Source organism: Lolium perenne, chromosome 7 (genome assembly GCF_019359855.2).
Source record: "Lolium perenne isolate Kyuss_39 chromosome 7, Kyuss_2.0, whole genome shotgun sequence".
NCBI lineage: Eukaryota > Viridiplantae > Streptophyta > Magnoliopsida > Poales > Poaceae > Lolium > Lolium perenne.
Window position 1 is genome coordinate 305,393,981 of NC_067250.2, and position 72,089 is coordinate 305,466,069.

Consider the following 72,089-nt stretch of genomic DNA (forward strand, 5'->3'; position numbering starts at 1 on the left):
AAGGCAACAAGTCAAGTGGAGTAATGGGTTTGAAACCATACACCACCTCAAAAGGACACAGCTCCGTAGTAGAGTGTACCGCCCTGTTGTAAGCAAACTCCACATGTGGCAAACACTCTTCCCACTCCTTCAGGTTCTTCTTGATCATGGATCTCAACAATTGTGATAAGGTTTGATTCACCACCTCAGTTTGACCATCAGTTTGGGGATGACAAGTAGTACTGAACAGTAGCTTTGTCCCCAGCTTTCCCCAAAGTGTCTTCCAGAAGTAGCTCATGAACTTCACATCACGATCAGAAACAATAGTCTTCGGGACTCCATGTAGTCGAACAATCTCCCTGAAAAACAGGTTAGCAATATGCGACGCATCGTCGCTTTGTGGCAGGCAATAAAGTGTGACATTTTAGAAAATCTGTCTACTACCACAAATATAGAATCATGGCCTCTTTTAGTACGCGGCAAACCCAACACAAAATCCATACTAATAACCTCCCAAGGTGTAGTAGGTGCCGGTAAAGGAGTATACAAACCGTGAGGCTTCAGCTTGGACTTGGACTTGTTGCAAGTAATGCACCTCTTCACATACCTGTCCACGTCCTGCCTCATCTTTGGCCAGTAAAAGTGGTCAGCTAGCATGAGTAGCGTCTTCTCACGCCCAAAGTGACCCATCAAACCTCCAGCATGTGATTCCTGCAATAAGAGCAAACGCACAGACGATTCTGGAACACATAGTTTGTTAGCTCTAAACAAGAACCCATCATGTATGTGATATTTTTCCCATGCTTTACCAAGAGCACACAAGCGATATGGTTCAGCAAAATTATGATCAGTAGCATATAAATCACATAGTACTTCTAATCCAGGAATTTTAACATCAAGTTGAGTTAATAGCATATTCTTCCTAGATAGAGCATCAGCAACAATATTACCTTTTCCCTTCTTATGCTTAATAATGTATGGAAAAGACTCAATGAACTCAACCCACTTAGCAAGACGCTTATGCAAAGTAGACTGAGCTTTCAGGTATTTCAAAGCTTCATGATCAGAATGTATGATAAATTCTTTTGGCCACAAGTAATGTTGCCAAACCTCAAGAACTCTAATTAAAGCATACAATTCTTTATCATAGATAGGATAGTTCAACTTAGCACCAGACAGTTTCTCAGAAAAATATGCAATGGGGCGACCCTCTTGCATCAACACACCACCAATTCCAATACCACTAGCATCACATTCAATCTCAAATTGCTTATTGAAATCAGGAAGTGCAAGCAACGGTGCAGAAGTTAACAATCGTTTCAGTTCATCAAAAGCATGATCTTGGGAAACGCCCCACTCAAAAACAACACCTTTTTTAGTCAATTCATTCAAAGGTGCAGCAATAGTAGAAAAATTGGGCACAAAACGGCGATAAAACCCAGCTAGACCATGAAAACTTCTAACTTGACTCACATTCATGGGAGTAGGCCAATTTTGAATAGCTTCAATTTTAGACACATCTACTTCTACTCCATGCTTAGAGACAACATAACCCAGAAATATGACCTTATCTTTGCAAAATGTGCACTTCTCAAGATTACCATAGAGTTTACTATTACGCAACACTTGCAAAACATGTCGAATATGTATAATATGATCAGATTCATTGCGGCTGTAGATTAATATGTCATCAAAATACACCACCACAAACTTGCCAATAAAATCACGCCATGCTAGGTGCATTAGTCAAACCAAAAGGCATTACTAACCACTCATATAAACCAAATTTTGTTTTAAAGGCGGTTTTCCACTCATCCCCTTCTTTCATCCTAATTTGATGATATCCACTACGCAAATCAATTTTAGTGAACACAGCAGCACCACTCAATTCATCTAGCATATCCTCTAAACGGGGAATAGGATGACGATATCGAATAGTAACGTTGTTTATCGCTCTACAATCTACGCACATACGCCATGTACCATCTTTCTTAGGAACAAGAATAACAGGAACAGCACAAGGACTAAGGCTTATGCGGATATAACCTTTGTCGAGTAGCGCTTGTACTTGCTTCTGTATCTCCTTCGTCTCTTCGGGATTCGTTCTATATGGCGCCCTATTGGGTAGCGATGCTCCGGGAATCAAGTCAATTTGATGCTCAATACCTCGCAATGGTGGAAGTCCTGCGGGTACCTCTTCCGGAAACACGTCGCTGAATTCCTGCAAAACATTAGAAACACCAAGAGGAAGAGGGGTCATGTCGTTAGAAACCAAAACCGTACCCCTGTACAAGAGCACAAGAGGCATGGCTGTAGGATCCTCACTAAATTCTCTCATGTCTTCTTTGGTGGCTAATGAGACTAAGGAATTCACTCTCTCACTTTTCGTTATATCACTCACAACATTACAATTCTCTCGCCTATCTAAAGATGCATCTTCCAAGTTCACTTCAACTTTCTGACGAGACTCATTGACAATTTGATGTGGTGTCATAGGCTGTAAGTTGATTTTCTTGCCCTTGAACTCCAAGTGATATGTATTGGCACGGCCATTGTGTTGCACAGAACGGTCATAGAGCCAAGGCCGACCCAATAGTAAGTGACACACCGTCATAGGAACCACATCAAAATCAATGCAATCCTTATACGGTCCAATAGCAAATTCAACACGCACCATGTGGTTTACCTTCATCTCACCATTGTCGCTCAACCACTGAATATAGTATGGATGCGGGTGCGGTAGATACTTCAACTTCAGCTTGGTACACAACTCCTTGCTTGCTAAATTGCGGCAACTCCCGCCATCAATAATGACCTTGCAAGCCTTGTCAGGACCAACTAAAGCTTTTGTTTGGAACAAATTGCAGTGCTGAGTAGATGCACTAGGCAACACATTAAGAGCACGCTGCGACACAACAATGGTACGAGCATCAGACGGATATGCATCTTCACCATCAGTGTCATAGTCATCATCGTCTGGAGCATTAGGATCAACATCATCTCCAGTCTCATACTCATTGTCCTCATTGATAATCATGACTTTACGGTTAGGACAATCTCTCTTGAAGTGACCTTTTCCACCACATGTGTGACAAGCCATATCACGGTTACGTGCAGTAGACACATTAGAGCCACTCGTACTTGCAACAGATTCGGACTTCTTTGTGTTAGACACATTGGAGACCGACTTACTAGGCGGAGTAGAGTAAGGAGCGGAGCGCGTCGAAGGCGCCGGCGCCGTAGATGGAGCCACGCGGGGTGTAAAACGCCCAGCTCCTATAGCTCGTCCTTTGATCTTTGCTTCGTCAGCCAACTGTGATTCAGCTTCTCTTGCATGATGTAACAATTGATTCATATTGGTGTAGCTGTAGTGACGAACAATGCCTTTGATATCATACTTCAAACCATTCAGAAAACGCTGCATTGTCATCTCAAGAGACTCACGGACACGGCCACGCTGCATTAGCATCTCCATCTCCATGTAGTATTCATCCACAGTCTTCACACCTTGTCTCAATAGTGTCAGCTTATCATATATATTCCGCAAGTAATTTGTAGGCACAAAGCGAGAAGTCATCGCCTCCTTCATGGCACGCCATGTACGTATAGGTTGCTCACCATCCTCGTCTCTGTTACGAACAAAAGCATCCCACAACGCAAAGCATAGCCATCAAATTCAGAAGAAGCAAGCTTGATCTTCCTATCTTCAGTGTAGTGCGGATGTAGGTTCCATAGCTTCTCAATCTTGAGCTCCCAAGTGAGGTATTCTTCAACATCAGCACCTCCTTCAAACTTGGGTATGGAGAATTTGGGCTTACCCAATCCATCTTCCTCATCATGTCCACGACCATTGTGGCCAAGTGGAACCCAACCGCGAGCACGATCACCACGAGGCGCACCACGAGCATTGTGTGCGTCATCTTGAAGCTCAGGATCTTCATCATCGTCTTGTTGTTGTCGTGCGGTCAAATTCTCAACAAGTAAGCGCAAGTCAGTAAGACTGCGTTGTATATCCGTCGTTTGATCTTGCATCCTTGTGACGGTCGCACTTGTAGCATCCAGCTTCTGGGAGATCTCTTGGACCGTCCCTTTAAGCTCATCATCCTGAGCGCGGAATTCACGTCGCATCTCATTACGAAGAGCCTCATACTCCCTCCATGTCATCAAATCCGCGGAGTTCTTGTTCTCCTGGTTAACAATTTTCTCATCACTAGCAGACATGGTTAGTAGGTTAGTGCACTAAATCAAAAATATATGGTGGTACTCTCACAACTCACTCAAAAACTGATAAGAAAAGGAGAGCTTACCGTTCCAAAGTAAATTAGGGTTGCTTACCACTTGTAGTAACAACTAGTGCACGGATGTAGCGAAGCGAATATCAAGGGTATAAGAACAAATCACACGGCAAAGCAGGATATATGTGGGGCTGTAGGTAGGCTACCTATTTGCATCAATAACAAGCTCTAGCGCTGACCGTAGACAACCGAAGATACTCACACCAGGCGATATAATGGGGCAATGCAACTATATGTAGGAGAGGTTGCAATGCACTAGAGAGACGCTAGCAAAGCTCAACGAGACAGGCACAAGATTGCTCAACTACGGGTGCAGTAAAGTAAACTTAGGCCTTCACTTGATTCAACTAGCACTTCACTTTTCTATTGGGATTTTTCTTTTTGTATAACACACGCAGCTATGTAGCTCTTTTTGCTTCTTTTCAATTTTCTCTTTTATTTTTTATTTTTTATGACACAACTCCTTGATAACACGGCCAACAAAATATGCAAAGCACCAAACCCTAATGAGCAGCCTGGCGAGCGGTAAAACTAGTCTCTTCTGGGGAAGTTCCTAGTCACTTTATATCGAAAGGCTGTGTCTATGGTTGGGAAACAAGCACACTGTACGCTATGTGGACTCGGAGTAACAAAAACTGAAACTAGATGATAATAGAGACTCAAACCCTAACAATACTAGATGAGAGACAAAGATACGCAAAAACAACTACGAAAAGCAACTAAAACTTGAAATTAGTGCAATCTAAGGCTATGGCAAACCCTAACCCTAATATTTTTGGCTTTTTCTGGATAGGAAAACACTCACAAGTCAACTATGGGGTGGATTGTGGATGGCTTACCGAGGAAAACTGGAAATCTGATACCAAGATGATATGGGGTGGCCCGATCTTCTCAGTAAGCAACGGTGGTGATGATGATCACGGGATGATGGCAGCGGAGAAACACGACGGTGTAGTGGATGATAACTTGTATGACGCAACGAGATCTCTCGATTGGTCCCTGTCGCCAATGCAACAGCTCTCAACCCTGCAAGATATTCGCAACTCCACACACTTGCGCACGTAGCCGCCGACCACGAAGCGGTAAGTTGCAACCGTATAATTCCCAATGGAACAGCAGATCACACAAGACTTTATCAGGATCTACACAATATCAAGCAATATGGTGTAGGGATTCAATAGTTTTGCATAAGCAAACAACTAAGAACTAGGGTTTATCTTAAACGTGGTCTGAAGCCGCTAGGGGGTCGTCCAAGGCACTTATATAGGCGTCCGGGACGAGTTCTGGTCGAAAAATACAAGTAAAACCGACCCAGAAAAGTTCTGGTCGAGACAGACTCGGACAGATCCGGTCTGGAATCCGGTCAACCGGCTGGGCCGGGCAGGCCGGCGTGGGATCCGGTCAACCGGGCGGCAAACCGGGAAGTTCGCAAAAACCCGGTTTGGCCCCGGTACGATAAATCCGTTCCGGTTGTCGCCCGGTCAACCGGGCCAGGGACCGGGCTGGCCGGTCTGGAGGCCGGTCTAACCGGGCGCTGGACCGACCTGGACGTCGACTTCTCCTCTCGCGCATGCCTCCCGCTCCTCCCTCGCGCGTCCATGAGATATCTTCATGTCCAGCTCCATGTCCAGCTTCACGTCCATCTTGACGTCCGTCTTCATGTCCAGCTGCTCCTCTACTCCTCGTGCGATGCTCGTCTCCTCTTGATACCTGATGATACATAAGTAATAGGACTTAGGCAGTATAAAGTTCTCATCAAGCAAAGTATCGTTTAGAAACAAGTTCACCTGTTGTTTAAGTAGCTTCGCACGAGCCCTTGTAATTGGTCCTTCATTGGACTTGAGCTTCACAGCAGGTTCATCTTCATTTATCAATAACGGAGGTAGTGGTGTAGTAGGGATGTCCTCATCATCTCTACTATAACACCCGTCTCCGTCCACAATTCCACACCGTCAATCCTTCTCCAAAAAATTGCAGTCTCAGCAGTGGAAGCACTTGATTATATCAAGTTATCAACTATTACATGCCCGCATTGATATGAGTGTTGTACATATGTGTATGACCTATCTAGGTCTTCATAACATTAGACTAGTCACAATGCATAGTTGTTATCACCAGATTTTGGACAAATCCAGAGGTGGGCCGTAAGAGAGATGGGCTTGGAAGACTACACGTGGAAGATTTCTGAAGCGGCCTTGCACGGAGAATTTGGGCTAGGTTGCCCGTGTATCTTTAATTATAGTAGATTGTATCTTAGATCAAGATTAGAGTTTGTATCGTGCACGGTGGGATATTCCCACGTTAGAAAGTCCCCTGGACTATAAATATGTATCTAGGGTTTATGGAATAAACAACAACACAACGTTCACCCCAAAACAAACCAATCTCGGCGCATCGCCAACTCCTTCGTCTCGAGGGTTTCAATCAGGTAAGCGACATGCTGCCTAGATCGCATCTTGCGATCTAGGCAGCACAAGCTCCACGTTGTTCATGCGTTGCCCGTACTGAAGCGTCTTTGATGGCGGGCAACGTAGTTATCATAGATGTGTTAGGGTTAGCATAGTTCTCCGTATAACATGCTTACGTAGTGCAACCCTTGCATGTCTAGCCGCCCTCACACCTATCTCAGGTGTGGGGGCGGCACCCTGCTTGTTCATTATTTAGTAGATCTGATCCGTTACGATTGCTCCTTGCTCTGCAAGGATTAGTTTAATATCTGCAATAGTTAGGCCTTACAAAGGGGGGGAGGATCCAGCGGCACGTAGGGTGGCGTTCGCAAGTCCTAAACAGGATGTTCCGAGGATCAACGCCATGTTGGTTTTTTTGGCCTTGTTTAGGATCGGCTTACGAGCACCGTGCGTGGCCGCGAGGCCCAACCTGGAGTAGGATGATCCGATTATGCGGTGAAAACCCTAAATCGTCGTAGATCTCATTAGCTTTATCTTGATCAAGCAGGATCACCAGGTATTCGTGCACCCCGTACGAATCATGGGTGGATCGGCTCTTTGAGCCGATTCACAGGATAACCTGAGAGCCGATCGAGGCTCTTATTTAATGTTTACGTGTATGCCATGCAGGAATTAAGCGAGGCATCCCCATCACCTTCCTGACCAGGTATAGGTCAGGTGGCACGCCCTTGCACTTCGCATCGCCGCGTGTGACCAGAAGAGCATTGCGGGCCGTCGCTCGGAGGGGTCTCAGCCAGCCGCAGCTCTAGGCTCTTCCCGGCTCTACCTGTGTTGACAGGCCGCTGCCCGCCGGTGGGTTTTGGCAGTCAACACATTCTGGCACGCCCGGTGGGACTATCGTCTACATCAACCACATCGCCATCTACATCTGAGATGGCGGCGGACGGCACGCCAGTCACCTACGAGGAGTTACCTGCCGAGCTCAAGAAGAAATACGACGAGATCAAGGTCACCCTCGAAGCCGACCTCATCGGCTCTTTTCAGAGAACCCGTACCCATGGCATCAGATGGAAGGGATTCTCACCACAAGGTGCACTCGATGGGATAGATCTCTCTGCCCCGTCGGAGGAACGCACCAGGGGCCTACGGCAGGAGATCAACTACTTGGTGGCTCACTCGCTACACCGCCACCGAAAACTTGGTCAACGTGTTGGAGCGTCTCGCTCCGCGCGCATGATCCAGAGATCATGAGCCACCGCACTCGCCGTCAGACCAGCTCTCGGGACGCATCAAGGAGAGTTGCCACTCCAGCCTCCGTCCACCGCTGCCATATGCGTTGGCAGCACCAGCTGAAGTGCCGGCTACACCGGCATTCGTCGTCTACAAGATCGGTGGTGACCCTAGTGACTACCAGTTCTTGGCTGAGGCGCCTAAGGAGATCCCTCAAGGATACGCGTGCACGTACGTGCCGATTGTGGCAACCGGCCACTCTCAAACCAGGCCACAACGTCGTGGACTCCGGCGCAAACAGAGGAACGTCGGCAACGTAGCTTGAGAAGCAGACGTGGCTAACTAAGTACTCCACCCCGACGAAACTCCCGAGCCCAGCTCCCTGCAGCTTGGCTCGTAGCTGGAAAAGCAAACATGGCTGGCTAAGTACGCCACCCCGGCGAATCTTCGTAGTGCATCTCCCGCAGCCAGCACAATGGATCAGATCAGTACCATACCGAGAGACCAGTTCGGCATGGTGCCGAAAAGAAGGGCAATCGGCTATTCCAAGCCGTACCCCGACGAGTACGAGATGATCCCGCTGCCACCTAAATATTGGCTCCCCGACTTCTCCAAATTCGGTGGATCGGATGGCTCCAGCTCCATCGAGCACATCGGCCGATATTTGGCGCAACTAGGACCGGCTTCGGTGTCGGATCAGCTACGCGTGAGGCTCTTTTCACAGTCCCTCACAGATCGGCTTTTGGATGGTATACCTCTTTGCCAAAGAAACTCCATCCAGTCTTGGAAGCAATTGGAAGAACAGTTCCATATGCAATACCATTCAGAAGCTTCCGAGTCTAGCATTGCCGATCTAGCACAACTACGCCAGAAGCGCGGAGAAACGGTGACAGAGTACATCCAGCGCTTCAGGAATCTTAGGAACCGATGTTATTCGGTTCGTATAATCGAAAAGGAAGCAATCGAGTTGGCGTAGCTGGCCTTGCAACACAGCTCAAGGACATGGCCTCCCAAGCAGATTATCCTCGCCGGGCGCACATGGTTCGAAACTATCGGATATGAACAGCGCCACCTGCACTGTACCAAGACAAGTTCAAGCGTGCAGTAGTCATGGTCGATACAGAGGAAGGTGAAGTGCCTGCGGGAGACCAAGAAGTAGCAATGGCTGAGTGGACTGGGGAGGAACCCCCGTGTCCCGCAAATGGGTAAAGCCACCGGGCCGCCTGTGGGATTTGATTTTGACGTGACCAAGACTGAACAAATCTTCGACCTCCTGCTCAAGGAGAAACAGTTGACGATCCCTGAAGGTCTCAAGTTCCCCACGGCGCAAGAGCTAAATGGAAAGCCGTACTGCAAATTCCACAACTCGCTCTCCCATGCCACCAACGACTGCAGGTGTGGCGTCGGCACATCCAAGCGGCGATAGAGAAGGGGCGTTTAATTTTCAACCAAGACGCCATGAAGGTAGACACCCAGCCCTTCCCCGCCGTTAACATGGGAGAAGTCATCTACCCTGAGGGTTGCCAGCCAGGTCCCACGTTCAGCATCAACATGGTAGGACTTGGGAACCACTCTGGCAAAGATGGAGATGAGGGCAGCTGCTCTCATAGCAAGGACACAGAGGAGGCCGCTCCACGCGATCGGCTCCATCATAATGGCAAGCGCTACGTCACAGAGGGAGAAGTGAAGAACATAAGATATCAACGACCTCTCTCTGATCATCTCCTCAACAAATATGTGAGTCAGTATGACCAACGCCGACGGTCCAACTATGATGATGAAGGAGATCGTCTGGCTAGAGAAGCCAGAAGACATCGTCGGCAGGATCGCGATGAGGAGGAGCACGAGCGCCGTGCCACGGACAAGTCAAGGGAGCAAGATGACAACGCCGGACACTCGGGACTGCCCTTTCTTCGTACATCGCTGGGATTCAGGAATGAGCCGATTGCCCACAATCGGCAATTGCCCGTAATGCAACAAGAAGAAGAAGGAGGCAGCCAACGTGTCTGTGTTTGAGCGCTTAGGGCCTCTCCCACCACCAAGCAAACGCGCTGAGTCACTTCGTTGGGCAGATCTTGAGGATTCCGAAGACGAGGGACTAGAAGAAGAAGAAGACAGGTACCACCGTCCAAGGTGGTGCCCTGACGGACTCAGCCGTTCACAAAAACGCAGGGTTCAGCGGTTGCGCGGCCTGGAGGAAGCCGAAAGGTTATACCTGCATACGCTGAGGAAGGCACGGCCTGATCTGGCTGCAAAGATTCAGCGAGCCCTGGATGAGGAGGGTCGTCCACGGAGAATGGAGTGGCGTCCCAAGCAAAAGAAAGCCGATGATGAAACATCGGCTGGCACAAACATGGTGCTTGTCTTGCCGACAGAGCTTAGTGCTCCACGATTATACGATGCACTAAAGGTGGATGACAGCAGGCGCATCAAGTCAGAGGTTGGGTTGGTTTTATCCAGCCTAACCGAGTAGCAAGATTAAAACAATGAGCAAACCGGGTGAGGCTGATCCTTGTGATCGGCCCCAAAAAAATTATGGAGGAACATTACAAAACCTTCATCGAACAAGCAATGTGGAGGCCGATGCCAGCAATCGGCTAAAATTATCTTCTGCACATATTCTGTTTGTGGTCAGCAACGATCTACTGGGCAGCGGCCACGTCGGCAGATGAAAGTCAGCATGAATCTTTGCGAAGCCGACGTACAAGTGCAGTGCCCTGACTAACCATGAAAGCCGATATCTGCAGTCATTTGGCAGATTCGGCTCGGGGGGCATATAGTCAGATGAACATATGCAGATAAACATGTGCAGACATGCGTGCAGTGGAATATTGGGGGCCGATTCGGAAAAATCGGCCAAATAGATGAACATATGTAGATAAACATGTGCAGACATGCGTGCAGTGGAATATTGGGGGCTGATTCGGAAAAATCGGCCAAATAAAAAAAAAAACACAAAAAAGTTTAGCCGATGCAGATACGTGGCCATCGACTCAAGAGGTACAGCTGTTATGAGCGGAAAGGGTCAATGGAAAGGGTCAATGGAGCAGGAAGGGAGTCACGAAGAGAGATTCTAATGGAAGAACTCCTCAGTTGAGTGGCTTGATGACTTCGATTTTCTCTTCAAGAACCTCTGGTTTCCTTTTGCGAGTAATGTGCAGATCAGGTTAAGGATGGGTTGCATCAGATCCACCACAGGGAAGGAGCCGATCTGACCTGCAAGGCGCGAAAAGTGGACTGAAGAAGCTCGGGGGGCAGCTCACCCTGAAGGTTCTCTGCTCTGGAGAGCCGATTTTGCTGAAATCGGCTGGTTCCGCATCATGACTTGGGAATCGACGGCGATACATTTGGTTAGTCCACTGATATGCTCGCCTTGATAGAGGCTCGGGGGGGGCAACTGCTGGCGTAGAATTTTCCGTTCTTAAGAAACTGATTGAGATTTCATCGGGCTGAAAACCCAGTGGTATCGACTTCAGGAGCAAGTCGTGTCGGCGGTGGTCCTGGGGCTCTCGTGAGAACGTCGATCTGCCTAGTTGTCAGCCAGAGCTCAAAGGGATGGGGCATTGAGATACCGGTGCGTTGTCATTAGCTCGTTGGGCATTGGCTAAGTGACGATCGGCGGGGTCAGCAGAAGAGGGAATCGGCTCAATTAAACTCTGAAGAAATCGGCAAAATCAAATTGAGGAAAAGTTCTTCATTGATAAACTGGATTTCTTACATAGAAGAGCTGATTGCTCTCAAAAGGGAGTACTAAGGGGATACATTGCCCCGTCTACTGTTGCTGGTCCTATTCTAGAGGTCCTATTCTACGGGCCGTCACTGCCCTCGTCGTCACCGTCGTCAGCGCTGTCGGCGCTGCTCCCGGAGGGCTCGTCGTCGCTGCTGTGGCGGCCGCCGGCAGGACCTTCGTTGTCCTCGTCCTCCACGTCGTCGTCGTTGTCGTCGCTATCATAATCACTGAGATTCCCTGGCCAGGGGCAATGGCGCTTGGCCGGCGGCTCGTCGGAGGGGCTGTCGTCGTCATCCTCCTCCTCCTCTTCCTCCTCCTTCACCTTGGAGGAGGTAAAGTCATCCCAGGAGAAGTGATCGTCATCGCTCTCCTCCTCCGATTCCCCGTTGGCGAGGAAGCGGAGGTCGCTCTCCCCGTCCGTCGAGGACTGGTCGTCCTCGGACCAGATGGAGAAGTCATGGTCTGACTCCTCCCCGGCCTCAATGGCGCGGCGGATGTTGGCCGCATGGACCTCTTGTGGGCTCGGTGCTGGCATCGGCTCGGGAGAGGAGGACTCGAAGGAAAGTCCCGACGAGGCAGAGGAAGAAGAAGACATGGTGCGCAGAAGGGTTTTTTTGGGGGTGCCGATGGCTGGAACAGAGGAAGGGGATAAAGATAACTAATCAGTCGGTACGGTTAAATAATGAGAAACCTGGTGGGAATTACTGCCATTGCAGTTTCTGAAGGGGTAATGTCAGAGCTGTCAAATTTTGCAGAGAAGCTGAGAGGACAGGGCATAATGATGACGGATGCTGCAAATGGCTCTGTTCTGCCACGACATGACCCTTCGAAAGGAAAGCATAATGATTTTGGAAATGTTATTTCCAAAACCAGGGGGGCATGTGTTATCACCAGATTTTGGACAAATCCAGAGGTGGGCCGTAAGAGAGATGGGCTTGGAAGACTACACGTGGAAGATTTCTGAAGCGGCCTTGCACGGAGAATTTGGGCTAGGTTGCCCGTGTATCTTTAATTATAGTAGATTGTATCTTAGATCAAGATTAGAGTTTGTATCGTGCACGGTGGGATATTCCCACGTTAGAAAGTCCCCTGGACTATAAATATGTATCTAGGGTTTATGGAATAAACAACAACACAACGTTCACCCCAAAACAAACCAATCTCGGCGCATCGCCAACTCCTTCGTCTCGAGGGTTTCAATCAGGTAAGCGACATGCTGCCTAGATCGCATCTTGCGATCTAGGCAGCACAAGCTCCACGTTGTTCATGCGTTGCCCGTACTGAAGCGTCTTTGATGGCGGGCAACGTAGTTATCATAGATGTGTTAGGGTTAGCATAGTTCTCCGTATAACATGCTTACGTAGTGCAACCCTTGCATGTCTAGCCGCCCTCACACCTATCTCAGGTGTGGGGGCGGCACCCTGCTTGTTCATTATTTAGTAGATCTGATCCGTTACGATTGCTCCTTGCTCTGCAAGGATTAGTTTAATATCTGCAATAGTTAGGCCTTACAAAGGGGGGGAGGATCCAGCGGCACGTAGGGTGGCGTTCGCAAGTCCTAAACAGGATGTTCCGAGGATCAACGCCATGTTGGTTTTTTGGCCTTGTTTAGGATCGGCTTACGAGCACCGTGCGTGGCCGCGAGGCCCAACCTGGAGTAGGATGATCCGATTATGCGGTGAAAACCCTAAATCGTCGTAGATCTCATTAGTTTTATCTTGATCAAGCAGGATCACCAGGTATTCGTGCACCCCGTACGAATCATGGGTGGATCGGCTCTTTGAGCCGATTCACAGGATAACCTGAGAGCCGATCGAGGCTCTTATTTAATGTTTACGTGTATGCCATGCAGGAATTAAGCGAGGCATCCCCATCACCTTCCTGACCAGGTATAGGTCAGGTGGCACGCCCTTGCACTTCGCATCGCCGCGTGTGACCAGAAGAGCATTGCGGGCCGTCGCTCGGAGGGGTCTCAGCCAGCCGCAGCTCTAGGCTCTTCCCGGCTCTACCTGTGTTGACAGGCCGCTGCCCGCCGGTGGGTTTTGGCAGTCAACAATAGTATTGTATAGAAGTATCATACGTATGATACTACTACATGTTACTATCTTAACAATGCATGGTATCATATACAAGTATCATAGTCTTCATATATTAATTGTTTTGTAGAATCTCAATGCAAATATATGTACAAGATTTACTTGACATTAATTTTTCTAGTAGTATGTGCTACGATACGTATCTACCTATAATACTAGTACCCTCTCCCTCATCCTTAATTGCAGTGTCACATCAGCATTTTGTAAGTATGAAATGCAAGATACCCTCACGGTTAATGCTGAAAACCCCTATCTGGCTTGAGAAGACGCATCGATCTGGATCGCTGCCAGGCAGTCCCGTGGATAGAGGTAGTATATACCAAACTTATCGTTTTCTATTTGACCTCAGCCAGCCACTCAGTGTCATCATCGATCTACGTCCGGGCCACCGAACCACCGCATGAGAACAATCGTAAGGGCATCTCCAATGGCCTGCAGCGTGGAGGGACCGTTTTCGATCGCACAGTTGAAAAATGCACATGCATCCAAGCACAATGGCTCGATGCATAGTGACTGGCCTGTCCGCGGAGACGTAAACGCGGCCCAAATATACGTCTCGGATGCGTCTTGACAGATGTTGCACGGTCGCGACGCGTGACTGCTCGTTTTCCCACGGGACTGCCTGGCAGCGATCCAGATCGATGCGTCTTCTCCAGCGCGCCAGTACTGACGATGAGGCATCGCTTCGGCAGTCTACGACACGTTAATGGTGATGCCTCGCCTGCCGAGTGGCCGTCACCCACCTATGACAATGAAGTTAATGTCGTTGCCAAGCGTGCCGCGGCCCTCGACTTCTCCTGCGTATATAAATAGGGGCGCACACTCGGCTGCCTCATGATCTCCTCCACACAAACCATAGCTGCCGCACAACCTCCACTGTAGCACCGCCCCCACAAACCCGCGAGGGAATCTATGGCTGGTCCAGCTGGCCGGCGAGGCAGTCTAGGCCGCGGTCACCACGGCAGGGGCTGCCGTGTTGGCGCAGCATCACCCCGCAGCGCGTCGTCACCTTCACAGGAGACGAGCTCCTTCGAGTTCATCCTCTGTGTCGAAGAGGACCCCCTCACCATCAAGCGGCTACCGGACAAGTTCGTCGAGTTCGTCGACGGCGCCGAACCGGCCGAGTTATAGCTGCGGGAGGCCTGACGCGGATTTTGCTAGTGGCCTGTCGAGGTCTTGTTCGACGAGCGTGGCAAGATGTACCTGCACACCGGGTGCGACAAGTTCGCCCGTGCCCACAATCTCGATGCCAGCTGCCTGCTCACCTTCCTCTACGAAGGCAACGACGAGATGATTATCAAGGTGTTTGACAAGATATCATGTCGTAGGCACTACCACATGGACGAGTCAGGCGAGGACACCGACAGCTAGTACTGTTAGAGTGTTCTTTTTTTGCAGCGAAGATGGCCACTGGCTAATTGAAGCCACTTGTATAGATTTTTGTGTGTTCTGCTTGCGCATCTAACAACATAAGGCACACAGAATCCAACTGGATTTTCTAGTTTGGGTGACTAGGCTCTACGAAACCCGTGAGGCCAACACTAATTAGATTTCCTTACTTTCCAATTTCAAACCATGTTTCATGTAGTAGTTTTTAAATATTTCTATCTATGGTAAAATGAAAAAAACGAAAAAAATAGGTAAAAATATTATGCGTCGAGGCGTTGAGATAGCCAGGCGCAAACGAACGTGCGGTCATGCAACCATTTTAAACGTCTAATTTGCGTCGCCTCATTAGAGATGCTCTAAGAAGACACTTTTATGTGGAGTTTGTGTCCATGCATGAATTTCAGAAGTGTCGGTTATCAAAACTTTGATAGGTCAGCATATGACCAGTGAGCTTCTGTTTTAGTAGGTATAGTGTGTAGTTTTCCCGTAATTAAATGCAAGCATATTACACATTGATCCGATTTTCTATGCTAGTTTTTTTAGTTTCTTACCTAAATTAAATCAAGATTTATATCAGAAAGATGTTTATGAAACCGTGTGCAATGGGACGAATTCGTACTCAATCCTACTTTCGATAAGACCAGTTGGCAATTTATTCCAAATCTTCCATTATTTAATTATATCGATGTAAAGGTACCTTCCAATCCCCTCTAGCTATCTAGATCGTTCCAATCCTCTCATGTTCTGGTGCTCGTTGTCTAATTAAAGTGTATCATGAAGGCCATCACTAAAGTTCTTACTACCAGGCTGCAAAAAGCTATTCACTCCCTCGTCGATGCTGATCAGACTGGGTTCCTCTCTGGGAGACGCATCTATGAGAACATTGTGTACGCCGCTGATCTCCTTAAGGTTTGCCAAGCCCGGAAAAAAAACACCATTGTTTTTAAAATCGACTTCCGCAAAGTCTTCGACTCGGTCAACTGGGCCAGCCTTCTCGCTATCCTCCGGGCCCGAGGCTTCGACGAAAGATGGTGCTTGTGGATGGAAAGGATCCTCAGTACCGGACACACCGCTATTCTCCTGAATGGGGTCCCTGGGACCTGGATCCGGTGCAAAAATGGGTTGCGGCAGGGTGACCCCCTCTCCCCGTATTTATTCATCATTGTAGCAAACGTCCTCCAATGGCTCATTCGGGTGGCCGGGGCCCATGGCTCCCTAGTGCACCCCGTGGACCACAACTCCCATGTCTCATCCTTCAATACGCCGACGCCACCCTCATCCTCTGCAAAGACGACCTTGAAGCTGCTGCCTGCCTGAAAAAGGTTCTAAGCGACTTCGCTGACGCTACTGGGCTCGCCATCAATTTCCATAAGTCCTGCTTCGTCCCTATGCATGTGGACCCTGCCGCTGCCAACTCCATGGCGTTGGAGTTGGGGTGCAACATCTCCTCCTTCCCCCAGCCGTATCTAGGGCTGCCCCTCTCTCCCACAAAGCTCCCAGCCTCGGCCTTTGCTCCGCTTATCCATTCTTTTGATCGTCGAATCTCTGGTTGGCGCGCACAACTTTTATCCTCGGGGGGTAGGCTTGTCTTGTGTAATGCAGTTCTGAATAACCTTGCTACTTACTACATGTTCTCGTATTTGCTTCCTCAGGGTGTTATTGAGAGTCTGGATAAGAGGCGTCGGGCTTTCTTCTGGACTGGGAAAGACTCCTGCTCTGATGCTCGTTGTCTAATTGCTTGGGATAAAGTTTTGTTGTCTAAGCAGGAGGGTGGGTTCGGTATCAAGGACCTTCGCCGGCAGAACAGGAGCTTGTTGCTTAATTTTCTCCACAAAATCCACCAACCTAACCCCCTACCCTGGAAGAACTGTTTTTCTCACATGCAGGTCGAGATCTTGGGGAGTCTTCCTCACCCCCTCCTTCCTGGAGAGGATCGTCGATGAGTGCCTTCCGCTTTACCGGGCTACCACCAGGGTGACGGTGGTGTCCGGAACCACCTCCTCCTTCTGGCACGACAGGTGGCTCCCAGGCGACCCGCTGGCAAAGCGGTTCTCCGCACTCTACTCCCACTGCACACGGCCCCAGGCCTCGGTGGCCACGGTGGCCTCCCACGGCCTCGACTTGCAGCCTCGGCTCTCTGCGGTGGCTGAGGGGGAGCTTCGTCTGGTCCTACAGCACCTGCACGCCACCCCCCTCCGGGAGGGAGCGGACTTTAGGCGTATGGCATCTCCTGCCGCGCCGCTCTTCAGCACCCGACAGGCGTACCGACTCCTCTCGCCCGTCCAACCCCTGATGTTTCTGCTTGCCGGTTGTGGGCTTTGCACCTCCCCACGAAACTGAGGATCTTCGCCTACCTTGCCGACATCGACCAGCTGAGAACTCGGGCCAACCAGTTCTACAAAAGTTGCGCACCCTCGGATGTGTGCGCAGCTTGCCCACAGGTTGAGACCCGTCGACACCTCTTCTTCGACTGCTACCTTGCGAGGGAGACCTGGCACTGCTTGGCCATCCGGATCCCCCTGGGGCCCTTCTCTATTTGGGAGCTTCCGTCCCCCCTCCCCATTCCTACCCCGATTTGGCATGCCAGAGTGGCTGCCATCCTCTGGGGGCTCTGGAAGGCCCGAAACGATCTCCTCTTCAATGCTTGCACAGTTACTGATGGGATTCGTAGCATAGAAAACAAAAAAATTCCTACCGCGAGAACGCAATCCAAGCCAAGATGCAATCTAGAAGACGGTAGCAACGAGGGGATGAACGAGACGAACCCTTGAAGATTTCCAAAGCCTACAAGAGGAGGCTCTTGTTGCTGCGGTAGATGATCACTTGCCGCTTTCAAAAGCGCGTAGAAGATCTTGACGGTGCCACAATCGGGTAGCACCTCCGTACTCGGTCACACGTTCGGTGTTGATGAAGACGACGTCCTTCTCCCCATTCCAGCGGGCAGCGGAAGTAGTAGATCCTCCTCGGAATCCCGGCAGCACGACGGCGTGGTGGCGGTGGTGGTGGAGATCTCCAACAGAGCTTCGCCTAAACTATGTGGGAGAGAGAGGGAGGAGGGAACCGCTAGGGTTTCTGGGAGAGGGGGCTCTTGGGGGGTGAGGCCATGGTGGTCTTGGTGTGGCCGACCAGCCCCTCCCCTCCCCTCTTTATATAGGTGGAAGCCCCAAGGATTAGGTCAAAAGTCTCCGAATAAGACCCCAACATAAAACCTTCCATATGACCAAACCTAGGGGAAGTGGGACTCCCCCTTTTCCTTTGGTGGGGTGGCCGGCCACCATGGGGAAGAGTCCACTTGGGACTCCTCCTCCCTTAGGCTGGCCGGCCAAGGTGGTTGGAGTCCCTCTGGGACTCCACCTTCCATGCTGATTTCTTCCAGACTCTTCTTGAACCTTCTAGAACCTTCCAGGAAAAATATCGGATCATTTTTCAAACCTTGAAAATGACTTCCTATATATGAATCTTATTCTTCGGACCATTCCGGACCTCCTCGTGATGTCCTGGATCCCATCCGAGACTCCGAACAAAACTTCGAACTCCATTCCATATTCCATATCTACTTAAACGACATCAAACCTTAAGTGTGTCACCCTACGGTTCGTGAACTATGCAGACATGGTTGAGACTTCTCTCCGACCAATAACCAATAGCGGGATCTGGAGATCCATAATGGCTCCCACATATTCAACGATGACTTTAGTGATTGACTGAACCATTTACATACGATACCGATTCCCTTTGTCACACGATATTTTACTTGTCCGAGGTTTGATCATCGGTATTGTCGTTGCCTAATCGACGGTACCTCGGAGGAGGGATCCTCACGAGGGGGAGAAGAAGTAGGGGCCATAGGGCGGAGTGCACACGGGACGGTGGTACGCGAGTTACCCAGCTTCGGAACACCTGCACGATGATAGGGCCTACTGCTGCTTGTCTGGAATTATCTGGGCGCTTTCGCGTTGTTACAATGAGTTGTGGTTGTGCCTCTAGGGCTCCCGGGATCCGGCTTATAAAGGCGCACGGATCTAGGGTTTACATGGAGAGTCCTAGCCGGATTACAGATAGCCTAGCTACGATACAATATCTTACCGTGCACGTCACGGATCCGCCTTCCATACACGTCGTACTGGATCCGGGTTCCTCATGGGCCTCCCTGGATCCGGGTCACTCCTAGGTCGGTACGGATCCGGCCTGCTGATCCTGGGCTGGACTTCTTCCTTCATGATCAACAGCAACTGGGCCGCCCGATGGGCCACATGCCTCATCACCATCCGTGGGCCACCCGGGCTTGCCGGATCTAGGCACTGTCGATGGTACACCCATGAAGTATACCCACAACAGTAGCCCCCAGAGTTCTCCGAGTTTCCCCTGCGGTTTCCGACTTGCTGGTCCATCATGATCTCCGGCAAACGTTGGTAACGCGGAGAAACTTGAAGAGCTCCAACTTTGCATTTTCTTCTTTTTTCCAACTTATAGCCGGAAAATGCTCCCATCCTGAGGGACTTCATCCATCGACGTTCCAAAGAACATTTCCGGGTTACTCCCTGCTTGAACGAAAGTCAATCTTATCTTCACAGAATCACCCGGAATCTTAAAAGACTCTAACGGTTTCGGAAATCCTTCGTCTTCAGATCATGCTTAACAACGGAAGTTCCGTATTTCCTGCACACAACTTCCTCATTTCCCGCGCTAAAGTTTCGCAGACGCAAATCTTCAGCCGGAATTTTCGGGAGTGCATGGTTAAGTTACCTCCACGTCGTTTTACCGCATTTGACCTAAACACGTGTCATCCATCCAACGGCGCGACCGTTCAGTTTCCACCGTTGGATCCGGATCCCGAATCTCCGAGCGCGGCCTATAAATACCCCGCGGCCCGGTAAAAATTCATTCTTTCACCCCCTCTCACCACATCGTCTTCCTCCTCGCGCCGCGCCGCCCGCCAGATCTTGATTCTGGCGAACTTCGCCCCGGTGAACTTCGAGTGCCGCCGAACCAAGGCTTCCCTCGCTCCAAGATTCTCACGTTTGAACGGGAAACTTGCTCCGCCGCCGATTCGTGGTCACGCGGGCCGATTTCCTTCAAGTTCGGCGACCTCATCTTCCGCCGGAGCTCCGTCGCACCACCGCGCCATTAGCGGTAAGTACGCCGGACTTGTAGAAGACAACCTAGTGTAGAAGATAGGCTTAGTGATCCGGGTACTCAGACACTTTGTATGGGTGCAGCCGGAAGCATGCCACTCGAATCGTCACTTTGCACTGGTAGCTCTTCGAGTAGCCCGGATCCCAACCAAATAGAACCCATATGCCCGGATCCTATATCATTCCTGCCACCGTATGTTTCCGACATCAGACTAGCTCAACCTTTTTCCGCATCTTCCAGCACCGCTCCAAGCCGGATCCCTACCCTCCAAGAGCTCCAAGAAGAACTCGAGGGACAAGCTCGGATGGCAGCAAAGGTGCAGGAGGCGGAAAACAAGAGGGCGTCCAAGGCCCGGATCCGTGAAGGAGAACGAGGTCAATGGTGGCCTTGCGCAACCACCGACGTGGAGCTTAGAGAGCTCCAGAACGAGGGAATGATCTCCACACACTGGAGTTTCGTTCGTGACTCCGACGCCCCCAAGCCAGAAGCCGGAGAAGTTGTCATGACCAAGGCTTGGCTGGAACGCGGACTTTCACTCCCTTGTTCGGAATTTTTTCTCTCCATCCTCAACACCTACGGGCTCCAGCCCCACAACATTTGCCCCAATTCATACCTTCTCTTGTCCAACTTCGTGACTCTCTGCGAAGGACATCTTGGGATCCGGCCAGATGTCAAGTTGTGGCAATTCTTTTTCCGAGTGAAGAAAGAAACTAAGGACAAAGCAATGGTGAACTGCGGAAGCATGACGTTTATGCTCCGCCCTAATCGTATGTATCCTCCCCACGATTCACACGAGTCCGTCCGGTACTGGAACGCCGGATGGTTCTACGAGAAGAATGCTCCTGTTCCGGATGTCCACGAAGGCCTTCCCCAGCTCGTCAACGAACCTCCGGAAGAACTTGCAAGCTGGAGCTTCGTCCCTCCACTCGCCCTGACTCCAACCTTGGAGAAAGCTGCGCGGAGAATCTCCTGGCTAGTCCACGACGGACTTACCGGAGCCCAGCTTACACTTAGCTGGTTTTCCCGGAGAATCCAGCCCCTTCGCTACAACGCGCGGTTGATGTGCGCTTACACCGGGGCGGATGATCTTCTCCGGGTTACCCGCCATGATCTTCCGGCTGACTCTCTGAAAAGAAGACTCAAGACGCTGGTGAAGATTCCGAGGGGCCAACAGGTCCCGGAACTGTTCAAGGATATCTACACGAACGATCAGTGTCCTCCGGTAAGCTTCGTTCTTTCCGTTGCTTCAAACTTCACAAGGATAACTCTAACTTCTGTTCATTTTCCTTCCAGCTCAATACTTTGGCGGAGGACAACTTCCGCACCATCATTCGCGTCCCCGTTACCAGCGACACGGCGGAGGAGGCTCCGGAAGACGACGAGGAGGAAGAGGACCAGGCACTCCCGCAAGGCGGCCCTCGACCTACAAAGCGTCCCCGCGCCAAGGCTCCCGGCTCTGAAGCCGGAGCTAGCGGCGAGGCCTCCGCCAAGAAGCCAAAGACGACGAAACCACCTCCGCTTGACTCAAGGAAGGCGGAGCGTGCGCGTCTACGGATGCTCTCGACGGCTGGCCAGGGCACACGCCCCATCATTCCCGGTGCCCCGTGAGTTTCCGAGCATGATGCGATTTTTACTTAGCGAAATTATTTCTTGTCTAAACCCTTTCACTTGTTTGCAGGAATCCGAAAACCGCTGCCACGCGGACCACCAGCCAGGAGCCCATCACGAAGTACATGAAGAAATCTCCGGCTGTTGGTCCCTCTACTCCAGTTCCACCCAGCGCTTCCCACCCAACTCCTCAACCGTCGCCTCCTCAGGCTGACCCATCTCCCCCGCCTGCCGCAAACACTCCACCGGAGATAATTCCGGTTAGCAGCGGGCACGTGGAGGAAGAAGATCCCAAGGCCAAAAGCCCTGCCCAAGAAGAGGCGGAAACACAAGGCCAAGGAGATGCGGAAGTCACTTCCGAGAAGGCTGGAGAGGGCGCTGGCGACATAGTCGTTTTTCCGAAGAACTTCGGGGATCCGGCGGACACCACTTCCACCCCCAAGGCGTATGCCACCAAGTTTTTTAACAAGCTGACTGAGGCGGAGAAGTGGGAACTTGAACAAGACCTGCTCAACGCCATGCTGAACAACGCCTGGGGGAAGCCGGATTCCAGGACATCGGAGATCCAGGACTTCAAGAAAAACATTGGCCAGTTCTGCGATCAACTTATCTGCAAGCAAAAGGTACTCCCCCAAAGAGGCCCACAAGCATGTAGGCGGAAACTCAAAAAGTAGTTAGCGCTTAAATGCTTAGAGAAAAATTACTTCCGGGAAAGTTTTTTAGAATGGACCAGTAGCCCCCAAGCATTATGGCGGAAAAGTTCCGGCAATGATGCTTTAAAAGAAACCACTGCTACAGGCGGAATTTTTACTCCTGCACTGTTTAAATTTTACAGGAACAGCAGGCGCTGCACTACGAGCTGCACAAGAACATTGCCCTGCAGCGCCGCGTTACTCTGAGTCAGGCGGAAAATATCCGGACCCTGAAGGATGAGAATGCGGAACTGGCTAAACAACTGGCAGACGCCCAAGGTTGGTTCCCGCCTTCTTCGTTATTAACCAAATTCCGACTTCAAATTTGCTGTTAACGTATATTATTATAGGCGCATCCTCCTCCCTTGCAACAGCTTCGATCGAACTTGAGAACCTGCGCTCCTCGTACCAAGAATTGGAGACGAAGCTAAAGGAGGCGGAACTTAAGAGGGAGCAGGCCGAAAAGCAGCTGGCGGAGAAAAACTCCGAGCATATCAGGGAGAAGGGCGAGCTGGAGCTGAAAAAGAATGCTGACGGCGAGACCATCAGGAGGCAGCAAAAAGAGCTCAACGGACTCCGGAAATTTATGGAGACAGCGGAGCAGCACTGGGACTTGCTCAATGAGAACATCTTGGGTATGATATCGGAACCTTGTCAAGATATTTGCTCCGATTCTTTTTTACTTTGCGCTCAAATTGCATGCTTATATCCTGATTATCTTTTTATGTAGAGCCGCTTGGGTACCCGGAACAGCGCCGGAATTTGTTCCCACGAGACGATCTTCTGCAACTCGCGGGTGATGACTGCAAGGATCTCATCTCCGCCTCCCGCAAAATATGCCATAATTTGAACATCAAAAGGAGCCGCACTTGTGACGTGCGCAAGCTTATTGGTAAGATGGACGTTCTGCCGGAGCTGGTGACTGATCTACAAGCATCTTCAGCCCGAGGCGCAGCTGCAATGGCCTTGACCATGTGCCTAGCACATACTCCGGGTCTTGATCTTGATGAAGTGACCACGGGCGTTCCTCCGGATGTGGACGTCGGCGAGCTGCTGGATGCAGTGAGCGGCTACGACACCCGTATCGCGCGCAGGATCCGGCACGAGGAATTCTACAATAAGGTCGTCCTCGCTGCTGACGAGCCCTTAGAAGCGGAACTTTTGAAGGATCTCGACGCCCAGGCGCGACCTGCGGAATCCGGAGCCGAGTTTACCTGGACCAGCTCCAAGGATGCGCCCCAAGAAGAACCCAAGACCAGCACTGCTGCTTCCGAAGAAAAGGAAAGTGAAGAAGACGTATCTTCTCCGGCCGAAGGCGCCAAGGAACAAGATCCAGAGGGCAAGACTTCTCCGGCTAAGGGGGAGTGAGAACTTTTATTCCTGCGGGAAAAGCAATGCATCATTTTGGCCCCAGCGAGGGTTTGTAATAAGACTTTAAATTCTTAAGTAGCTAGGAACGAAACAATTATGCATGGGGCGGAAACACTTATCCTGCTATCCGTTAAATGTTATGTGCATGTTTCGTTTTATGTCGGAAAGCAAGTGCTGACTTCGTTATTTTCCGGCTTGCTCGCTTGACCTTCCACGAGCCGGAAAACCTTAGCCGGAAACGCTCGCCAGCGGCGACGAAGCCCAATGGCAGTCCGTCCATAACCGCGGAAACAAGCCCCCAGGCATAGGTGCCGGAAATCGCTACTAGGAATCCACGAGTTCGCAACAGATAACAACTTAATCAGAAAACTTAAGCTTACGTCCTAAAGGACGATTTTGAAAATCACAACTTTCATACACGCCTAGGCGGAAAAAATCCAGCTCTGCGGTTTTAGTTGGAAAAAACATACACGATCTAAAATGAACAAGTAAAGGAGGTAAAGGACTCAAGGAGTGAACCAAAAGCTTTATTTCACTGATCATGTATAACTATTACAGAGTTTAGAACTCGGAAAATGTATGCTAAGTGTAGAAAGGACGTAGCTGTGCGATATTCCAAGGGCGATCTGTTTCATCGTAGATGTCATCCGGATCCTCACGCTTGCGTTTCCGGTGCCAGTTAGCAGGTCTATCCCTTAACTCGCGGAAATCGACAAGGTAGTACGACCCGTTATGAAGCACTTTGCTAACGACGAAGGGTCCTTCCCATGGAGATTGCAGCTTATGGTCTTTCACCTGTCGAAGGCGGAGGACCAGGTCTCCTGCCATAAAGGAGCGTTTCCGAACTCGACGACTGTGATAACGTCGGAGCTTTTGCTGATAGATGGCGGATCTCTGATCTGCTAAGTTCCGAGCTTCCTCGATCAGGTCCACAGATAGCTGTCTGGCCTCGTCAGCTGTTTCTTCATTGTAGGCGGAAACTCGCGGTGAATCGTGGATGATGTCGGAGGGAAGTACGGCTTCGGATCCGTATACCAGGAAAAAAGGGGTAAACCCTGTTGATCTGTTAGGGGTAGTTCGTAAACTCCATAGAACAGCCTCCAACTCGTCAGCCCAAGCTCCGGCTGCTCGTCGCAGCGGTCCTTCAAGGCGTGGTTTAATTCCTGATAATATTAGGCCGTTAGCCCTTTCAACCTGACCATTGGACTGTGGATGAGCCACAGATGCGAGGTCCAGTCGTATCCCCATTGTCTCACAATAATCCCTCAATTCTCCTTGAGCAAAGTTCGTGCCATTATCTGTGATTATGCTGTGCGGGATGCCGAATCTCATCACGAGGCTGCAGACGAATTTTAGTGCCGTAGCACCGTCGGCTTTTCTCACTGGCTTAGCCTCGATCCATTTGCTGAACTTGTCAACAGCGACCAGGAGGTACTCAAAACCGCCAGGAGATGATTTTTTTAACTTACCAACCATATCAAGCCCCCAGACCGCAAATGGCCAGGTGATAGGTATGGTCTTCAGCTCTTGGGCTGGAGCGTTTGGTTGAGTAGCGTAGTACTGACAACCTCGGCAGGTCTTGACTATTTTATCAGCGTCTTCTTTAGCTGTAAGCCAATAGAAACCTAACCGAAAAGCTTTTGCAACGAGTGATCTGGGAGCGGCGTGATGCCCGCAGTCCCCTGCGTGGATCTCTCTGAGGATTTCAATGCCATCTTGATTGGAGACGCATTTAAGAAATACCCCTGCTGCACTTCGTTTGTAGAGCTGTCCATCAACTATTGTGTAGGTTCGTGCTCGCCTAACGATCTGTCGTGCGAGGACCTCGTCCTCCGGCAACTTCTGATCGATGAGGTAGTCCAGGAAAGGCTGGGTCCAGGCCGGAATGATAGCCATCACTTCCCTAGCCGGAGACACTGCCACCTCTGGGTTTTCCGGGTTAGCGCCCTTAACTGAGGGTATCCGGAGATGCTCCAGGAAAATGCCAGGCGGAATTGGTTTCCTGCCAGATCCGAGCTTGGATAGCATGTCTGCCGCTGTGTTATCGTCTCTCCTGACGTACTTGACTTCGTATCCGAGGAAGCTCTTGGCAATCTCGTCAACTTCGTCTCTGTAGGCCGCCATGACGGAATTTCTGGCGTTCCAGGTTCCGGCTACTTGTTGTGCCACCAGGTCGGAATCTCCACAGCATATGATGTGCTTGATCCCAATTTCCTTAGCGATGCGCAGACCGTGTAGTAGAGCCTCATATTCCGCCATGTTGTTGGTAGCTTCGAAGTGGATCTGCAGAACATACTGCAATTCTTCTCCGGTAGGGGATTTCAGGGTGACTCCGGCTCCTGAGCCTTGATGCTGCTTGGATCCGTCGAAGTGCATGACCCATGTTTCTGGTTCCGGCTCCAGACTTGCATCCGGAGCTTCTGTCCAATCTGCAACGAAATCTGCCAGAACCTGAGATTTTACCGCAGTCCTTGGCTTGTAAGCGATGTCGAAGGCGGATAATTCGATGCCCCATTTAGCCGTACGTCCTGTTGCGTCAGCGTTGTTGAGAATTGTTGACAGCGGAGCCTTGCTCACGACTGTTACTGGATGCTCTTGGAAGTAATGCCTCAGCTTCCGGCTGCCTAGGAACACGCCATAAGCTAACTTCTGAAAGTGAGGATATCTCTGTTTTGATTCCGTCAGCACCTCGCTAATGTAGTAGACAGGTCTCTGGACGTCATATTCATGACCTTCTTCCTTTCGCTCCACCACGATGACGAGGCTGATGACCTTGTTGGTAGCTGCCAGGTAAAGGAGCATTGGCTCTGACTCTGCTGGAGCTGCCAAGATAGGAGGGGAGGTAAGTATTTCCTTCAACCCTCGAAGAGCTGCATCGGCTGCATCATCCCGCAGACAAACTTGTCTGTTTTCTTCAGCAGCTTGTACAGAGGTAGTGCCTTCTCGCCAAGACGGCTAACAAACCTACTGATTGCCGCAACACAACCAGTTAGTCGTTGCACATCTTTGAGACAAGTTGGCCTTTTGATGCACAGGATTGCCTTGATCTTTTCCGGGTTAACCTCAATGCCTCTGTGAGAGACTATGAAGCCAAGGAGTTTTCCGGCTGGCACGCCAAAGACGCATTTCAGCGGATTCAACATCATCTTGTACCTGCGGAGGTTGTCGAAGGTTTCTGTGAGATCGCTGATCAAGTCGGATCCTTTCCGGGTCATGACCGCGATGTCGTCGACGTAAGCGTGCACGTTCCGGCCAATTTGGTCCTTCAGGCACCGCTGCATCGTACGCTGGTAGGTAGCACCTGCATTTTTCAAACCAAAGGGCATAGTAACATAGCAGTAAGTACCGAACGGGGTAATGAATGAAGTCGCCTTTTGGTCGGATTCCTTCATCCGGATCTGATGATACCCGGAATACGCATCAAGAAAACACAGAAGTTCCGCCCCCGCCGTCGAATCAATGACTTGGTCAATGCGCGGCAAGGGGAACGGATCCTTCGGGCAATGTTTGTTCAAGCCAGAGTAATCGATGCACATTCTTAGTATTTCAGTGTTCTTTTTGGGTACAAGGACGGGATTCGCGACCCAATCGGTATGGATAACTTCTATTACAAAACCTGCTTCTAGTAACTTTGCTAGTTCCATTCCTATGGCGCGGCGCTTTTTATCTCCAAAGCGTCGCATAGCTTGCTTCACTGGTTTGGCCCCCGGATTTATGTTGAGGTAGTGCTCGGCGAGTTCCCTAGGTACTCCGGACATGTCGAAGGTTGCCATGCGAAGATATCCATGTTAGCGCGGAGGAACTCGACGAGCGCTTTCCTATTTGGGGTCCATGTTGGCTCCGACTGAAACCTGCTTGGAAGAGTCACACAGGATGAGGTCATGCTTCTTGGTTTCTGTCGAAGGCTTGAAGGAGGTTTTCTGCTCGGAGATTTGCTTCTTGGTGGTCTGCATATCAGTCGGATCCACCGCGGCTCTGTAGCCTTTCAGCTCTTCTCCGGATATCACAGACTCTGCGAAGGCGGCTTCGCCTAACTCGCACTCATGAGCTTTTTTGTAGTCTCCGGATACGGTAATCATGCCTTTAGGACCCGGAATCTTGAGCTTGTTGTAGATGTAGCACGCTCTTGCGTGGAACTTGTGGTAGGTGGGCCTGCCGAAGATGACGTGGTAGGAGCTCTTGAAGGGCACAACTTCAAACGTGATCTTTTCTTCGCGGAAATTATGAACATCGCCAAAAGCCACGGGAAGTGTGATGCTGCCGAGGGAGTTCGCCTTCTTACCCGGAACCACGCCATGAAACTCAGTGGTACTGTGTTTGAGCTGTTCCTTGGTGAGGTTCATCCGCTCTAGAGTCTCCAGGTACATGATGTTCAGGCTAGCTCCACCATCCATGAGGCACTTGGAGAAGTCATACCCATCGATGCGGGGACTTACAACCAAGGCGTAGCATTCCTTCGGCACAATTGCGGGATGATCCTTCCGATCAAATGTGCACGGGATTTCCGACCACCTGACGTACTGCGGCACAGCCGGAACTATGGCGTTCAGGATCCGGGTAGCTGACTTGGAGGCGCGTCGAGTTGTGGTTCCGAGGAAACTGTGGTAGGCCCCCACGCTCTTTTGTCGAATGGGTTGGATTTTCCTGCGGATCCTGCCTTGGGATCCGGCGAGTTATCATCCTCATCCATCGCCTCGGAACTATCGTCCTCCTTGTCCTTGTTCTTGCCCTTGCCACCTTTTCCGCGAGGGCGGTGCTTCCGGGCGCGCTTGTATCCGGCCTCCGGTCGTTCTTTAGATCATTGACCCACTTGCGATTGCGGTTGGTATGAGTGGACTTCCCTGTAACCGGATCCAGATGGGCCAGGCAGGGCATGTCTCTGTACTCCTCATAGGTTTGCGGTGCGCGGGATCCGGCAGCAGTGACCTCGGAGGTATGCTGCTGACCCCTGCCGGCTCCGCCTCCGCGTCCGCGTCCTCTTCCGCCTCCTGGACCTCCGCGTTGAAACGCCATGGCGACCATCTCGGATCCGCCACTCTTTTGGTCATCGTGGTTCTTGCGCTTATGGCTGCCGCTGCCGCCGTTGTCACGGTTCTTCTTTTGTTGGTGCAGTGGGGATTGCCGTGGCTGCGAGATCACCGCCTGCGTCGTCGTCGGCGGCGGTGTGATCGCTAGCGATGGTGATCAGGTCCTCCAACGTCAGTTGATTTGCATTGACCATGCAGGTTAGCTTGTGTCGCAGCAATCCTCCTCGCTGCAAGCCCCCAATGAAGGCGTGCATTGCCGTGCGGTTGTCAACGTTCTCGCACTCGTTTCTGCATGCCAACCATCGGGTAAGGAAATTCCTTGATGTTTCGCCCTTCTTCTGGATGCAAGCCTGTAGGTCGCTTGTTGTGGCAGGTCTCTTGTAGGTGCCCTGAAGTGTTTCTCAAAAGCGTTCTTCAGTCGAACCAGCAAAAGATGGAGTTCTTCTCGAGGTCGCTGAGCCAGATCCGGGCTGGACCTACAAGGTACAACTGGAGCATGCGGCAGGCGATGTTAGGGGTTCCTCCGGCGAAGGTTACAGCATTGTAGTAATCCTCAATCCAGGTATCCGGCCTTTCGGTGCCATCATAATGCTTCAGATTTCCGGGTAGCTTGAGGTTCATCCTAGGCTATGGTTCCTCTCGAATCATCCTGCCAAAGCACAACGGACCAAAGTAGTCGGTTCAGACTCGTTAAGGCGGTCCCGCGTCGCGCGAGCCGTGGCGAGGAGACTTGGAGCGAGAGCGAGATCTCCGGCCATTGCCTCCGCCTCCACCTCCGCCGCCACCGCTAGGTGGTGGTGAGGGGGACCTGCGAGGTGGGCGGTCTGACTTCTTGCTTCCGCCATCTGAATCTCCTCGGCCTTCCTGGTGCTGACTCCGGCTCCTGTGGCTGCCTTCGCCTTGGCGCTGGCTGCCCTGGTCGTTCCGGCGAGGCTCCGGGTCATGGCTCCGACGAGGCTCTGGGTCCCGGCTCCTGCGAGGTTCTGGATCGCGGCTCCGACGAGGTTCTGGATCGCGGTTCCGGCGAGGCTCTGGACCGCGATCTTCATTCCGACTCCTCCTGGGCTCGGGCTCATGAACATTGTTCTGATTCCGGCGAGGTTCCGGCGAGCGCTCCTCGTTTCGTTTCTTGGCAGCACGTTGTCGCGGATAACAAGCGCACCATGCCCTACGGGCCTGGTGTTTCCGGCTGGACTACGGCGGCGAGGGGGTCGCGGGTAACCGTTGGGTGGAGGTGAGGGGTTGCGGTATTTGTCTCTTCCGGAGTACATCGCGTCTTTTCCCTTCCTTGGATCCGACGGAGGCGTCTGTGACGGAACGGGGATCGGATTTGGGTGCTCCCTGGCCCTTCTTCTGCGCTCCGAGGATCCGGTGTGCGATTCATCGTCCTTCTACGCGGTAGATACACAGTTATCCGGATTGGATTCCAACCTGCGCGAAGTATCTGCCTTGTTCTCGCCGCATTGCCGAAGCGACAAGTGTGCGGAGATAGTTGATGTCAACTTCTTCGTCCTTCTTCTTCAGCAATTCCGCAGCTTTCGCATGTTGTCCTTTGGAGTTTCCAGTGCTGGTGATCTGCGGGCGTGTTGAAGGGTATTCTGCGAGGCGGAATTGCTTCTCTAACAATTCGATCGGCCTCCGCCTGCGCATAGGTCATCTTTACCTCCCACTCAGCCCTCATGCTCTTGACCTGCTCGAGTGTGGCAGCAATCTCGCGGTCCTGTCTCTCGAAGTTTTCCGTCCAGGCTGCATGATCTGCCCTTCCTATCCTTATCGCAGCTTCGGTATCGGCGAGCCTCTTGGCTGTGGCCAGCATTTCCTTTCTGGCGGTCTCTAGGGCCTCCAGATCTGCGGCGTCGCCCGGGGTTATAGGTGTGTTAAGAACTGCTCGCGCGGCCACCTCCTCTGCTGACAAGATTTCCTCCGAGGGAGAATCCCTTTGGGGTCGCACCCGAGACATTGGAGATCCTTGATGGGATGGTTGGGGGTCAGATTGACTGACTTGGTCTCCGGATCCAGTTTGTCCCAGCGCTGCTACCGTTGCGAGAACCTGCTTGGGCTGGGCGGAGTCGACTTCAGGCTGATCGCCGTATCCGTACTCCCTTATCTTGCGAACGAAGTCATCAGATTCCGTGGACGGGGTGTCGCCGGAAATTGGGCTCAGATTGCCCAAAATCGACTCTTCAACCGGAGCTTCGCTTTCTCCGACAAGCTGAGCCTGATCCGGATCTGCGCCGCTTTCCGGTGCCTCTACCTGCTCAGGACCAGCTCCGTCTTCTTGAGGGGCGGTTCCGGCGGTATGGGCCAAGAAGTGTACGAAGTGGCACCTCTCGTTTCTAACACACGGGAAACCCAGCGGATCTGCATTGGTCTTCCACCTTTGTTTCCCGCTCAGGGCGGATTGGGTGGGCTTTGAAATTTCCAGATCCGAGGCGGAATCGTCCTTGGGAAGCTCGTGCATCTCAGATCGGATCTTCGCGACAGCGTCCAGCTCTGCGGCGGTCGCGTCTGCGTTACTTACCAGTGGGTTTCCGTCGGAATCGACGGTTTCCCCGATGAAGATGTGAATGCCGCCAATTGGGACGATGGAGAGCTTGACGGGATTTGTCCTAGCCGGAATCCAGCACTCATCCGGAGGGACGATCGGCAGATTTCCGGCGTAAAGGACGCGCCCCACAGCGATGGTGTCGTCGTAGCTTCCCATGGCGGAACCCTCCCGGTTCCGGCCTCCGTACGCCACAGCCCCACGGTGGCGCCAACCGTCGTTGCCTAATCGACGGTACCTCGGAGGAGGGATCCTCACGAGGGGGAGAAGAAGTAGGGGCCATAGGGCGGAGTGCACACGGGACGGTGGTACGCGAGTTACCCAGCTTCGGAACACCTGCACGATGACAGGGCCTACTGCTGCTTGTCTGGAATTATCTGGGCGCTTTCGCGTTGTTACAATGAGTTGTGGTTGTGCCTCTAGGGCTCCCGGGATCCGGCTTATAAAGGCGCACGGATCTAGGGTTTACATGGAGAGTCCTAGCCGGATTACAGATAGCCTAGCTACGATACAATATCTTGCCGTGCACGTCACGGATCCGCCTTCCATACACGTCGTACTGGATCCGGGTTCCTCATGGGCCTCCCTGGATCCGGGTCACTCCTAGGTCGGTACGGATCCGGCCTGCTGATCCTGGGCTGGACTTCTTCCTTCATGATCAACAGCAACTGGGCCGCCCGATGGGCCACATGCCTCATCACCATCCGTGGGCCACCCGGGCTTGCCGGATCTAGGCACTGTCGATGGTACACCCATGAAGTATACCCACAACAGGTATCTCTATACCTTGTTCAACCTCGTCTCCTGACAAGTACTCTTTACTCGTACCGTGTTATGTTTTCTCTTATGAACCATTCATATGCTTGCAAGCTAATTAGACGACATTCCACCGAGAGGGCCCAGAGTATATCTATCCGTCATCGGGATGGACAAATCCCACTGTTGATCCATATGCCTCAACTCATACTTTCCGGATACTTAATCCCATCTTTATAACCACCCATTTACGCAGTGGCGTTTGATGTAATCAAAGTACCCTTCCGGTATAAGTGATTTACATGATCTCATGGTCGAAAGGACTAGGTAACTATGTATCGAAAGCTTATAGCAAATAACTTAATGACGTGATCTTATGCTACGCTTAATTGGGTGTGTCCATTACATCATTCATATAATGACATAACCTTGTTATTAATAACATCCGATGTTCATGATCATGAAACTATGATCATCTATTAATCAACAAGCTAGTTATACAAGAGGTTTACTAGGGACTCCTTGTTGTTCACATAACACACATGTATCAATGTTTCGGTTAATACAATTATAGCATGGTATGTAAACATTATCATAAACACAAAGATATATAATAATAACCATTTTATTATTGCCTCTTGGGCATATCTCCAACAGTCTCCCACTTGCACTAGAGTCAATAATCTAGTTAACATTTGTAAAGATATAACACCTTGGCCTTCCGGTGCTTTATCATGTTTTGCTCACGGGAGAAGTTTTAGTCAACGGATCTGACATGCTCAGAAACGTATGTATTTTGCAACATTTGCGTCTCAACGCATCACTCATTTTCCAAATGAGTCGGCATTTAAATATGTTTGGTCTTCTCGCGGTCTGAAATAAGTCACTAATATTGTCACACACAATATAGCTTCAAAGTTCTGACACTATCGGAACTACACCAAGTTTTCAAAGAAATTCTTGACTTAACATCCTCAGTCATTGTCAAAACAATGACATATTCTGCCTTCGTTTGTAGAATCCGTCACAACATTTAGAAATCATCTAAATCTAGCATAGACAACTTCTAGCTCATTGTGCTACCTTTTAAACAACACTTAGCCTAATTGAGATTTGAAATTTATTTTTATATGTGATCAAACTAATATCGGTGCAACACTTTACAGCGATTTGTTTGTCATTACCCCATACAAAACTATCCTTAGTTCTTCTAAAGTACTCAAGGATATTCTTACTGTCGTCCAATGATCATCACATGAATCATTCTGGTACATGCTCATAACACTTTAGAGTACAGGACATCTGATTGTGTACATATTATTCGTGATCTATAATCACTCATGTGCTTTGACTTAAACTTATTATGTGTTTCAATCTATCTTCATAGATCTTGACACTAAATTTGTTTCAGTCCATATCCTTTCATTGAAGTTAATTTCTCAATGAAACATTTTAATCAAGTATATAATTACATCATTTATAACCAACTATATGTCATCTACATAAAGTATTATAAATATATCTCAGTGCTCCCACTTAATTTCATCCGGTGAAGATTCCAACTCCGTGATACTCACTTCATCCAATTGAAGTTTGTATACCTATCTAGTATTCCACGGATCAGCAAAACTCTTGGTTGTATCTTGTATACTCCTTTAATACACACTTCTGTTAAGTAATGTATTTTGCCATCCTACTAGCATATCTCATAAAAGAAATATGTAGCGATTACTAGAATAATCCACATAGACTATAAGCATTGCTACATAAGATCTAATTAATCTTATCGTAGTCAACTCTTTGAACTTTGTCGTAAACAAATTTTCGACAAGTCGAGCTTCTTCAAGGATATTCCATCCAAGTCCATCAATTTTATAGATCCATTTACTTTCAAAAAATATTCATCTATCATGGATTTCATGGCGCATGGCCATTTTTAACAGAGTCAGGGCCCATCATAACTTCTTTGTTTGTAGTTGGTTTATCATTGTTCAAAATCAATCCTTTGTCCACAAATCATTTATTTGATCACAAAGTAAACCATACCTACAAGGTTCAATAAGTACTTCGAGCTCCATGGCTAAAACACTTTGTAGTCATGGAAGCCATGATCGTCGTGGCCGCTTCCGGAACCAATTTCCGATGCTGCGCTACTCTGATCATTATGCTCAGGTTCATAAACATTATCAAGTTCTATTGTCCTCCCACTCAAATACTTCGCTAGAAAACAATTTCTTTGAAATAAGCAAGTAACATTGACAAACACTTTTTTCTTTTACTTTATAGTGGAAAGAATTCCCAATCAATTCTTTGGGATAACCAACAAAGACATTCATCCGATTTTGGTTGAAAACTCTTAGACCAAAATTTAAAGAAAGGACTGTTAGGGTTTATACCCATGCCATAACTTGTATGGTGTCATTTCAACGGATCATGATGATGCTCTATTTAGTGTAAAAGCGGTAGTCTCTAAAGCATAATCCTCAAAATATAATGGCATCAATATTTTTATCTCATCATTGACCCAACAAGGTTTGGATACATTTCTTGGATACTCCATCATCACTATGATACTCCAAGAAACGTGAGTTGTAGAACAATTTCATAACTCTCTTCGATGTTCGCTAAAACTAGTAATTCAAATATTTCCACTATGATCCAATCATAGATATTTGACTTTTCTATTACAATGATTTCCACTTCATGCTGAAATTTATTTGAATCCATTCAAATGTTTCAAACTTCTTCCTTGTCGAATATATCCACATATATATACTCAATTCATTGTTGGAAGTTTTCATGAAGTGTAACATCCTGATTTTTATGGACTGGATTTTTTTCTAAATAAAGGATGTTGCAAACACGGTCAAATAAAACAAATATTTTATTTGGAGTTGTTAAAATTAATTCTAAATATTTTAGAATTAATTAAACATATTAAAGAAGGAGATTATGTTCTTGGAGTGATTCTTATATTTCAAATTTTGGATCTGCTTTTAATTTACCAATTTTCTTTTTGGTTCTTTTCTAGAAAGCCCATTGGACATCCACAGACATATACATGTGAGCATAACCATGCATGCACGGCTTGCCAAAGTGTATTAGCACGAGCTCCCTTTTCTTTACCTATTTCTTTTTCTTTCCATCCCTCTATCTCTCTTCTCTTATTCTTTTCCTTGCATGGCTACACCAGCACGGATGTGCACATCTTGCAGTCGTTCACATTACAAGGCCAGTACAACAGGCACCTATCGACGTTTTGTTTCTTCCATCCAATGGCACGGTCTGACCCGGAGTCCAGCCGAGTGAGCGCTCGCTCAATTCGCACACACGCACTGGATGGAATCGCTGCACTGCACGCCTAGCACGCTCATACCCAGACGAGTCAGCCCAGGTAGAAGACCCTCTCATCTTCGCACGCACGAGGACATCGCCGCGGGACCAGGAAACTGAACCATCGCATTGCATCTTCTTCCCTAACGCACGCACATACATGAATGCCAGCGAAAACGTCATCCATAAACATCAGAAACTGCTGCCATTACGTGCTTTCAATCTCTCCTTGATTCTATCCATTAAAATGCACCGTTTTGCTCCTATTTAGTCCCGATTCAACCCCAGCCCCTCTCCCTTTTCCATCTCGCCCCACTGCCGAAGCTCTAGAATCACCCAACAAGTCAATCTAGCGAGAACGCCGTCGGACGCCGTTCGCGTTCCCGACGATCCCGACCACCAGTAGCGGAGCTGCTGCGCCAGGAGGATCACGGAACGAAAGGGAGCTCATTCACGGAACCAGAAGCCCGGCCGAGCTGCTGCCCACCGGTGACACCCACGGCAACGCCCTCGACTCCGGTCACCGACTTCAACCACGAACTGCGTCGCGTTCGGTGAGCACCAGCAGAAACCCTCGCACAAACACGGTAGGGATAGTTATGCCGACCTCCTAGACATGGTTTCCAACCGTAGTTTTACAGTTTGTCGAGTCGCCGGTGAACCGAATGCCACTCGTTGGCATTGGTTGATTAGACATCCTTCCACACCTCGAATCAACTCGACCCCAACTTAGAAAAGTTTACAGATGACCTTAGCAACGCAGCAGCAATGTTATTATTTGCATATCATCCACTGTTAATGAAACTATTTTGAAATACACTTAAATTCGATCCAAATGTTGGAACAAATCTTGTTATTAGTACTAAGTTTAGAGTTTCAGCATGTTTCATTTTGATTTTGTTGAAGTCTGCATGTAGTAGTCGTCTCAGGGTAGGACTGTTTATGCATGTCATCATGGTGAAGTGGACGGATCGATCGGCAATGTTGCGAGCTGATCGGCGGTCAAGAGAAACCACTAGTTGCGAGTACATGTTGTATTCAGTCAAGTCCTACACTAGTTTGAGTCCACCGTCAGTGCATGTAGCTAAGGATCTATACGTTGGGCGAGCCGAGAGACTAGCGCTATATGAGCTGAGTTAGTTGTGGCATATACGTGATGTTGATCCATAGAGTGGCTGCATGCGCGTGTGGGCAGTTAGTGTTAGTGGTCTACTAGTTAGTTGGCACAAGTGCTGAACGTGCGTGCGTGCAGTAAGTGTGGAGTAGAAGTCGGATCAAACTGGTGTGTGGCTTGACCGTGTGTGCGTGGGTTATGTTATAAAAGCATTGTAACTTCAGTTGTTTCAGTCGAGAGAAATACAGAGAAAGAGGCAGACGTGTGTTGCCGAGAATACCTGTGTGTTCTTCTCCACCATATATGTATGTGTGTTGTATCTTGGGCAATTCTGTCACCAAATTCATGATGAACTGAATTTGGTGCATTACTGTGAGCATGTAGTCGTTTTCCTGTAGTTGAATGGACCGGCTGTATTGTGATAGTTGTCTAAGTATTCTTAGATGTCTTGTTTGATCATAGCAGTTACAAAGGATTTCACATGCTTGACTATAGGTGTACGTGTGATCTTGTTTTTGTCAAAGGCACTAGTAACTGACTACTTTGATCATAGTTTGTAGATCAACCACACATGCTTAGTTATAGGTGTGTAAATTGCTAGATTTAACTATTGGCTTACATACATCTTTTAGCTAGCTATATTCTAGACTTAATTCAGATCGGTTGGTTATGTCTAACTAGCATTTGAGTCCAGGGAATAGTATTTCATTAATACTAGATATTGATTTATTATCTAGAAGACTATTCTACAATTTTACTGGTGATTCCATAGCATGATAGGTTGTTTTATTATCCCTGTTTATATTTGTTAATATGAGTACTTTCATGCTGGTTCTATCGATGAGTTACTTCCATCTAGTTTACTTGTGTGTGCTATGCATGTTTATGCTACTAGTGTTCTATGCTATAATGCATGTTTAGTATTTGATGCAATATATTGGTACAATTATATTTGTGACATGAATTGTTCTTGTTAGTTTCTTCTATTATGTGAGCGTATACTATTTAATTACTTGTTTAGTATGCTAGATTTTCATATAAGATGATGACATTATTTAATTGCTCTTGTTTCACTAGTAGCTCATGCATACTCTTATTTGGTCTAATATTACTTTATGCAATCAGCTTGTCGTGATATTACATATATGTTGTTTAGATGGTTTATCATTCATGCTTAGCTACCATGGTCGTGTGTCATATAAGATGCTTGATTCTATTTATTTAAGTAGCTTATTGTTATAATAGTGTGCATGATCATGCTTGGTCTATATTATAATTATATATGTTGTTTATGTGATAATCCATTGATCGATCATTTGTGTTATACATAGACGATAGCTTATTTTCATGTTAGTATTGCATACTATATATTCAAGTGTCTTCATGTATGCTAGCATATATTTACTTATCGAATAGATAGTAACATGTCTTACTCTTGTTTAGTTATATTTAGATTTATTTATTGTCTCGTATATGGTAGCTTATGAGATGTTTGTTACCTCTCACGTGGTAAACCATATAATGCTTTGGCTTGTTTGTGTTTCATGTTAGTAGTATTTTATATTTGTGTTGTTCTCTGTATTGTTGTGTACATCTATGATTCACTAGCGTGATGCAAATCATAGTATTAGTTTTAGCTTGCATTTCTTGTTGTTTTATGATGTATGTTTATCTGAGCCTTTGTCTTGCTTATATGATTGTGATAGCATGTTAGATAAACTTTGCTAGCTGTCTAGTTATGCTATTTTGTGTAGGACGCGTTTACTATTTAACACGGTTGCGACCAACTTTACCATAACCCTTAAATCATGTGTACGTGGTTAGCTAGTTATAACGAGCCCTCCGCTGATATCTTATCATAGGTCTTTACCCCGATAACCAATCCTAGCATCATACACATGCAAGTTGATTCTTATTCGAGTTACAACAACTCACTTTCTCAATTTCATCCAAGTTATCCAATCCGATTCTACACCTACCCACCCATTCGCTCTTATTTTTATTTCATTGCTTTCGGTGATTGTTGTTTATTTTGTTGCTATTTGCTATCGTTACGACGAGTAGGGAGTGGCGAGGTTGGACGTGGGCATAACCAAGTTATTGAGAAAGACGAAGGATTCATCAACGAAGGCATGCCCTCTCATCATATTTATCCCAGTTTTACAAACTGCATGCTATTTTATGTTTTACAAATATATATGCTATTTTATTCCAGTAGCTAGCGTGTCGATTGACACACCAACCCTGATTTGCTTGTCGCCTTTTACTTGATACCCTGGGTAGAGATTATATAATAATCCTGATAGAGTAGAGATGCCTAGCATGCTAAATAATCATTAGGATACTTCCTATTGCCTCTTTGGAGGAATTGATCGACCTTCGGGTCAAACATAACCTTTTGAAAGTTGTTGAGCTTGTTAAGCTGGGCTGTTTAGCCATTGTTGTTCCTCTACTCTCTCTTCTACTCTGGGTGAAACTTACCATCTAAACATGGCGCGGGCGACAGCTGAATCAAATGTTGAAGGAGCGATTGGCTGCCCTTCACAAGTTGGAGGGAGCAATCCGTCGTTCGTGCCGCTTAAGGGTCCTTGGATTTGAAGATTGTGACAACCGTACAACCACATGCTATATGGGCACTAGCCTGGTTAAGTAAGTTAGTCAGCCTTAGATGTTGATGTCGATGTACCGCAGATGAGGTGGCTGCCTACGGGAGAACCTTCGGCACAGATGGGGGGACCGGTTTGAGGACGTACTCTCAGTACCGTGCGCCAGACCCGGTGGGCATGTCACATCTTTGGGGGATCTAGCTAAAAGACCTTGTCACGATCCCTCTGCCGGTACACCAATTGGTGTGTATTAAATCAGCGACGGCTGGTGGGCAACAAGACGGGGTTGTGTCGTGTGGGAAAAGTGTACAACCTCTGCAGAGTTAAAACTATTCGAATAGCCGTGTCCACGGTCATGGACGACACATGAATCCTTCTTGACATACAGGAACCTGTTTTGCTATTTCCCTCTTTGCCTCTCTCTCTCTTTTCCTCCTTTCCCTGGAATCCGAATCCTATGAGATGCGTGAGTTGTCGAGGACAACCACATTGATGAGAAATATTACACTCATTATAAAACATGTTTTCGTCTAAAACTGCTTTTATCAAATATATTGAAAATAAAATTGGCTTTTATGCAAAAGAACCTACAACCTTCCTTTGAAGCCTCATGTAGATATATATTAGGTCTTGCATCGAGGGGGTGTGTTGAGTACTCTATGTACTCATGGCAATACTTTTGTTGATATTCAGAGTACTACAAAGACGAGGAAGACCTACGACAACTACGACGACGCTGAGGAGTAAGGCCTCGTGGACTACATCAACTGCCTGTGGCTGAGATGGAGTCACTTCGCGTTTTATTTATCCGTTGTGCTTTCTGATTGTAATGAATGTCACACTATGTGGCTATTCAAACTTTGTAATAATTAATTTTTGTACGTCTGTAATGATATACATTTCGATGTGTCGTCAACATTGATCTTGGGATTGATGAGTAACACAGGAGGGTCGGAAAGTTAAGTTCCGGTTCTCACATGAAGTAGAAGAATCTCCCGCACACAACTATGCCTTGTGAACCATATACATCATCATGTATGTTTCCACTAAGTTAGGTGCCCGTTTAAATCTTGGCCTATGAACGGTATTTTAGTCATTCCTTTTAGAAGAGATTTGCAAGCGCCAAATGATTCAAAAATCAAATGACTCCAATAATCCATTTGCATGGAGTTTCTTCATGCGTTCCTTTCCAACATGACCTAAATGGTGGTTCCACAAATAAGTGGAATTCAAATCATTTGCCTTATGGCATTTTAGCGTCAGTGTTATGTATGTGTGTTTCACCATTAAGATTTATAATAACTTATCCATCGTACATGGAGTAATGTCATAATTTGAACAACTCATTGTTTTCATTTGACCAGAGCAGAATAACAATTATTAAGTTCTTTATTATAAATTCTAAGGGCTAGGTATAATGCCAATGACAAACATAATAACACTTTATTATGTTCCAGACGTGCATTATTACCATATTCCTTATCAGTCACTTAGGCCATCGTATTCTTGTATTGCGTTGTACTGTATGACATCTCATACCAACCAATCTGGTACAAATACCCAAGAATTTTTTTATGTGACCAAACAAGGAATACATCCATAACATGTATATCATTTATATACACCTGAACTAGACTTTCTATTATTTTCTTTCTTTCTGCCAAAATATCTTTTGTAGTTTCTCTTTTAGCTTTCCTCATTCTCAGAAAACACTTCACCTTTTAATAACTTCTAGGTTTGTTGGTCAAATACCAATAACCTTGAGGTTCTTACTTTGAAGTTGATCATCATATGACAAGTGTTTCAGATTTCACTATTAGTAACTTTGTAATATGATGAACAATTTCACTCATAATTTTATCCATCATTTCATGATGACTTTCCGAGACCATGTCTGTACATGCTAGGCTCGTAAAGTTTAACCTCAGTATTCGCATGTGCAAATCTGGCTTGCACCCGTTGTATGCACACGTAGAATCTATACCTTAGTATTCGAAACTACGAGTCTTAGCAACGGTGCATACTAAGGACGATCACTTCATGGATATGCGAATATCGTTAGTGCCCCAATAGTTGGAGGATTGGGACGCCTTGCGTCTTCAACCTTCGTACATTCCCATAAAACTTATGAGTTTATGTAGTCTCACCAAATTATAATATATCATCTTGTAATAAGGTTTTAGATATCATATATATCTCATACCTTGTTTATTTCTGAAAACTAAATTTTCAGCTCCTTACTTTTCAAACAGATTTGAACTTCAAGTTTCACGGAGACAAGATAACTTTAGGTACTAATTAAAACCATAGTTCTTTGAATCAACAATGTGAGGTTTACTAAAAGTTTGCAATAGGACTTAATCATTTCTTGATTCTTTAACAATACGGTACCAGTCCGTAAAGTTTCTTGTCAGATTTTAACAGTATTTCTATCTCAATTACAAGACTAGCGCATGGTAGAATACGGATGCCAATACTACAAAATTAATTCAAAATACTACTCAGACTATGTCTATGATAATTAGTTCATGTTTTAATCTAATTACTAATGAACTCTCACTTAATACAACATCCCTCATAGTTGTTAAGTGGTACACGATCCACATTCACTACACCAAAACCGATCATCACGTGAGATGATGTAGCTTCAATGGTGAACATCAACATGTTGATCATATCATCCATATGACTCGTGTTGAACCTTTCGGTTTCCGTTGTCCCGAGGCCATGTCTGTATATGCTAGGCTCGTCAAGCAAACCCAAGTATTCCGCGTGTGCAACATGGCTTACACCCGTTGTATGTGAACGTTGAGTCTATCACATCCGATCATCACGAGATGCTTCAAAATAACGAACTGTGCAACGGTGCATACGAGGGGAGAACACTTTATTATCTTGATATTAATGTAAGGGATCATCTTATAATGCTACCTTCGCGTTCTAAATAAAATAAGATGCATAAAGGATTAACATCACATGCAATTCATATGTGTTATGATATGGCCCTTTAGTCTTTGCGCCTTCGATCTTTATCTCCAAAGCACGGACATGATCTCCATCATCAACGGGCATGATCTTCATCATCGTCGGCGTAGCGTCAAGGTCCATGGCACCGTCTTCATGGTTGTTCACCTCATGTAGCAACTATTACAACTACTTTGAAATATTACTCAACATGAAATTTAAAGACAACCATAAGGCTCCTGCCGGTTGCCACAATACAATAATGATCATCTCATACATATTCATCATCACATCATGGCCATATCACATCACCAAACCCTGCAAAAACAAGTTAGACGTCTCTAATTTGGTTTGCATATTTTACGTGGTTTAGGGTTTTCGAGTAAGATCCTATCTACCTACGAACATGAACCACAACGGTGATACTAGTGTTGTCAATAGAAAGAGTAAATTGAATCTTCACTATGGTGGGAGAGATAGACACCCGCAAAGCCACTTATGCGATACAAGTTGCATGTCGAACGTGGAGCAAGTCTCATGAACGCGGTCATGTAAAGTTAGCCCGAGCCGCTTCATCCCACCATGCCGCAAGATGCAAAGTACACGAACTAAAGACAACAAAGCATCAACGCCCACAAAACAATTGTGTTCTACTCGTGCAACCAATCTATGCATAGACACGGCTCTGATACCACTGATGGGATTCGTAGCATAGAAAACAAAAAAATTCCTACCGCGAGAACGCAATCCAAGCCAAGATGCAATCTAGAAGACGGTAGCAACGAGGGGATGACCGAGACTAACCCTTGAAGATTTTCAAAGCCTACAAGAGGAGGCTCTTGTTGCTGCGGTAGATGATCACTTGCCGCTTTCAAAAGCGCGTAGAAGATCTTGACGGTGCCACAATCGGGCAGCACCTCCGTACTCGGTCACATGTTCGGTGTTGGTGAAGACGACGTCCTTCTCCCCGTTCCAGCGGGTAGCGGAAGTAGTAGATCCTCCTCGGAATCCCGGCGGCACGACGGCGTGGTGGCGGTGGTGGTGGAGATCTCCGACAGAGCTTCGCCTAAGCTATGTGGGAGAGAGAGGGAGGAGGGAACCGCTAGGGTTTCTGGGAGAGGGGGCTCTTGGGGGGTGCGGCCATGGTGGTCTTGGTGTGGCCAGCCAGCCCCTCCCCTCCCCTCTTTATATAGGTGGAAGCCCCAAGGATTAGGTCAAAAGTCTCCGAATAAGACCCCAACATAAAACCTTCCATATGACCAAACCTAGGGGAAGTGGGACTCCCCCTTTTCCTTTGGTGGGGTGGCCGGCCACCATGGGGAGGAGTCCACTTGGGACTCCTCCTCCCTTAGGCTGGCCGGCCAAGGTGGGTGGAGTCCCTCTGGGACTCCACCTTCCATGCTGATTTCTTCCGGACTCTTCTAGAACCTTCCAGGAAAAATACCGGATCATTTTCAAACCTAGAAAATGACTTCTTATATATGAATCTTATTCTCCGGACCATTCCGGACCTCCTCGTGATGTCCTGGATCCCATCCGAGACTCCGAACAAAACTTCGAATTCCATTCCATATTCCATATCTACTTAAACGACATCAAACCTTAAGTGTGTCACCCTACGGTTCGTGAACTATGCAGACATGGTTGAGACTTCTCTCCGACCAATAACCAATAGCGGGATCTGGAGATCCATAATGGCTCCCACATATTCAACGATGACTTTAGTGATCGACTGAACCATTTACATACGATACCGATTCCCTTTGTCACACGATATTTTACTTGTCCGAGGTTTGATCATCGGTATCTCTATACCTTGTTCAACCTCGTCTCCTGACAAGTACTCTTTACTCGTACTGTGGTATGTGGTCTCTTATGAACCATTCATATGCTTGCAAGCTAATTAGACGGCATTCCACCGAGAGGGCCCAGAGTATATCTATCCGTCATCGGGATGGACAAATCCCATTGTTGATCCATATGCCTCAACTCATACTTTCCGGATACTTAATCCCATCTTTATAACCACCCATTTACGCAGTGGCGTTTTATGTAATCAAAGTACCCTTCCGGTATAAGTGATTTACATGATCTCATGGTTGAAAGGACTAGGTAACTATGTATCGAAAGCTTATAGCAAATAACTTAATGACGTGATCTTATGCTACGCTTAATTGGGTGTGTCCATTACATCATTCATATAATGACATAACCTTGTTATTAATAACATCCGATGTTCATGATCATGAAACTATGATCATCTATTAATCAACAAGCTAGTTATACAAGAGGTTTACTAGGGACTCCTTGTTGTTCACATAACACACATGTATCAATGTTTCGGTTAATACAATTATAGCATGGTATGTAACATTATCATAAACACAAAGATATATAATAATAACCATTTTATTATTGCCACTTGGGCATATCTCCAACAGCTACATCGGCCATGGTGCTTAGGAGGGTATGCGACGACCTCGCCCTTTGGAGATGGCGATACCGGCTGGAGGATAGGGCCCCCTTTGACCAGATCCGGTCTTTTTTCTCACTTGTTTTCGAGATGTATAGTGGCAGTTGTACTCCCCCCCCCCATGTTTTTACCTTGATGTACATATAGACTGGCTACGTAGCCTCTTCGAGTTATGAATAACAAGCGGCGGGATTCCCCCCCCCCCCCCCCCCGTCATCCTCGAAAAAAGGAGCAGAGAAAAATACACCAACTAGCACGTATGCCAGGATTAACGACATATGCTCAAGAACAAATGGTTTGTTTACTAAGCAATTTACGTGAGGGTTTTTAGTTAACAGAAATCGAAAAATAATCAACCCGGATTTTATCCATGTACGGAGCGCAGGCGATAGGCGATAAGCTGGCGATCTGGCGATTTTCAGGCGAGCTTGCGCCGCCGCCGCTCACTCCACCGCCCCGGTTTCCCGCCGTCACTGGTACTCACTGGCGCGCTCGGTGGAGGATCATGTCCATCCCAAAGTGGACGGAGGGTTTCCCATCATTCGCCAAGGAGGTGAGGATGGGAGAAGAGCAGAGGCGGAAGGAGAGGGAAGCAGCGATGGCGGAGGAGAGGAAGCAGGCGTTACTACGGCGGAAATTGCTGATCCTCCAGATCAGCCTCGCCTCCGAGTGGGCGATCGAGCAAATGGCGAAAGGCTGGCGTCCGCAGATCTCTGGGCAGGGACTCGAGGAACAAATTGCTGCGGCGCTGGCGATGGTCAGGCTCAAGGATCCCGAGGACCCGATGCGGCTCATGGCGGAGCAGGGGCTGGAGGATTTGGAGAATTGGAGACTGTGAGAGCTCGGGATCGGGGGATGCCTCTGAGATCCTCTGCACAGCGTGGCGATGGAGCTGGCTCTAATGGTGTTGCGGGTGCTAGGGGTTCAGCGGAGTTGCGGCGGCGTGTGGAGAGGATCCGACGAGGTAATCCGTCGCCGGCAAGGGGCGGCTCGCCGGAGAAATTTGGGGGGGGGGGGGGGCTTGGCGAAGCTTCCAGAAGCAAGCCTCTCCGTGCGGCCGAGCGGGACGGTCATCCTCTCAGAATCATCGGCCACCAGCGGATCGAAATCCAGCCGTTGGTGGGTTGGCGGGTTTCAGAAATACGTCTCCTGGTCTGGATAAGACTGTGGTGTCTCCGCCTGTCCCAGTCAAAACTTCTTGGAGTGGATCTAGGGCTCCTCCTGGCTCTCAGACATTAGTCTGGGTCAGGAGAGATCTGGTCCAAGCCAGATCCTTCACTCAAGCTGACTGCCACCCTGCAGGTGCGGGTTTCCTGCCCAAGCCGAAGATCATCAGGTTCTCGGAGCTGTGGGGTGCTGAAGGTGGGAGGAGATCCTACGCTGAGATTGTCAAGATGGCGGGCGGTGGTCGAGGTGCAGTGTAAACACCCGGATTTTTAAGTCCGGATGCCTATTATATCATACATCGCAATCCCAGGAAGATTGTTTTTGCGAGACATAATAGTTAAGTAGCATAGAGTCATCATTTATTACAACACATACTTGTCTTACAACAATGGATCACATGATCCAATATTACACAAATAGATTGTTCAACAACACAAATAAGTAGCGGAAGCGAAGTAGTAGTGGACTATCTATTCCACAAGCAATGCTTGACGTTAGAAGATGTCCTAGTTATCGTAGACGTCCTGTTGTCCGTCATCCTGGTACTGTTGCTCCTCTTCATAGTCTGGCATTTGAATAGCCAGGGACACATCCATGAGTACTTTAAAGTACTCGCAAACTAATACTAATGTAAAAACTTAACAATTGTAGTAAGGGGTGCTAAGCTCTAGGTTTATTTGCATAAAGCCAAGTTTTAGTTCAATAAACCTTTAGTAAAGACTCTTCATTTTCTAGACTAACTCATGTGGGAACATTAGTGTCATTCCCACAAATCATTGTGATTCAGGTCAAATCACCTTTCAATTCAACAACTCTTTTCAAGACAAAAGTTCTGACAACGGAATAGTATGGCCTTTCCAATCGTCCGTAACCGTGGACACGGCTATTCGAATAGGTTTAACACTCTGCAGAGTTTGTACTCTTGTGCCACAACTTTTGATTACATCCGTCGAGGATAACCTCAAATCATCGTAACTCAGTACGCGGATCATCAACCTTAACCTTTCATTTATACACCCTAGTATAGGCACCTCTCCCCATGAGCTTGGCCTCCCGGTGGAAACCAACTGTTAACCCGGGAACTGCACAGGGATTGGGTCGTACATTCACCTCATATTCACATCATTTCACTTGTAACGGAGGCAGCCTCGGTGACATAGGCTTCCCAAATGGGCCTGCCGAAGATAGTACCCGGGGTTTACTGAAGGCCCACTACCCGAAGAATAAGAAGATTCGGGAGCCCAAGATATATTAAGGAAAGTTAAGAGTTGTAGTAGGAAGTGTTATTTGTAATCTGGCGGGATGAGTTAGAAACCGTCCCGAACTCTGTAACTTGTATAGCACGAATCCCTCGGCTCCACCTCCTATATAAAGGGGGAGTCGAGGGACGAAGAGATAATCGAATCATTGTCTACAAACCCTAGTCTTCACAATCGTCGAGTACTTTTCGGCTGAAACCTTCGAGATCTACTTACCCTCTACTTCCAACTAAACCCTAGCCTACAATCCATAGGCATTGACAAGTTGATACCTTGTCAATTGGCGTCGTCTGTGGGGACTAGAGGCGTAAGGATCTGATCTCGATGGCACGTTCAAGATCTTCGACATCGTCAACCGCAAGCAACACAATGGATCGAGGTAAACAGATCGCTGCTGGTCTTGTCGATTTTGTCCCTCACCCACCCTCCCGTTTGGATGCATATGCGTATCTGGCGGAGCCCATGGAGATGACGTTCGGAAGGTTTCACTTTCGCGTCGAGAAGGAGGGATCGTATCGTGTCGAAATTCCGAATTCATCGGGATCGTCGGCGGTCGATTCCGATTTTTCAAGCTATGCATCATCAACCGAGTCAGGAGAAGAAGAAACTTCGGCGACACGCTACGTCAGCACTGTGAGCAAGAGAGAAACTCGCCAAGATCTTCAACGACATGTCGTTTGAGTCATCTCATGGACTCATATATAAGCGATGGCTCAAGTGATGTCGACAGTTATGACTTCATCGACAAATCTATCACAGTGGGCAAGGTCTTCATCAATCTCAACGATGATGTCACCAAACCTAACATAGATCTGAGTACAAAGTATCATCAGATTTATGCCATTGAAGATCAAGAGGAAACATCTGAGGCTTTCGACGATCTGGGAAATCCATACGTCGATCCCTCCAATCTGCGACAAGGCTTGGGCAACAAATACGTCGGGCCAGAGCCGCGAGATAGAGTTCAACTTTCACAAGCAGCGTGGGACAGAGCCGCGAGAGCTATGAACGGTACAGAACCAATGGCTACCACGGCCACACCAGAGGAATTACAAGCATATCAATATAGGCTCGCACGAGCTGCCAGGGAATTGGAAAAACAGACAAATTGAGTTGAACAGAGAAAGGAGGCAGCTTCGCATCCAGCAGAGAAGGGCAGATCTAAGTCGACAATCTAGAACTTCGGGTGATAGCCACAGGAGGCGCGGAACAGAGCAAGATCAAGGCTGCAACACATACCCGGCGTAAAGAGAACACTTGGTCCAAAACCTCGACATGTCCTTCATGTCGATAGATACAAGAGGAAACATCATCCCTAAGACACCAGAAGCTGGGTATATGGCGACACATGCTTTTATCCTTGCATCTAAACCACCTCCAGGTGATCCAAGGGAAACATTGTACAATATGGCGGTAGCAGGAGTTGGAGCTATGGGGACAGCGTTTGTATCAACGCCTCCCGAAGGAGCGGCAAGGCAAAATAGTCCACGACCTGCAGCAGCAACAGCGGCAAAGCACTCGAAGGACCAAGTGGAGCAAGAGACACAAAGAAGACAAGCAAGGGTCGACGAGCACGGCAAAGCAGACGGGATCATCGGCAATCTCCGTAGCTTAACGACGAAGATATGTGCGGCTTACCATGCTTCACGAGGAGAGTCCGAAAAACTCGAGTCCCCTCGAGATTCAAGTTACCCGATAATTTCAAAAAGTTCGACGGCCTTCAAGATCCAGAGGATTGGCTAGTCGACTATCCGGAGACGGTGAAGCTCACAGAGGAACCAGGGCAACAGCTATGCAAAGCATCCAGGTGCATTTGAGTGGAGCCGCACGATCTTGGATAAAGAAACTCACTCCAGATCCATCGACAATGGGAAAGTTTCGAGGATGTGTTCGTCAAGAACTTCAGATCCACGTGCAAAAAACCTGCGTCGTTAGAGGAGTTGAGAGCATGTCGACAAAAGCCGACGAGCCAATTAGTAAGTATATACTAAGGTGGAATTTAATCAAAAAATCGGAAGAAAATATATCTGTCGTGAGATCAATTGATGCGTTTGTCGCATTAATTAGGCGTGGAAATTTTGTCTAGTTATTGGGAAGGACAAATCCAAAGACAGTATCCGCGTTAATGGAGATAGCAAACAGATGGGCAGATGGGGAAGATGCTGTCCACAACAAATGGCACAGGTCACTGTAGAGGAGGACCGCGGTCGAAACTATCAACCAAGGCGACGATTTCCTCGGCAAAGTATCCGAACTATGACGCTCCAGGGCAAATTTCGGCAAAGCTTTCGGGCAAACACAGGAGGAAGCAACAGAGATGATTATCGGAGAAGCAATGAGCAGCGAGGTGATAACAGGGATGATTCACGCAACAGCAAAATAGCGGGCCTAGATTCCCAAGGCCTTTTGTGTCCCCGAAGAGATGATGAATGGACCGTGTCGATGCACTTTTTCCTTGATAGCAACGGTAAAAGACAACAGTGGCACTGCAGAAAGATCTGTCGAAATTTTCGTGCAATGTTGCGGTATGCGTAAAACGCTAACGCGCGAGCAACACGGAGAAATCCTCGGGAACCCGTAAGCGAGATTCACTTGCCGCCTCCTCCCGCGATTACAGACGACAATCGGCATCAGCTCAGAATAGCGGCAGCACCTACACCACCACCTTATGTTGATCCTAACTCCAACGGAGCGGTGTCGATGATTCGTAAGGAGGCCGTCCAATAGAGCTCGTAAAGTAATCTCACGACAGGTGTTTATGGCAGAAAAATGCCTCCACCAACAGTTGAGTATCTTAATTGGTCAGACAAGATATTGGCTTCACCATAGCAGATCATCCGCAGCAAGTTCCTCGACCAGGCAGTCAGCACTTATTCTCGCCAAAGAAGCTATCGCGGGATTTGATGTCTCTCGAGTGTTCATAGACGGCGGCAGCAGCCTAAACCTTGTGTATGCAGATACATTGAGGAAGATGAACATATCCTTAGCAAACTTGAAACCAACGTACACAAGGTTCCACGGCATCACACCGGAGAAACCAAGTTATCCATTGGGGAAGATCAATCTTGACGTTCAGTTTGGGACCCGAGAAAATTATAGAATCGAGAGGCTCGAATTTGAAGTCGTGGATTTTCCGTCGCAATACCACGCTCTGTTGGGACGACCAGCATATGCTAGGTTTATGGCGGTACCACACTATACATACCTGCTGTGGAGGTTGCCTGGACCAAAGGGACCAATCACGATCAAAGGAAGCTTTGCCTTAGCCGATAAGTGCGATAAGGATTTTCACCGGCTGTCAGAAACTTTCGGGATGCAAGCTGAGTACTTGGCGTCAAAAAGCATGACTGATTACGACGTACTGCCAGACGTTGGAAGGCCAAACAAAGAATCAACTTTCAATACCGAGAAAAATTCAAAAGAAGTGCAGATTCACCCGACAGACCCAAAAAAGACGACATCTATCGCAAATGACATGGATATCGCATAGGAAAGCGCGCTCGTCAAGTTCCTCCGTGAGAACTGGAAAATCTTCGCATGGTGTCCAGCTGACATGCCAGGAGTACCCAGGGAACTTGCCGAGCACCACCTAAACTTGGATCCAGTAGCGAGACCAATCTAACAACCTTTGCGGCGTTTTTGAACCAAACCGCAAAGCCATGCTATCGAAATAAATCGACTTGAGGAGGCTGGTTTTATCAAAGAGATATCTACAGAAGCCACATGGGTAGCTAACCCAAAGGATGGTGCCGAAGAAACACACGACAGTCCTTCGCATGTGCGTCGACTTTACGTGTCTCAATAAACATTGTCCTAAGGATCACTTTCCCCTCCCAAGGATCGATCAAATCATCGACTCCACGGCAGGCTGTGAACGTCTTTCCTTTTTGGATGCATACTACGGTTATAACCAGATCAGATTAAAAGAAGATGATGAAGCCAAAACAGCGTTTATTACACCTTACGGCGTGTTCTGCTACAAGACAATGCCCTTTGGTCTAAAAATGCGGGAGCAACATATCGAGAGGATGATGCGAAGTGTTTAGCGACACGTATCGGGAAAAACGTGCAAGTATACATCGATGATGTCGTCATAACGTCAAAAAAGGGGGCAACGCTGATCGAGGACCTCAAAGAAACTTTTGACAACCTCGACAAATTCCGCCTGAAGTTGAACCCGACGAAGTGTTCTTTTGGCGTCCCAGCAGGAGAACTTCTGGGGTTCCTAGTTTCAGCAAGAGGGATTGAAGCAAATCCCGACAAAATACAAGCTATAGTAACAATGAGGAAGCCAACAAAGTTGAAAGAGATACAGCAGCTAATCAAGCGAGTCGCAGCTTTGAGCAGATTCGTCGCCGCGCATCGGGAGAAAAAGCGTTACCATTTTACGCTCTGATAAAGCAAGGAGATAAATTCCAATGGAACGAAGAGGCCGACAGAGCTTTCGAGGATTTGAAGCGCACAATTTCGACACCACCAATTTTGGTGGCGCCAAAGGAAAAGGAACCTCTCCTGCTGTATATTGCAGCCACACCCCAAGTGGTTAGCACGGTGTTAGTTGTTGAAAGAGAAGAAGAAGGGAAAATCCATGGAGTGCAGAGGCCAGTATACTTCGTGAGCGAAGTTTTGTCGCCCTCAAATCAAAGGTACCCTCAGTACCAAAAGCTAGCATATGGAGTGTTCACAACAGCACGAAAATTGCGCCACTATTTTTCGGCACACCCGATCATAGTGGTCAATGAAGCTCCCTTGTCAAATATACTAAACAATCCAGAAGCTACAGGTCGTGTCTCCCTTTGGGGAATAGAACTTTCCCCTCGGGACATCACGTATGAAAAAAGAAAAGCAATCAAGTCGCAAGTTTTGCCAGACTTCATCGCAGAGTGGATGGAGTTGCAAAACACAGGACCTCCAGACTTGTCGAGAACCTGGACCATGAACTTTGATGGGTCCAAAAGACTAGAAGGGGCTGGCGCAGGAGTAGTACTCATATCACCTGAAGGCGACAAGTTGAAGTACATCCTTCGGATGACGTTCCCTAACGCATCTAACAATGAAGCAGAATATGAGGCTCTCATACACGGGATGAAGATGGCGAAAGCCTGCGGTGCAACTCGACTAAAAATCTTTGGCGACTCACAATTGGTGGCTCACAAGTTATGAACCAATGTGACGCAGTCAATGATAGCATGATGGCATACAAGGAGGTGTACAACGAGCTCGAGAAGTTGTTCGATGGATGCGAAGTAAATCATATTAGTAGATTGAGCAACGATTTAAGCCGACGTTCTTGCAAACATCGGGTCGCAATGCCTTGCAGTCCCGCCAGTGTATTCTCGGGAAGAGATAACGAGAGAGATCCACCAAATCGACAAAATCAAAAAAGAAGGAGAAGAAACCTCGGGGCTACCAAGGAAAAGCAAGAGGAAGAAGAAGAAGATCAGGACCTGGTCATGGTGATACAGATACCATGGATGCGGACGTACATATCGTACATCCTCGGGAAAGAAATACCCGATGATCCAGCTTGAGGCAAGACGAGTAATTCGACGCTCCAAAGCTTTCACGGTAGTCAAAGGGGAATTGTACAAGCGGAGTATTTCAGGCGTCCTGCAAAGATGTGTCACACCCGAAGAAGGAAGAATAATTCGAAGGATGTACACGAAGGAATATGTGGCCACCACGCAAGTAGTCGAGCTATTGCAGCCAAGGTTTTTCGGGCAGGATTCTACTTGGTTGACAAAGAATCGAGGACGCCAAGGACATAGTAAGAACTTGCGACGCGTGTCAAAGGTTTGCCGCAAAACCTCACTCTCCAGCAGCAGAGCTAGCACCAATACCATTGTCATGGCCCTTTGCCCAATGGGGACTTGATATGGTGGGCAAGTTACACAAATCCTGGCCAGGAGGAAAGGAGTATATGCTAGTAGCTGTCGACAAATTTACAAAGTGGATAGAAGCGAAGCCGATAAATTCACCAGACGGAGCATCCGCAGTAAAATTCATAAAAGGCCTCGTCTTCAGATTTGGAGTGCCCCACAAGATCGTCACGGCATAACGGCAAGAACTTCACATCCCACGAATTCAAAGATTATTGCGAAGAGGTGGGTATCAAGTTGCACTTTGCGTCGCTTGCACATCCTCAAACCAATGGGCAAGTCGAGAAAGCCAATGGCATCATCTGCAATGGCATCAAGAAACGCTTGTTAGGACCACCGGAAAAAGCTCGACATACCTGGCCGTAAGAACTACCAAGTGTATTGTGGAGCATCCGAACAACACCAAACACAGCAACACAGAAACTCCGTTTTCTTGGTTCATGGAGCGAAGCGATGATACTAATCGAGATAGAGCACAACTCTCCACGCGTCGTCGAATATGACGAAGAAGTGTCGAGAAAAGCGCTAGAAGATGATGTCGACGCACTTGATGAAGCTCGAGATGAAGTACTGTCTCGGGTAACCAAATACCAACAGACTTGAAGAATTACCACGATCGACGTTTGCGGCCAAGATCTTTTCAGGTGGGAGACCTAGTTCTTCGGCTCACGCAAAAGTCATGAAAAACTCGAGTCACCATGGCTTGGCCCTTACATTGTCACGGAAGTAATCGGAGGAGGAGCATAAAGGATAAAGGACAAGAAGACAGGGGTGGAGGAGCCAAACCCCCGGAACGTGGCGCAACTCAAGCGGTTCTACGCCTAGAGTTGAAATATAGTCCTTGTAAAACTTCAATGTCTTGAAACGCCCGCGAGTTTTCAGACGCACTCTTTTCCTTTTTCGGGGCACCGAGTGGGGCCGGGAAAGGTTTTTAATGAGGCGGGCTCGCGGTGCTGCAATATAATAAAGATAGTGTCAATATAACCTTTTCTTTATCGACATGCTTAAAGTCTCTGCTCCGACGAATTTCAATATAGTTCATCGAAAAAGAAAAGCCTTGCCTTGGTATTAAAATACCTCGTGAGTCAATAAAAACACAAAATAGTACGCAATAAAGTAGCTCTGGGGCTCTTATTCGCCATAAATACATAAATGCCTTGGTTCAAAACCTCGCAATATACAAATACGTAAAGAGCCACCAAAACACTCGGGGGCTAGACAAACATAGAAATATAATGATTGCTTCACAATATAATCATAGTCATGGGTCACAAAGAAGAATTATCTACAAGGGGAAAACAGCTAGCCTTGATTCAATATGTCATCAAGGGTAACTCTGTTTTCTTCAGGAGCAGCGCCAAGAAAATCAGCATAATGACCATCGGCAAAAAAATCGGCGTCCATCCGAAGAAGGTCTTCAATCATTTCTTCGGCTACAGGCGAAACCTTCGTGTTAATTCGGTCAACACCAACTCTTCGACGTTTTACCTTCTGATGAACTTTCGCGACAACTTGGGTAAGGTCAAGATTTGAGTGGCAGATCTGGAGCATGATAAGAGCAAATGCCGCGCCGGCTACCAAATGTGCTTTGACGAAGTCATTGATACTGTGAGCTTCTTTGAATTTTTACAATAAATAAGGAAGAGTTTTTGGTTGAATGTTACGAGGAAACAAGGAGTTAAAAAACAAAGACAAGGTCTTGGTACAGAAGTCAAGGAAGTCGCGAGTTTGAGAGGTGCGATCCTGAAACCTGACGATTTGGCGGGTCCTCCCCGGAGTAGCCCAAAATAGAGAACCATGGTCAAGGGAAAGGTTAACAAGGAGGTTCGTCCTAGTATTTACCCTCTCTTCCTCGGCAGCAGCATCAATAAAGGAACCTATCAAAACAACGAAGTAGAAACCTTTAAGAGACATAGCATGAAGATGAAAGATATCGGAGGATGAAACAAGCATACCCGACATATCTGTACTGGCTTCATTCATTAACTCGAGCATGAAATTTTCTCGAGTAGTCGCCTTTTCAGCCTCGGAAGCAGCAATTTCCTTAGCAGCCACGGCCTCGCGAGCTTGCTGAAGTGCAATTTTTTCGGCTTCAGATGACTTATGAGACTTCTCCATCATCACAAGTGTTTGTTTCTTCGCATACTGAAGTTGCTGTCGAAGTTCATCCAGTTCTTGCGACAAGGTATCTTCGACAGGTGCAGTATCAGCAAAAGCTCTCCTCGAGCGAGAAGAAGAAGGCGAAATATTGGAAGGAGCGGAAGACGGAGTATAGTTATCAAATATCAACTGAAATTTAGACAAGACAACATCAAACAACAAGCAAAGATAGAGTTTTCATTAATCTCTCGGAATAATTACAAAGGCATTACAGTGGAGCTAAGGAAGTACGTGTCGCCAAATGACTACTTTGGCGACAAGAGCAAAAGAAACATAGAAAGAAAAATAGAGGCATGCAACTAGACCTCCGGCCTTGATGAGCTAGGAGTCGACGCTGGTTTGATCCCGAGATAGGCCAAGATCTTCTTCGTGTTGGGCTTGGCTGCCTTAATCAGCGACCTCCATCTTGATTGCTCTATCTGCTCGGTGTCGCCAACTTTCGTCCAATCAATAGCCTGTTGACTGTCAGCAACCAAAGCAACAGTGCTTTCGACGGCAATTTTCATATTTTCTTGGCGCATCTTCAGTCCAAGGTCTTCTGGTGAATTGAACATCTTGGCAAGGTTAAGGAAAGTCGAGGGCTCCTCTTTCTTCGGGAAGAAGTAGGGGAACAACGTCGACAATCCTGCATTAGCATTTGCCACGCCTTCATGAATTTCGGACCCATGCAGCTCCAGATAGGAAAGTGCGTCAAGGAGAGGGTCATCGACAGGATTCGCGGATCAAAATCTTGGTTTGTTTGATCTCGTCAAGAAAACAAAGCGTTGGTCAAACAATAAGAAACAAATGGCTCTCATAAAAATAGAAGAAATCAATAATATTACTGAAAGTGCGGCGACTTTGTGTTTTCAGGCGCTTGAGAATCCCCTGTTCACGAGAAGCTTGTGCAGCTTTGTGCTCGTTTAAGGCAGATGCAGTATCCTCAAGTGTTTGCTGCAGTTCCTCGACACTAGCAGCTTTTGCCTTGGCTTCATCAGCCTCGGCCTTGGCTTCGTTAGCAACAAGTTCGGCTTTCTTACGAGCCGCCTCACTTTGCTCAAGTTTTTGAGCAAGTGCGTCGGCACGTTTGTTGGCCTCTGCAAGTTTCTCTGTCGAGATATAAAAAAGAGAGAGAAGAAAGATCAAAAATCGCGACAAGCAACAGGAGCAAAAAGTCAAGGAAAAACGGCAAGTATAAAAGTTGTTACCTTCGGCTCTGCTAGCATACTCACGGTACCCAATAAATTGGGATCCGATGCGGAGAAGCTCTTTGATCATGGGCTGTTAAAGAAGAACACAACAAGAGAAACATAGGCATGAAAAAGAGAGTGAAGGCGCGAAGAAGCAAAATAGCGGAAATATAGATATCGACAAACTTACATCATCTAAGAGCAGAGTCGACGAGCTGCCCAATTGAAGGGCAGGTTCAAGATTTGTTTCAATCCTTGTCCTTTTTGGTGAAGGAGCAAGGGGGCTTGCTGGTGGAGTTGTGGTGACGACGTTTTGCTGAGGAGGCGAGGATTCTTCTCCTTCAACTAGCGTGTCTGAGGCAAGTACAGTATATGACGTGCTTGTCCGAGGAGCTACGTCAACAGTTGGTACTTCTTCCTCGTCATCACTGTTGATCAAAAAATCGGCAGCATAAAAAGCAAGACAAGATAAATATTTCGAGTACAAACATAGGAAGAAATAAAGACGACTTACGAGCTGACGAAGGATTCAATATAAGGATCATAAGCTGCCTTCGGATGAGAAGGAACAACTTTTTCAGCCTTAGAAGTGCCGTAATCCTCGGCATCATTCCTTTTCCTTTTGTTCCTTGGGGAAACAGCAGGAGGAAGGGATTGCGTCGACTCAACGGCTTCGTATTCAACTTCTTTTTCATGGGAAGCCGCAGATTTGTGAGAACCTGCGACTTCACTTTCGTGAATAGAAGAACCTTGGATGTCTTCGGCAACGATAGCTTTGTTCTTCGACTTCTCCATCCTCGGGAAGAGGAGGAAGGGAAGTCATAGTAGGATGGTTACGTAAGAAAATAGCGACAAACGAAAAATTAGAGCGATACCAATACAATGAGATGCAGGAAAATTCGGAACAAGAAAGAAACTCCAGAAGACAAAAAACCTCGCGGACAGGATAGGCCGAGCTCAAAGGTACCACGCGACACCAGGAGCGAAAACGATCCTTCTTCGACAGGCGGGAAACTCTTCGAATCAATTTCTACAAGTCCTTTGCAGTAAAGATCACTGGAGATTCTATTGGCGTCGTTTTCACCGAGAATACGTCCAAAGGGGATTTTTGCGAGCTCGAAGAGGCTGCACTCTAATCCTAAGAAAGTAGGCAGTGATTTGAACACCAGACAGCTCTTTGCCTCGAGTGTTTTGAAGCTGATGAATACGAGACATGAGTGCCTCTGTCGCCTTTTTCTCTTCATCGGAAGCTTCGGCATCCCAGGAGCGGCGGCGCTGAATTTTGGCACTTCCGTCGAAAGGATATATGTTGTGTTCAATAGAGTTGGCGCTTTCTTCGTGAATGTAGAGCCACCTTTTGCGCCATCCTTGGACAGAATCAGGAAATTTGACATCGAAGTAATCGACATCAGTTCGGACACAGATAACAACGCCGCCTATGTTATAGGTGGCGTTGTGGGAGCCATTGCGGCGGAGGCAGAAAATGCGTTTCCACAGAGCCCAATTAGGAGGGATTCCGAGGAAGCATTCGCAAAGTGTGATAAAAATGGAAATGTGAAGGATGGAATTGGGGTCAACCGGTGCGGTTGAATCCCGTAAACAAAAAGAAGGCCGCGGAGGAAATCGTGAATTGGGGCCGAAAGGCCGCGGATGAGGTGATCAACGAAACTAACCCGATACTCCATTGGAGGGTTGGGGTAGCTTTCTTCGCTGGGAAAGCGGATGGCGTCTTCCTTCTTCATGAGGCCAAGCCTCTTCAGAGTGTTGACGTCCTGGTTGGAGATTTTAGATCTCTCCCACTCAAGATCTTTGGCGGCCATCTTGGATTCTGGAGTGTTGTGGCGAGTGAGTCGCGTACGCGGTGGCATCAACGGCAATGGGCAAAGCAATGTTCGTGAGTGCGGAAGATCAGAGAGTTGGGTGCAGGGAAGCTTTTGCGAAGAGGAACAGATGTGCGGCGCAAGCGAGGGAGTGAACGGAGGTTGAAGAAAGGTTTATATAAGAATCGGGTGAAGCAATGCACCGTTGGATGAAGAAATCGTGTGGTGACAACAAATCTTCTAGATAAAAGGGTAAAAAGGTATTTTTACTGAGATAAGCGTTACCGTACGTGCGCCAGGAAAAGCGGAGGACCTGTGTCCCCCACTTGCACGACGTGTCAACGTGGTAGAAGCAATGGACCCACAGGGCAGAAAAATCACGACTATTAAACAGAGATGAAGTAAATTTGATTAAGGGAAGCATGCCGACAAGAAAATAAAAGAAGATTGGCGACAGGAGGAGTTATTTGAATACTTCGGGAGCCTTTGATCAAATACAAGTTTTTGCCCAAATGCTCGGGGGCTACTTCGACAAAAAGTAAAATTTCGAGTATGGCAGTATAGAAATTATGGAGCCTACAACCAAGCACAAGTCCTTGGCTGTAGCCTCGGGTTACTCCCATCGGGAGCGCTGTTCGCGCACCCGAGAGATAAAAAGAAGATCATATTGGAACATAATGACAATATAGTGACAAGGTGGACTAAAATGTTGAGCCTACAACCAAGCACAAGTTCTTGGCTGTAGCCTCGGGGGCTACTCCCATCGGGAACGCTGTTCACGTACCCGATGAAGTTCAAAAATAAAAGATAGAAAAGCAAGAGAGTATATTTCGAGTTATAATTAACTCTACATATACTCCCATCGAGAAAGCAATATAAGTCATATTTGACTCGATAAAATGTGCCATTCCAACAGCCGGAAAAGCACTCGACAATATATTCTCAGAACGCCAAAGTTGCGATCAATTTCTGAATGCCGCAAATTTGTGAAGGTAAGACCCCAGATCCGTTCTGCTGGGCGTGGCATCGCCAAAGACTGCGCTCTGCTACTTTTATCCGTATCAACAGATACAAAGAAAAATCCTAACGGACGCGTTAGGTACCCGATAAATTTGACTGGGACTCGACAGAATGGTAAGACCTTAAGCGGCACCTGTCGAAGTTTTACACCAGTATCCCGAGATCATGTCCAGGGACGTGATCTTGAAGTAGGTTTTTGCGGATTGCCACTAGAGCAGTTAACTAGTACCTGATCCGTCAGATGAACTAGCCCCAACTACCATTATCCCTGTACAATATAGAATTTTATGTGAAGAAGTATAAAAAGGTTAAAGCTTTCGAATAAAAATAAACAGTGGAGATTTTCCCTGACTCTACGATTCAAGCAAAATCTCGGGGGCTACTGACATAGGCATCCCAAATGGGCCTGCCGAAGATAGTACCCGGGTTTATCGAAGGCCCACTACCCGAAGAATAAGAAGATTCGGGAGCCCAAGATATATTAAGGAAAGTTAAGAGTTGTAGTAGGAAGTGTTATTTGTAATCTGGCGGGATGAGTTAGAAACCGTCCCGAACTCTGTAACTTGTATAGCACGAATCCCTCGGCTCCACCTCCTATATAAAGGGGGAGTCGAGGGACGAAGAGATAATCGAATCATTGTCTACAAACCCTAGTCTTCACAATCGTCGAGTACTTTTCGGCTGAAACCTTCGAGATCTACTTACCCTCTACTTCCAACTAAACCCTAGCCTACAATCCATAGGCATTGACAAGTTGATACCTTGTCACTCGGCGTAACCCCTATGATGTTTGTTTAGAGGGAACCCATACTAAGACACATAAATTTCCAGTTAAGCCCTACCCATAATCAGGTATTGTGGGGGTACTTGTATAATTGGAAAGGTATCGCATTCAAACCCAATCATCAGTTTTCACCCAAAATTCACCAAGTCATTCAGGTCATATTCACCTTCAAAATCTTTCAAAGGAAATTCACATGTTCCCATCTAGAGTAGTCACTTTTAGTTATTTAGCAATAGCAACTAGTCATGAGGGGTGTTATCTAGCTTTATTTGCTCTAGGCTAAATTTGATACTCTTGTGCTAATCTAGACCAAGTGAAATCATGAATCAAAAATAAGCTTTGAGAGACAATAAGAAAAATAATTGCAAGGTAAAAACATGGGATAGGTTGATTAAACATAAGGTAAATAGTGATGGTGCCTTGCTCTCATAGAGCTTTGCACATGGTGCTTTGCAAGAGTGTTAGCTTGCCTTGAGTGGGGTGGTTGTCAAAGTTTTCCTCCTCCTCCTCTTGAGAGTAAGCTTCCTCCTCTTGGTATTCCTCGTTACTAGCGTCTATATACGAATACGAGGTATATAATCACCAAACCAATCTTACATGCTTGACTAAAACACACAAAAGGGTTCACACAACTAATTCTAGCATCACATCAATCATGGCATGGTAAATTACTTGGTTTGTTCTTATTAAAAGAAGAATAATTTCCTCTCATTATATTTATTCCTTTGGTTTGCTATTTAGATCCTTTAGAGAAAATAATTTCCTCTCATTAAATCCTATTAAGATTTAATCTCCTCAACTAATAATCAGGTATGAAATATAAGTTGACCAAGGTCAACATTTCATATCTATTAGATGGGAGTATAATTTAAATGAGGTGCTACACCTCATACAATTTAAGAATAACTTGATAATGATTTAAAATCACTAAGTAATGGCATAAGAGGTTCGTTAGCTCCAGGTCATTACCTCTTATGGAATTACTTAGGATCAAGATTTAAATGAGAGAGTAGCTCTCATACTATTCATAGAATTTGAATTTTAAGATTTAAATGGACTAGAAATGGCTCCATAGCCACTATTTTGATCTAGTCCATGATCATTCAAACAACTTGGCTAACTTATTTCATAATTAATTAGAGGACATCATTTGTGATTTATGAGAGTTGGAATCAACTCAAAATCAATTATGGTTGAATTTTAAATCAAGTTTGAATGTGTAAAAGTCCCTGACTTGTCATTTTTAGCATTTGAATTCTACTACGAATTTGGAGGTGGGACCAGTGGCAATAGTTAGATAAATTCATGGGCTTTCCAGAGATATGAAGTTTTCTAAATTTGATGCAGTAGTTTGTAAGTTATTCAAATTTGAAGTGGACACCAGTATTTGAATTCAGCTAAAACTAATTAAACGAAGTTTGAATTTTTGGACCGCGCGGGAAACGAAGATGGGCCGAAACGAAAATGAACAACACAGCGCAGCCCAACAAGCATCTGGTGCGAGTGGGCCGCCTAACGAGGTGGGGGCCACCCGTCAGTGACGTTTAACAGCCGAATCGGTATGAGCTATCGTGTGGCGTAGGATTAAAACGCAGATCGACGGCTCACAGCCGTCGTCTTCTCCGGCGAGATGCCGAGCGTCTGGCGGCGAGCCTAGGGGGTCGGAGGGCCTACCGGCGTTCCCGTGGGCGAGGGCGAGGTGCGCGACGACGTTGGCGTGGATGGGGAAGCTCCTGGTACCATCGACGAGGCGTGGGGAAGCGTCAATCGGCGGCGGTGATCTCCGGGTACTAGCGGGCTCCAGCTTCAAATTGGTGCTGCTCCGGAGAGGTGGTGGCTAACTAGTTGGTCGAGGAGAAGCAAGGATGGGAGGAGAAGCGGTGAGTGTGAAGAGTTCGTGCTCGGGATTGCTCTATTTATAGAGGGGAAGGTGGTGCCGTGGGTGCTGAGAGAGAGCGTCGACGGCATGGCTTCTCCGGTGCTCGAAGGGGCAAGCAAAGGACGGCGATCGAGTGGCGACGGCATGGCGATGTTGCACCTGCTGCTGGCGCGGCAAGAGGACGAGGGAATCGCTCAGAAGCGTGTATCGAGTGCTACGGTACCCGCGGCGCTTTTCCGACGAGGACGACGGCAACGGTGCAGGTGCGTGCATTTGATGATGTCTACGAGCTAGAGGGTGGTGAGGAGATGGGTGATGCAGCGGTAGCCTTTGCAGAAGAAGACTAGGGCGATCGAGCGCGCGGCGCTCTGGCGCGTCCAGTACGCGGTGAGCGCGCGTACTGGCGTGCACTGGCAAGGTTTTGGGCGCGTCTCGCCTGGCCAATGCCGTGTGCGCGCGAGCCAGGGCCGTGCATGGTCAGGTTCCTGGTGATCAATAGATGCTCCTGGGCAAAGTTTTGCTGAGAGAGGGAGGCCAGAGATATCAAGTGCTTTGAGGCCGGCATGTTACACAGCATGGAGTTGTTCTGCCATTTCTCCACTTTAAACGACCATGGCAAGGACAGGGCTTGATGCAGGGGTTGCAGAAGAGCCTCATGATCACAAGATAAAGATGGTTTAGGCAAGAATCCAGTGTGTAATTGAGTGTAACACAAATCTGGGAAGCTGCCTGCCAACTGCTCGACGAAATGGCTGCATGAACCTTTTTGTGGAATTTTGGAATTATTTTTGGTGAGTCTCAAACATATAATTAATGTGATAGAATGGTGGTGGTGGTATTCATTTTGGATTTGATTTGCAAAGTTTCAAAAATGTGGTCATCTTCACGTTGTTTCAAAGTCCCATCTTGTCAACTCTGTTCTGGTCAACCTGGTCAAAGTCAGCATGGGTGGTCAATAGCAAAGTTGTTCACTTTGACAAGGTCTTGGATGAGGTGGCAAGTGTTGACCAAGTTTGGTTTAAGAAAAGTTAAAACCAGGGGGCAAAGTGGTGAAGATGTTAAAAAGTGGTCACATGACCATTATCATATGTATGTTGATTTTGAATTTTTCTTGGATTTGATTCTGGTTTCTTTGATGCATTTGTGTTTGTTTAAGATATATAAGTGTTTTACAAACCTTAGATCAAGCAAAGGTGGCCTTTGGTGATGATTTGAATAATTGGCCTCATGTGTATGTGAGGGTATTTGGCCAATTTTGGGTTTCTTTTATTTCTCTCCAATTGAGGAGCTATGATCATGGGTTAGGGTTTAAGAGCAAGTGATCAACACATCAACACTCATCATGGCAATTGTACAATAGAAAAGCACACTATGCATGAACTACATGTAACACTATATGCATAGAAAAAGTTTTTGTTTGTTGCAAATTTTGAGTCTTTGAAAATCTCTCTCTTGATTTATTATTGTTGAAACTTGGGATGTTACAAACCCTTCCCCCTTACAAAAGATCTCGTCCCGATATCTTAAAGAAAACTAGGTACTAAAGAGATCTGGCTACTCAGTCTTCATGAAGTCTTCTCTTTCCCAAGTGGCTTCTTCTTCGGTGTGGTTACTCCATTGGATCTTCAGAAACTTGATACTCCTGGTGCGGGTGGTTCTGAAAGCTTCTTCCAAGATGCGAATAGGCACTTCGCGGTAGGTTAGATCTCAGTTGATATCCACCGCTCGATGATCGATGTTCTTGAAAACCTCGGTCTTCTCAGGTACCTCTAAGCACTTCAGGAGTAATGAGATATGAAACACAGTGTGCACCGCTGACATTTCTTCCGGTAACTCCAGTTGATAGGATACTTCTCCTCGGCGACTCAGGACTTTGAAGGGTCCTACATATCGGGGTGCAAGCTTTCCTCTAAGCTGGAATCTTTGCATTCCTTTAAGGGGGGACACTTTGAGATAGACGAAATCTCCGATCTGGAAGGTCATCTCTCGGTGTCTCTTGTCGGCGTAGCTCTTCTGTCTTGATTGGGCTGTCTTGAGGTACTCGCAGATCTTGTGAACCTTCTCTTCAGCTTCTCGGAGAATATCTGGTCCAAAGACTTGAATCTCTCCGACTTCCGACCAATTCAGAGGGGTACGACACTTCCTTCCGTACAGAGCTTCAAAGGGGGCCATTTGCAAACTAGCTTGATAGTTGTTGTTGTACGAGAATTCTGCGTAAGGCAGGTAGTCTTCCCACTTAGATCAATACTCTAGCACACATGCTCTCAACATATCTTCCAGTATTTGATTGACTCGTTCAGTCTGTCCATCGGTCTGCGGATGATAGGCTGTGCTGAAATTCAGCCGGGTTCCGAGTTGACGTGGGCATAAACCTTCGGGTAACCGACGTTGCTCTATCCCGTATTGATTAGTTGGAGGCCCATAAAGACACTTGGAAGCAAGATGGGCCACCCGAACGGCGTTCCAGAGAAATCCTTGGCGGGCAAGGCAAGAAGCAACCGAACAAGGAAAGTTTAGAGATAGATCTGATGTAAACCCAGTCGTACTCGATTAGACCTCTTGAGACCTGGCCTCTTATATAAAGGCCAGGAGAGGGGCTGTCGAGGGACACAATCAATCTTAGCGATCTTAGCCAGAAAAAGCTTAAAGCTAGGTTACCTTAGCGTTTAGCCAACTCGACGAGATCTCAGCCGAACTATTCGGCACCCCATTGTAACCTATTATCATCATAATCAAGAACAGACAGGCAGGACGTAAGGGTTTTACCTCATCGAGGGCCCCGAACCTGGGTAAATCGCTCTCCCCGCTTGTCTGTGAACCGATGTCTCGTGTCAGCTTGCAGGATTCCGTCAACCCTAAGACCCTATCGGAGGGCATTGCCGAGGAGCACCCTCGACAATTGGCGCCGTCTGTGGGAAGCCTGTCGGCACAAGATCGGTCATCGGCAGACCCAATCATGACACCGGCGACTCCACCGGAAATTTCACCAACAACTTCATCGACACCATCTTCGCCGAACCTGCGAAGCCCGATTCGGTTCGGCTCCTACGAGTTCACCCCGCACAGCGATTCCTCCCGATCGAACTTCTCAGATCTACAAGGAAACATGGAGATGACCTTCGGCAGCGTCCACTACAACATCAACGCGGAGGGGATCCTTCGACTGCTGGAATCGCCTATCTCCGGATCGACGAGTCCGAGCGCGTCATCGTCACTCGACCTTTCGCCTGGTCTGACGGGTTCGACAAGTTCACCCGCGCCTTCGACTCCACGTTCCCAGTCTTCCATGTCGGTAGGATCCGACGACTTCACATCTTCGGAGTTGACCTCGTACTACTGCTCGAACTGCGACACCAGGCACGGGCTGGGATCGAGCGACACCCCGTTCATCTGCAATGCCCAGTATTCTTCGGGAGAAGACAATATCGACAGCATCGTCCAGGGAACCACCCGAAGAACGGCGCATCATCAGATCTGTGTCGCCAATAACACAGGAAACACAAGGCATAGAGGAAACGGAGACCATACTCCTCGTTCTAGAAGACGGGCAAGTTTCGAAAACAGCGCCAGCAATCACGACAGTGACTACACCATCGCAGACGAGGAGTGGGCAGCCGCCAGGGCAGCGGTACTCAACAACACACCGCTCCCCGCAGGAACCTCGGTTGGAACCCTCAATGCTTATCGCTCTATACTAGAGAAAAACCGGGAACACTTATCCAAGGAACAAGCCACTCTCGAGAGACGCCTATCTGCGGCAGATCGATCCAGTGAACGGCGAAGAGGCTCGCAGGCGAGTGCCTCTCGAAATACCCAAGGGGCAGGCAAGCGCAGGTCAAGGATGTCTAGGCTCTCGGAAGATGACGCTAGGGAAATCACGTCGAACCTGACCAAGTCCTTTATGACTACGGACACCGCAGGCATGCCACGACCGAAAACCATTGCAGGAGCAACTGACAACCTTGCTGCATACCTCATCAACCAACGCCCCGAAGGATCCATGGCTCAGGCTCATCGAGGCGCTCTGGAAAGTCTCGCAATACTGGGAAATAATCTAGTTCCACAAAAGGAAAGGACCGCGCTACAGGGCAGCGGCTCAAAGCATCACGCGAGAGACGCTCGGGATGAAATCACCCAGAGCAGGATTGACAAAGCAAGGCGACGACGTGCCGCTAGGAACGAGGAGAACAGCGATTCTTCGGACGAGGATCAGGAGTACGACGGCGAGCTCAGGGGAGCCGACTGTTTAAGTCACAGGATCCGTGAGGCAATGCCACCTAGGAAGTTCAAGCCTACACCTACTGACGCTGCCAAATACGATGGGCAGCAAGAGCCAAGATCTTGGATAGACGACTACTTGCAGACTGCAATACTGCATAAGGGGAACCAAATAGCAGCAATGCAGTGCTTGCAGCTCTATCTCAAGGATTCAGCGCGAGCCTGGCTAAGGGGGCTGCCGAAGGGTTCCATCAAATCATGGGACGATCTAGTAGAAACCTTCATCGCCAATTTCCAAGCAACGTATAAGAGACCCGTCGGGATCGAGGAGTTGCGGAACTGCCAGCAGAAGCAGAAGGAGTCGATGCGCTCATACATCAGGAGATTCACCAAACTCCTAAACGCTGCAGAAGATGTGTCTATCGACAGAGCAATTGACGCCTTCAGCGATGGCGTCCGGCGGGAGAGTTACATAGAAGAACTCGGGCGCAAAAAGCCTAAAACGATAACCAAGTTAATGGAAATCGCCAATTGCTGGGCTGATGGCGAGGACAACGTGCGAAGGCCACGACAGCGCAGTGACGACGAAGACGATGATCAGCCAAAGCACGACTCGGGTGGCCGAAGGGATCGCCACAAGAGGAGGAAGAACCGCAACTATGATGACAACAACCTGGTAGCAGCAGGGTACTCCGATCGGCAGGATGATCGGTACGACGATAGAAGGGATGATCGACAGGACGGCAATCGGAACAACTCCGGGAACCGTGGCAATTATAAACCTCGGCAGCAGAGGGCCCCCGAACTGCCTTATGCTGAACAGATCAACGCCCCCTGTTACCTGCACTCGTATACCGATTCTAAAGATGGAAAAACAAAATCGAGTCACCTGCTCAGGGACTGTCGGCAGTTCATCGATATGCATAAACTCATCCAGCAGGGAGGCCAGCGACAGCTACCACCGCCACCTCCACCTCCACCTCCACCACAGCACCAAGTCCAGCAGGCTCAACCTCATCAACCCAACGAGGCGTTTCCACCACCACGGGGGCAGATGAGCATGATCCATAGGACAGGCGTCTCAAGAAGAGAGATGAAGAAGCTCACCCGAGAAATTAACTTGGCAGAAAGCATCATGGCAAACATCCCCGAGTATGTCGAGTGGTCCTCCCATAACATTACGTTCAGTCGAGCAGATCACCCGATGATGATACCAAAACCGGGACACGCTGCCTTAGTAGTCGAGGCACAAATCGGGGGGTTCAAAATGAGCAAAGTGTTCATGGATGGTGGAAGCGGATTAAACCTAATATTCGTTGACACAATCAAAAGTATGGGGATCACCATGAAAATGCTAGAAGAAACAGACACCTGCTTCCATGGGATTCTCCCAACTGCACCGGGCTACTCTCTTGGCAAAGTCTACCTGAACGTCGTCTTTGGCAAAACCGACAATTTCAGGAAGGAGAAGATCGAGTTTGAGGTAGTGAACTGGGAGTCACAGTATCACGCCATACTCGGGAGACCAGCTTATGCCAAGTTCATGGCTGTGCCACACTACGCATACCTCAACTTGAAAATGCCTGGGAACAGCAGAACGAACAACACAGTCTATGGAAGTTTCTCCCGCTCGGACAATTGTGATCGCGACTTTCAAAGGATTGCTGCGAAGTTTGGGCCACAACGAGAAATTGTCGGCCCTCTCCCCAAGCTGTCGATACGAGAAATCAAGGAGGAACAACATGTCAGGGAAACCAAGAAGAAGCCAGCCGACCTTACCCCTGAAGCTTCGGCAGCAAAAGCTTCGGCAGCGGACGGCACAGAAGGCACAGGAGACAGCAAGACGCTGACAATCGCTGCCCAGATCCCTGGCAAAGTCAACGACGCTTCAATAAACATCGACACGATGACCAAGCCGGAAGATGAGAAGAACCCCTTCAATACTTGAGCAATCTACTAGCATTTAGTTTTATTTTTCCTTTCCAAATAGGGATTCCCCTTTTTCGCCCTTTAAGTCCAGCATTTTTTATGAATAAGTACTCAATTTTTTATTCCTTGAAAAGCTTTGCAGTTGACCTGAGCACCTGAAACCGCATCCTTGTAAATCTTGGCAAAAAATGGTCCAACACAGTACGCGGCAAAGGATCATGCTCCGAAAAATGCCTCTACGAGTGCTAAAGGACGCAAAATCAATAAGGACATTAACCCTTCCCTTTGCTATAGATGCCTCTACGAGCGCCTTAAATAGCATTAGTCCGGAAGTACCCATCAACACAACCCACGTTCGATATTTTGCTTATGGAAATATCAAGGAACAACGGGTCCACCGGCAGTCATTCCACCCGAATAATTCGGGATTGGCTGTCGAGGCATACATCGGTTGAAGGCAAAGTTGCGCATACAACGGGATTAGCAAAACCCGCAACACGAGCTGATCACTCAAAAGTTTTGCCGACCAACAAGAAAAAAGAATATACGACTAAAACGATCAATTAAGATTTGCTCCTTCAAAATTTGCCAACGGCATCAACATGGTAAAAATACATATACATGTATATACCGAATAATAAGCAACCCTAACACTTGGGTCAAGTAGTCATAACATCTATATAAACACCCTTTGTTTCTAAAATCACCCTTGCGGAGTGTCTTCTTCATCAGGTGCCTTCGACTCCTTTTCCAGCTTGTCGACAATCATATTGGCAGGAAGCAAAACCATCGGGTACAATCTCTCCAAGTTACCAGTCGCATTAGCAACGGACAGTAAATTCGCCGAAGGATAGCGCGCAAGAACAAGAGCAAGCGTAAATCTGGCCCCTGCAAAGACTTGAGCTCGCACCAAATCCCGAATCTTCCTGGTGTTCCCAAACTCCGACATCAGAGTCAATAGTGTGGGGGGAACTCTATTCAAGGGAAACATTGTCCTCCAAACTACCCTTAAAGCTTTGTAGCACTTGTCGAAGAAATGGTGAACCTGCTGAACCCGATCCTGAAACTGCGCTACAGCCGACGCCTTCGACTGCTCTCGCCAGAAAATTTCTTCGGCTGACGACAACTGGGTTAGCGCATGAACACGCTCGTGAATCCGCTTGTTCTCCTCCGCACGATTCAGAGATATGACTGGCAAGGGGATAAACAAAAGTTTAGGCGGTACGTTTCCGATGGAAGAGCACTGAATACAAGGGTCAAGGGACTTACAGTTCAAACTTTCGGTGGCCTTCAGAAGTTCAGCAAGGGCGTAGCGCTCCACATCAGCTGCAATTTTGCCCTTCTTCTTGATAATAGCAGCCAGGGCGTACGTGCTGCACAGATCTTTCTCCAATTGCGTGATCCGATCCTTCATCCGCTGGATTCGATCACCCTCGGAGAGAGCACCCAAAGAATCTTCAACAGATGCAGGCACGGGGAACACCTGCAAGAAACGGTGTCAACAAGCATGACAGACCGATTCCTTCAAACATCGGAAGATACTCCCATCGGGAGAATGCTAGTGACAATATTATAACAAAGAGTGTGCTAGCAACATTGCCAGCATAAAGTTTATTACAACCAAAGGATATCCAAGTAAAACAATGTTTCACATCCGATCAAGGAAAAGTTTGCTACAAAAGATCAGAGCGCCTGAGTCTGGGTCGATAAGCTAGGGCATGCCGACGTTTTCCTTGATGAAACCAGCTCAAGAAGCTGGCGTGCACATCTAACGGCTGACGCCTTGAAGGCGCTCAAATCAACCAACCACCCATCCTCTTCCTTCGGCAGCTCCTTGGACATTTCTTCAATATTGGCCTTAAAGCCGTGACCCATCATAAGTTGGAAGGCAAGGACGGCGCCATAGGTACGCGAAGTGCGTTTGAATACCTCGATAACTTCCTTGGTGTCAATCGCGAAGGCATCGATCAGCTCCCCCAGGGTTTTATCTTGACTGATCTCGGGGAAGATCATCGAGTGTATCCGTGCCATGGCACCCTTTCCCTTCTCAAGAAGCTCCCGAGTAAGCTGATGGGAAGCAAGAGCCATCGACAAACCATTGGATGGAGAATTATTTGGAACTCTGTCTAGGGCATCGACAGGAATGTTGGCGGCTTCTGCAGAAGGAGAAGAGATCATCGATAAAAAGTTGAGCCCATAAGTGATAATTGACACAGGGAAACGAAAGAGATTACCAAGTAAAGCCAAAGAAGACTGACGAAGGAGTTCATCCTTTTCAGCAGCCCGGGCCTCGGCAGCTAGCCTGGTCGCTTCTTCCTCCCGCAACTTCTCTTTCAGCTTGCCCAGCTCCTCCTTCAAGGAGTCAACTTCTTGGCGGGCTTCGGCAGCTATCTTGACTGCGCCATCTAGCTTCGAGGAGGACGATTTAATCTCCTTTTGGAGACGAACCTTCTCCGCTTCTAGAGAAGTGAATTGGGAAGCGAAGGCCTCCAAAGAAGAGATGACTCCTCGCAGGTCCTAAAGAAGAAAAAGGGAGGGGGTTATCCAATGAAAAATCTTCCAAGCAAGACGCCCGTTCGAGAGGTCCATGCTGCATTCGAGAAGGACTTACAGAAGGGGGAGTCCTGGTGGCAGCAGTCGAAGGAGCATCCTTCCCCTTAGAAAGGGAAGAAGCGGTTGACATCTGAGCCGCGGGGGCTGCTTTAGGAACTGACGCTTCGAAAGCAGCGACGTCTGGCGGAGTGGCACCAAGTTTGGCCTTTTTGACTGGCGGCTCGACGAAACCTTCGTCGCTGAGAAAAGAATTGATCAACAACAAGTTATGGATGGAATGCAAGAAAGATGAAGTACGGCCTCAAGGAAGAAGATATTTACATATCGAGGAGGTCATCTTCGTCGGCAAAGCCGCCTGTCGACCTCTTTGTGGGTGAAGACCTGGCCTCTTCCACAGCTGCATCAACAAAGGTATCATGATCAGCATCATCATCACGCACTGATCCTTCTGTATCGCAAGCATCATCGGCTGGGGGAGGAAGGTCGGTATGGGAAGCTCTCGAATCTATCGGGTTGTTACATTCATCCTCTGGATCTATTTGTTCGGCAATGCGGAAATCGACAGGGATTGAGGAACCTCTCCCTTCGGAATTGTCGTCTGGTGAATCTTGCAAGTCTCCGGAAACAATGGGAACTCGCTGAAGAATGGAGTACATAAGAACAAATGAAAACGTGCCAACTAAACAAACACTGTCGACTAAAGATAGCATAGTAAGAACATAAAAAGGAAGTTACCTCTGGTGGCGAATGATCAGCATCAAGAGGAATGTAAGAAGATATCAACGGGATCGAATCTTCTTGGCTAAAGGAAGTAAGGCGACGGACTTCGTCAAGCAACTCCTTTTCTGACAGCTCGGCAGCATTAATCCTGGTTTCATCCTTTGGACCTGAGTACAACCACATCGGGTAAACTCTGGCCATGACCGGTTGGACTCGACATTTTAAATACATCACTGCCACCTCTATACCGATCATAGTCTGGCCATCGGCCCCTTTGATTCGAAGAAATTTGGAAAACAATTCATCGGCTGCTACTCTTTCGTCGGGTGAGAGAATGTTCTTCCAGGAATTTTTGGGCTTAGCCGCGGAGACATCGGCAAAGCAAGGAAGCTGAGATTCGGGTGACAGGGAGTCCTTGACGTAAAACCATTTCAGCCTCCACCCTTGCACGGATTCCCTCATTGGGAAATTGAAGTAGTTAATCTCCGAACGGGCGACAAACCCCACTCCGCCAGTGACAAAATATCCATTGCTACTGCTGTATCTTTTCACATAGAAGATCTTTTTCCACAGCCCAAAATGAGGTTTGATACCCAGATACGCCTCACAAAGGGTGATGAACACATCAACGTGGAGGATTGAGTTGGGAGTAAGTTGCCATAACTGGATTTCGTAAGTTCGCATGAGATGGAGGAGGAACTCATGGCTGGGAAGCGAAAGGCCTCGATATAGGAATGATAAGAACATCACGGTAAAGCCAGCAGGGGGATTAGGCCGAGA

At 47.8% G+C, this 72,089-nt stretch overlaps 1 protein-coding gene across 1 annotated transcript; it reads left to right on the forward strand.

Annotated features, from left to right (window-relative positions):
- The first annotated feature begins 21,685 nt into the window (after positions 1–21,685).
- LOC139834009 (uncharacterized) lies at positions 21,686–40,062 on the forward strand. The gene is made up of 6 exons (XM_071824391.1): positions 21,686–21,867; positions 21,942–22,494; positions 22,707–22,842; positions 22,914–23,198; positions 23,294–23,745; positions 40,009–40,062. Exons 1-6 carry the CDS (start codon positions 21,818–21,820, stop codon positions 40,060–40,062), a joined length of 1,530 nt encoding a protein of 509 aa, XP_071680492.1. The 5' UTR covers positions 21,686–21,817.
- Positions 40,063–72,089: the final 32,027 nt, after the last annotated feature.

Coding starts and splice junctions, on each gene's coding strand:
- LOC139834009 (XM_071824391.1), top strand. CDS start 21,818: ATGCTCTCGACGGCTGGCCAGGGCACACGCCCCATCATTCCCGGTGCC. Junction 22,495..22,706: donor AACTTATCTGCAAGCAAAAG/GTACTCCCCCAA, acceptor TAAATTTTACAG/GAACAGCAGGCGCTGCACTA. Junction 22,843..22,913: donor ACAACTGGCAGACGCCCAAG/GTTGGTTCCCGC, acceptor ATATTATTATAG/GCGCATCCTCCTCCCTTGCA.